Below are 70,367 nucleotides of genomic sequence, written 5' to 3' on the forward strand. Positions count from 1 at the left end.
CTTATACAATGTGCCCACAACTGATTTATTGCTTAGCCCCAAAGAAACATTCTGATCCCCAAATATCAAAGGATTGTAACAGGATTTGATTTTCAAAGAAACTTGCCTGAGAAACTGTATATATATTTTTTCCCCCAGGAAAACCATAAGAGTTCAACTGTGAATGTGTCACTTGTTTCTCTGATGGGCAAGAAGCACCTGTACCCTGTCTTTGGGAGTGTGTATGCTTTTGTTGTCCTTAAATAAATCTTTGTTTTCACCTTACTTTTAAAAATTATTAATATTTTTAGTTATAGATGGACATAATACCTTTGTTTACTTATTTTTTTTTTAATGTGGTGCTGAGGAACGAACCAAGTGCCTCACATGTGCCATGCAAGCAATCTACCACTGAGCTACAACCCCAGACTTGTGCCTTACTTTTTTAGAAAAAAAAATATTTATTTCTTTAGAGACAGGGTCTTGCTAAATTGCCTGCTGGCCTCAAACTTGCAATCCTCCTGCCTCAGGCTCCCAAGTTACTGGGATTATAGATGTGCACCACTAGTCCTTTTGATGCATCCTGGAATCTTTTCAGTGGCATAAGAACCCCCAGGACCCAGTTGGGGTACCATTGCCTCCTTGGAAGGACCTCCTCTGAACCCTGTTGGGTGACTTCTTGATGCATTATAATTTGAAATAATACAATCAGAGCAATGTATCATTTCACATCACCTCAAATACTGCCACCCTAACTATGTGCTGGAATAGAAGCCTTGAGCTTGCTAGGCAAGTACTCTACTCCTACTTATTTCTGTTAGGTCAACCAGGAATGAGTGAGCAGATAATGAAGGGCAACTGAAAACCGCTGGGAACCTTACCTGACAGAAAAGTACCTTGAAGATTTTGGTGGTGTTGGGGGTAGGCTAGGTACGTTAAAACCTCTCTTAGTCATAATTATATCCCTTAACAAAAATATTGTTTCAAGATCACGTCATAGACTACCAGGTGGACAAGACCCTCCCTTATCACAGAAATTATGTTACAAACCCCAATCACCCTGGCAACCAAAATATCAAGCCCTCACAAAGAAAGCTTGTGGAGGGCTATTCAGAGGGGGAGGAAATTGAGGCAAAAACAGGGGACTCAGTTTTCTTAAAAACTTCAACTCTAGCTGGGCACAGCTGCTCATACCTGTAATCCCAGCAGCTCATGAAGCTGAGGCAGGAGCATTGCAAGTTGGAGGCCAGCCTCAGCAATTTAGCCGGGGGCCCTAAGCAACTTAGACCCTGTCCCAAAATAAAAAATAAAAAGGGCTGGTAATATAGCTCAATGGCTCAGTGGTTGAGCACCCCAGGGTTGTTCAATCCCTGATTACCCCCCCCCTCCCAAAAAAAAAAAAAAAAAAAAAAAAAAGAAAGAAAAAGGACTTTGGAAGGGGTACTGAAACTTAAGCTTCTTTCTTTGGTACTAGGGATTTGTAACATTGTGGTCCACTTTATGATTTTGAATGTAGCTCTTGCTGTTCGGTCACTGCAATTTTTATGTTTTATTTTTGTTTAGTTGTAGATGAACACAATAGCTTTATTTATTTTTATATGGTGCTGAGGATGGAACCCAGTGCCTCACACATGCTAGGCAAGTGCTCTACCACTGAGCCACAGCCCCAAGCCCCTGCAACTTATTTTTAAAATGGACATGTTTCTTTCTCTTCCTTTCTCCCTGCCCTTCCCTAATCTCAGGGGAAATAGAAGTACCTTTCTTCCCCATCATAGACAAGAGTTATCTGTCCTTGAGTACATACCATACCCACCATAGGCATGAAGTAATCCAGACTTTGCTAATGGCATCAGAAGATCTTAGAAATGACTATTTTATAAATTAACAAGTGAATTACCCCAATAGAGAACACAGAATGTAGCTTTGAATCACCTCTTTAAAAGCCTCCTGTTCCTGCTATCGGGCAGAGTCACAGCCTCTGGGACGGGACTCCGTTGTGTTTCTCCTTTGCTAGCAAAGCAATAAACCTTTTTTTCTTTTTCTCAAAACTGTGGCATCATTATTGGATTGGCATTGGAGACAAGGACTGAACTTTCGGTAACAGATTGAATCCAGGAGGCTTAACCACCTAGCCACATCCCAGACCTTTTTATTTTATATTTTGAGACAGGTTCTCCCTATGTTGCTTAAATCCTCACTAAGTAGCTGAGAATGGCCTCAAATTTGTGACCATTTTACCTTAGCCCCAAGGTGTCTGGGATTATAGGCATGTACCATTGTGTCTGGCTACTTGAACTTCTTTAACCATTGCCAAAAGATAATTTTCAGAAAAAAAAGGTGAAATAAAAAATTTACACAGATATAAAAAAAATGAACCTAGGTTGTGGGAGACCAACCTTGCACACGTGTCTGGGTCACATTCCCCGGCTGGGTGCTGAGGCCCTCAGTTGCAGAAATGTGGCAGAGCTTTCCCCACCCTTCTTGGGTTTGAGGGTAGGTGTCTCGTGCATGAGTGTGTCTTGCTACAGCCCCATGGGTGAAGCTATGCTCACCTGTTCCTTTGTAATATGACCCCTTGTCCTGTTTAGGGTAGAATCTTCCATGGAAGTGCCTTGTGTGTGTCCCTTTTTCTTACTGTGCCCTTGGGTGTGGCCTACCCAGGTGTCAGTCAACCTGCTGACAGTAGACATCATGAAGATAGACTCAGCCCCCTGAAACCTGACCTCTTGTCTCATTTGAATAGCTTCTCCTCAATAAAAAGGGGTCAGCTCGTGCTGTCGCTCTCTCTCTTCCTGCGGATCCTTAAGGTTAGAGGAGCCCTCACAGTGACCCCAAAGAAAAAGGTATTTGTGTCTGTTGTGTGGTTATTTTGTCAGCCCAGTTAGCCCAGTTCAACTGGAGTGACCCCTGAGCCTTTTAGTCGCAAGAACAGAAACCTGGCACTAGGTTAAAGACTTTATTTTAGTTACATGAGCAAATTAGGTGGAGGTTATAAAGGGTTAAATGAGAAGAGAAAAAATATGGAGAGAAAAAATATTGAATTACAAATAGAGGCAAAAGTTGTTTGGGTGGGGGTATGGAAGGAGTGGAGGAGGTAATAGAATTTACATTAGTCACAGAATTTGTGTGTCAATTAACTTCAACTTGCAATACCTCAAAGAACAAAAGGCTTGGCAGGGTGCAGTGGCCTATGCCTGTAATCTCTGTGGTTCAGGGTGAGGCAGGAGGATCAAGAGTTCAAAGCCAGCCTCAGCAATTTAGGGAGGTCCTAAGCAATTTAGCAAGACCCTGTCTCAAATAAAAAATAAAAAGAACTGGGATGTGGATCAGTAGTTAGGTGCCTGCGAATTCAATTCCTGATCAGGGGAAAAAAAAAAAAAAAAGCTAGAATCTGATACCCTGAAATGATGTAGGCAATTCATGGAAATATACCTTTATTTCTATAAGAGCTTTAGAGTGCTCCCTTCCCCCAGGGATGTGTGTCTTTGGGACCTTGGGATTCTCCAGCCTCAGCCCTGGCCACTGGGATTACAGGTGTGGACCACCTTTCCTGCCTAAATGTGATGCCTTGATGTTTACAGTGTAGAAAAATCAAACTGAGAGAAACACAGACCTGCTCTGTCTCCATTCCCCAAAGATGAAGCATTTAGATGTGAGGTCCCTGCAAGTGGCTTCAAGTCAGTTATTTAGGTTCCTTGGGCCCACTTCTCGCTGGCTGAGGCCTCGGATAGGATACTACACCACCTAATCTTCTTTCACCGGGGCCAAGTGTGGCATAAGGGCCACCAAGACTGAGGCCTTCTCCTTGAACCCAAGTTGGGGATGAACTGACACTTTTTTGGCAGGGTTGGGGGTGGGGACGGCAATAAAATAGCATTGTTTTGATATGGCAAAGGGGGACATCTAGTGGCTGCCTGAGCTCTTGGTTTCTTTTTTTTTTTTAATTGGTTGCTCAAAACATTACAATGATCTTGACATATCATATTTCATACATTTGATTCAAGTGGGGTATTAATTCTTATTTTTACCACGTGTACAGATTGCAGGATCACATTGGTTATACAGCCACGTTTATACATACTGCCATACTAGTGTCTGTTTCTTTTCCACGCAAGAAGACCTAATCTTGGAGGGGATTTAGTTCACAGGCCTCGCTAATTTTAAGGAGTGGTTTCCGCATCTGAGGGGAGAGACTGTCCCTCTGAGTCTTCAAGTCATGCAGAGAAACTGCTGGGGTAGAAAAGTGTGCGGAGAGGTTGCCAGATGCGCAGAAAAAGTGACAACGGGACCGCCCTGCGGTATTGAGCACCTCTTCCTGGGTTGGAGGTGTGTGTTTGGATTTGACTGTCATTCACCCCTCCAGTTACCTAACTCTGCAAGGAGAACCCAGGCTTCTCCAACTACTCATTTTTCACACTTTACCCCGCCCTCAATCCCACCTCCCTACTGCAGGAGAGTAGATCCTTGTCAGACCGGTTCTGAACTTTTGTGCCGCCAAACGAGTGCAGAGCTGAAAAGGCAGCAGGAAGTTAGGTATTTATGGGGAAGTTTACTTGAATCCGCATTCCAAAGAGCCTGGGCGGGGAAGAGCCCTTGGGGATGAAAGGTGCTGGCCAATGATCTATGGGTGAGGCGATGGGAGAAACTAAGGGAAAAGAGAAAGATTATGAGAGGTGTCAGCTGAGATTAAAGATTACTCTCCGTCAATGTCCTTTTGGAGGCAATATAGGGGGATTCCCACCCTCATTACTTTATGCTTATTTAGATTGTGATTTTTGGATATAATCCCTTCAGGGACCTTAATAACCTTACCAGTTTTGGAGCTTTTGTAAGTATAAAATGGTAATTAATATTAATAGTTAACACCATTGTTATGGTCTGAATTTTACTTCCCTCCAATTCATATTGTTACCGAAAGCTCTCTCGGTTTTTGTCCCCTGTGCCAATCCAATACTGAGAACACGGTTTTGAGAGAGAGACGAAAAAAAAGGTTTATTGCTTTGCTAGCAAGGGAGAAATACAGTGGAGTCCTGTCCCAGAGGCTGTGACTCTGCCCAGTAGCAGGAACAGGGGGCTTTTAAAGAGGTGATTCACAGGCTACATTCTGTGTTCTCCATTGGGGAAATTCACTTGTTAATTTGGAAGATAGTCATTTCTGAGATCTTTTGGTGCCATCTGCAAAGTCTGGATCACTTCATGCCTATGGTGGGTATGTACTCAAGGACAGATAACTCTTGTCTATGATGGGAAGAAAGGTATCAATCCTGTATCCACTGAGATTCAGGAAGGGTAATAGATTAGGGAGGAGAAGGGAGAGAGGAAGAGAAACATGTCTGTTTTAAAAATGAGTTGCTACTGGGTGTGTAGTGTACACCTGTGATCCCAGTGGCTCAGGAGGCTGAGGCAGGAGGATGTGAGTTCAAAGGCAGCCTCAGCAAAAGTGAGGTGCTAAAGCAACTCAGTGAAACCCTGTCTCTAAATAAAATACAAAATAGGACTGGGGATGTGGCTCAGTGGCTCAGTGCCTCTGAGTTTGATCCCCAGTACCCGCCCTACTCACCCCCCAAAATTGCAGTGGTAGATCAGCAAGGGCTATCTTCAAGGCATATGGTGGGCCACTGTTACATTCCTCTACTGTCAATTTCTACATTCCATTTCTATGCTGCTTCCTGCTAAAAGAGGGCAAAATTGGGGGAAGTAACCCAAAGTCCTTGTTGTCTATCAGGTGGGGCATGGACAGCTAAGGGTATTCGGCATCAGAACAGTCCAGAGGTCCACAGTGGCAGATGGGAGATGACAAGGCATACTTAGGACAGGTATCATTGAAGCCAGAATTAGACAGGCAGCCAGTACAGATAGGTAAATGGAGTCAGGTTGGATCAAGGAGGCCAATTTTGAGAGAATCCATGAAGGTGGAGACTGTCCCCAGGAGTATTAAATGTCAAATTCCTTCAGAGCCCTTCCTCCACCCTTATCAAGAACTAGCCCTTGCTCCAACCTGTTGCTAAGGTAACCTGTCCCAGGAATTGCCCCTCCCCACAGGGAGCTATAAATTTGTTTATTAATGTGTCCTGGGCTGCTGCATCCTGCCCTTCCCCCTTCAGCCCACCTGTTTCCTACCTTTTGGCCACCCCACCAAGCATTCCTGGGCCTAGTCATGTATGCTGGAAGGAGAGAGATAAGGGGAAGAGAGCAGGAGTACAAAGGAAGCCTAGGACCTATAAAAAGGCAGAACACCTCACTTCTGGGGATACCAGGATACCAGCTATGGCCCTCTTCTCCCTCCCAGGAGAAGTCTATGTTACCCCTTTTTAAATAAACCCTGCTTTATATGTTTGCCTTGGTGTGCTTCTCTAATGTTCTAACTTCTTCTCTAACTTCAACTTGTGAGGGAGCAAAACTTGTCACTGATAACCAATGGTATCATCATGATAAGCCAACAATAAACAAAACAGCAAAGCATTAGTGTTTTGTAAACAATTAGCACAAAAGCAGTTAGTATTTAAGCCAGTTTCTGAAAACCATGAGGACAGTAACTGAATCATATTGGTGAAAAACAGATCAAGCTTATCAAGGTAGGAGGTTAGGAAGACTTGTAGGTCTGAGATCAGGCTCAAATTGAAATGAATAGAACCAAACTAACACCATTTTGCTTGACCTGACTCCATTGTTTGTTTGCTTAACATGTTTTCTTTTAAGCCTCCTGACAGCTGTAACTATGTTGACATTGTAGTAGGACCTTCCCTTGTTCCTGATGTATAACAAAATGACTCTGAAATGGGTAATCAAAACAATTCTCTCATGTAATAAAAATATCTGTCTCAACAGAGTCTTTCTGACCTTTATGTGCCTCAATTTTTCTTTGGTTTTTCCCTCTATAAACTCACTTCCAAAATTCAGGAGCTGGGAGTTCTTTGATATATTAGCCTGTTCCCAGCCATTTGCTTGGCATGCTCATTAAAAGATATTTTTCCCTTTCAATTTGGCTCAATATGCGTGGTGGTTTGTAATTCTTGTGTACTCCATAACAAAATCAACTCAGAATAAACTTGTGACTCTAGAGTCCTTTGTGATCATTATTATTAGGCACTCCTACACAAGAACTCTTCCTTTATAGCTTCCAGCTTTGCTTACTTTTGGTAGGGCTGACACAAGTGTACATCTTAAGTTACATTAAAAACCGTTGTTTTTCCTTTTAAGTATTCATGTAGGACTATGCTTAGGCTATACTCTCCTGCCAAGTTGGTCAAATTGGTCTTGTTCCTATCTACTCTTAAGATTCAGCTGAGATTCCTCAGAGGTCACTTTTGGGGATGTGTGTGAAGCCTCTTGGCTCCTTTAGTTTTCCTCTAGCAGAGGTGCCATCTGCCAGGATGGGTCAGAGTCTTATTGGCAGTACGTGACTTCTCTTGGAAGCATCAGGGACATTTTCCTCTCTAATAACCCTCCTCTTTGCAGAATGTGCACTGGTTGGCTTCCTTTTTTCTAGGGTCCTCTCAATCTCCCTGACTGGCAGATTGGGTTACTCACTGAAAGGAAAGTGAGAAAGCGGGAGATGGTCGAGTGAGAAATGAAAGACAGAGACCAGGCAGAGATACACAAAAGAGTTTCTTTGTCAGAGCTGACAAATAAAGGGACATCTCTCCACAGATGGAGAGAGGCAATATAGGCTTGGGTTTGTGACTTTTATAGGGCAGGCTCAGGAATGAGAGCCGGGAGGGTCCTAATACAGCCAGTTAAGTGTGGAGTTGGTATGAGGGAGTGGTGACCCTTTCTCAGAAAGACCCTTGGGTGGGAAAGTAAAACTTTTTCTTAAGATGGCGGCTGTCACTTAAGATGGCCATCCAGATGCTAAGCAAGGACCTTACACTCACCAGAGTTACAGGGCCCAAAGAAGGGTTCCATCGTTCTCTGGGCCCTGGCTGTCCTTAGAGGGTAAGGACCAAAATGTTGGCTGCTTTTTTTCCTTGGCCCTTTTGTTTCCTTGACTTTGGTCTAAGTTTTTGGTTTTAAAAATCCAGCAGGACAGTTTTACCAGTTTTAAAGTGGCTGTGAGTAATGGGTTATAACTTCAATATCTATAATTGTACAGTTTTCCCTTTTTATTTAATTGGGGTCAGTATTGTAAGGTCCTTGCTTAGATCTGGGTGGCCATCTTAAGTGACAGCCTCCATTTTAAGGCTTTCCCACCCAAGGGTCTTTCTGAGAAAGGCTCAACACTCCTTCATACTAGCTCTACCCCCCCCCTTTTTTTTTAAAGAGAGAGGGAGAGAGAGAGAGAGAGAGAATTTTAATATTTATTTTTTAGTTATCGGCGGACACAACATCTTTGTTTTGTATGTGGTGCTGAGGATCGAACCCTGGCCGCACACATGCCAGGCGAGCGCGCTACCGCTTGAGCCACATCCCCAGCCCAAGCTCTACCCTTAATTGTCCACATTAGGATCCTCCCTACCTGGCTCTAATCCCTGAGCCTCCCCCATAAAAGTCTCAAACCCCAAGCCTGTGTTGCCTCTCTCTGTCTATGAAGAGATGGCCTTTATTTTTCAGCTCTGACAAATAACTCTGTGTGTATCTCTGCCTGGTCTCCCATCTTTCATTTCTCACTGGCCCGTTTCCCAGTTTCTCACTTTCCTTTCAAGTATTAGTACTGTAAGTCAGCATAATATCCTGTCTGTCCTATAGGTGATGGCTAATTGTCTCAAATTAATTCAGGTTATTTTATTAGAAGAAGTACCTCTGCAAAACACTAACAGGCAACAGTTATGAAGTTTACAAGGAAAATAAAAATGAAATTAACAGAGCAAAAACATTAAGTTTGTGTAATAGCTATGAACGAAGAAAAATGACTATTATAATCTCAAACCTTTACTTAGTTATATATTATGTTCTGTTTATTTTGAGGTCATAGTGATCTTTACAAAAAATGTATCTTTTTTATTTTTTTAATTTAGTTGTAGCTGGCCACAATATTTTATTTATTTATTTATTCATTTAGTGCTGAGGAGAAAACCCAGTGCCTCCCACATGCTGGGCGAGTGCTCTACTGCTGAGCCACAACTCCTGTCCCCAAATTTATCTTTTGAACACAATTTTAAATAAGTTTAATTCTAACCTATTTCAGAGACATCCTAACATGGATGAGACAAGATGCAGAGCCTTAACTCAGGTGAGGCTGGCCTCTTTGAAGGAGGTGGATATTTACAATCCCTCAAGGGTAAAAGGAAACTCAGGACTCTGACATTTCACAATTTCTCTTTTGTGCCAAAGTTCCCCTGCCTGCCAAAAGTATCTGACAAAGTCCTTCCATGATATGGCCCTGCTTAAACCCTATAAAACTCAGACTCTTGTTGTAGCCTGTCACCATTTTCCTCTTGAAAATGTGCTCCTCTATTGATTAGTAAAGACTTGCTTATCTGTTGAGGTCTCTCTCCATTTCTTTTTCTTTTTGTATTCTTTTTCATTTGCTTCACTCTTTTTTATTTTATTTTATTTTTTGGTCATTGATGGACCTTTATTTTATTTGCTTATTTATGTGTGGTGCTAGGAATTGAACCATGTGCCTCACATGTATGAGGCAAGCACTCAAGTACTGAGCTACAACTCCAGCCCCTGCTTCACTCTTGATACACCTTAAAAGTTGTTTTATTGGCTGGGTGGGATGGTGGATGCCTGTAATCCCAGCTGCTTGGGAGGCAGAGGCAGGAGGAGTGCAAGTTCAAAGCCAGCTTCAGCAATTTAGCGAGTCACTAAGCAACTCAAAGAGAACCTGTCTCTAAATAAATTACAAAATTGGGCTGGGGATGTGGCTCAGTGATCGAGTGCCCTGAGTTCAATTCCCAGTACCCCCCCCCCACCAAAAAAAAATATTGTTTTATCTCAATCTGATTTTTGCCCCCTTTTAAAGTATCACTCTGCAAAGTTCTCATGTATTATTTCCTGAGTCTCTGAATATCAGTTAATATAATATGACATTATACCTGAAACACATAATCAAACAGAAAGGCTAAGAGGGCTTTTAGCTTCCCTTTTGTGGAAAAGGTGGTAGACTGTTTTTATGTTCCACATTGTTAACCTTTGAACAAATTGGGCTCTCCTAATACCTTCTAAAAATGCATTTAAATTTCCATCCTAGTGTAATGAGTAATGCAAAATATTATATAAAATATTAGATGGCACAAATAAATACCAATCACTTTTGTTATTTCTATATAAATCTCAAGGGGACTATTACTACAGTCAATTTTAGTTTGGAGAACACCAACTTGGCAAAGTGGTCTCCTAAGCTTTACATTTAACTAAGTTTAACTTTCAGAGTACAATTTAGAATCCATAGGGTACAGTAACAATAATCACAGGTCTCTATGTGTTAACAAAAATCAAAGGATAAACTTAAATCTCTTATACATTTAGGAAACAGTGTTAATGATAAGAAATTGACTTAGTCAAAGCAAACAGATATAAGACTGATCTTCAAATGAGGATGTGACCTTTGTCAGATACAATGTGTAAAAGAGAGCACTTATTGATTATCTTGCCAGTAAACTACTTAAACTTTTATACAGCACTTAGACAAGTCTTAGATATTGTTCTCAGATGCATACATATACCTAGTTATATATATTTAGGGTGTCAACTATATTGTTATAAACTAAATAACAGTTGTTTGTTTAATTAGTTACAAAGTAATCACTTAAGACTTTAAAATGGGCACAAAATCCTAATTTCTTTATGTGGAAGACCAACCTTGCACATGACTGAGTTAACTCTCTTGCTGGGCAATGTGGCGTCAGGTGGCAGACATGCTGCTAGACTGTCCCGCTCTTCTAGGGTTTGAGTGACTGTCTTCATGCCCAGGTGTGTCTTCCTACATCCCTATGGGTGGAGCTACGCTCACCTGTTCCTTTGTCATATAACCCCTTGCCCTGTTTAGGATAGAATCTTCCATGGAAGTGCCTTGTGTGTGTCCCCTTCTCTTACTGTGCCCTTGGGTGTGGCCTACCCAGGTGTCAGTCAACCTGCTGACAGTGGACATCATGAAGATAGACTCAGCCCCCTGAAACCTGACCCCTGGCCTCACTTGAATAGCTTCTCCTCAATAAAAGGGGTCAACGAGTGCTCTTGCTCTCTCTCTTCCTATGAACCCTTAAGGTCAGAGGAGCCCTCACAGTGACCCCAAAGAAAAAGGTATTTGTGTCTCTTGTGTGGTTATTTTGTGCAGCCCAGTTAGCCCAGTTTACCCGGAGTGACCCCTGAGCCTTTTAGTCATGAACAGAAACCCGGCACCTTTAAGACTTGGTTTCCTCAAGTAATTATAAAATTAAACAAATATAAGAAAATTATCTTAATAGATAAGAGAAAATCAATCTTTCAAACTTTGCTTCATATCAGTACATTAAAGTTTAAGTAATTTTGACTGACTGTGCTCATTATAGTCCATTAAATCACAAACACAAACTTTTTGAGATTTACCTTCTGCAAACCTTCTGTGTCTTATTTAAACATTCACAACTTGGGCTGGGGATATAGTTTAGTTGGTAGAGTGCTTTCCTCACATGCCCTGGGTTCAATTCCCAGCACCACAAAGAAAAAAAATCACAATTTAGTTTACATCCTTAGTTTTGTCTTCTTTCATCTTGGACTTCAGCACAAGAATATTAGTTTATCAGACAAAATAATTTATCACCCAGAAACATTTCTTTTACCTTCTAATTTTCTGTACTAAAATATTTCTATATTTGTAACTTTTCCAGTTTCAGACCCTTTATTATATTCATATTCTGTGTTCTCTCTGATATGTGGATGTTGACTAAAAATGGGGGTGGGGGGTGTTGAGGTTCACCAGATAAAATAGGGGGGAATGGGGGGAAAGAAAGGGGAATGGGAAAGATAGAATAAATTGGCAATAACTTTTCTATGATTATTTGTGAATATAGAAGCAGTGTAACTCCACATCATGTACAACCCCAAGAATGGGAAGTTATACTCCATGTATGTATGATATGTCAAAATACATTCTACTGTCATGTATAACAAAAAAGAATAAAAATAAAGTTGATAAATGAGTTGGTATCAAACTAAAAATTTCTTCACAGCAAAATAAGCAATAAAAACCACAAAAAACAAAAACCAAACAAACAAAAAACAAACAAACAAACAAACAAAAACCAAATAACCCAACTAATAAATGGGCAAAGGAACTGAATAGGCACTTCAACAAATTATAAAAAATGTTCAACATCTCTAGCAATTGGAGAAATGCAAATTAAAACTACACCAAGATTTCATCTTACTCCAGTCAGAATGACAATTATCAAGAATACGTGTAACAAGAAATGTTAATGAGGACATGGAGGAAAAGGTACCCTCATACATTTCTGGTAGGACTGCAAATTAGTGCAACCAATCTGGAAAGCAGTATGGAGAATCCTCAGAAAACTTGGAATGGAACATCATTTGACCCAGTTATCCCACTCCTTGATAGTGCTGCAATCACATCAATGTTTATAGCAGCTCAATTCACAATAGCTAAACTATAGAATCAAGCTATGTGCCCTTCAACAGATGAATGGATAAAGAAAATGTGGTATATATACACAATGGAATATTACTCAGCCATAAAGAAGAACGAAATTACTGCATTTGGATGGATGCATTGGATGGATGGAACTTGAGACTACCATGCTAAGTGAAATAAGCAAATCCCCAAAACCAAAGGCTGAATGTTCTCTCTGATATGCTCTTGTTGACTCACAATGTGGGGCAGGGGAGAAGGGGAGTTTCATTGGATTGGACAGGGTGGAGTGGGGGGAAGGGATGTGGGATGAGAATAGGAAAGAGTAGAGTGAATCAGACATAACTTTCCTATGTTCAAGAATGAATGCATGACCACATCATGTACAACCACAAAAATGGGAATTTATACTTCATGTTTATATAATATGTCAAAATACATTCTACTGTCATGTATAAATAGAACAAATAAAAAAATAAAAAAAATAATATTCTGAAATAATCCTTATGAATGTTTATCACTCACATCCCTCACAGATAAGAGAATGGGGTTCCCCTTCAGTGGAATGGGCTACCTAAGAAATAAAAGATAAGAAAAATAGAACAGTGAAATAACCACAGAACACAGAAGTAGCTTCAAAAGCAAGGGCAGGATGGGAAGCTGATCAGATGGGTCTAGCTTCTAACCACAAAAGGAGCCCATGTGTGATGTATTTATATCGGAAAACATCACTAAAACCGGTTAGAGGTGGGGGGGCAGGGGGCTAGGGATGTAGCTCAGTTGGTAGAGTGCTTGCTTTGCATGCACAAGGCCCTGGGTTCAATCCCCAGCACCACCAAAAAAAGTCCTGGCTAAAAGAACAGACTCCAGGGCTTAGGGATTGAGATGGGGGCAGGTAGGCTGCTCAGTTCCTAATGGGTTTGTGGGACCTTTCTAGCAGAGCAGAGGGGAAGGTCATATGCATCGGGTGGTCGGTCTCAGTGGGAGTGCCATGGGAAGTTCTCAATACCAGGCCTATCCCCTCTCTGGCTACAACCCTGAATAAGTCCTCATGCATTTCATGGATGGCTTCCCACAAATGTTACCTGTGCGTTCAACTTACACAACAAATTCTATCCTGGGAAAGGGTTGGACAATCAGGTGTACAGAAACTGTTCCTTAATCGTTTTTTCTCCCAGGTTACATTTAAGGGGTTGGAACACAGGATATTTCTGAGCCTGACCCGTGTCTGTTATCATTATAAGGATGCCATCAACTTTAAGTGAGTTCCCTACTGTCAATTTGGGCCTTTTTCTTTTAATAGGCATATTGAGACAGGAGGACCTTTCTATCCTTTTCCTTGGGCTTCCTTTAGAATCCTTTTGCAGAGGCTGCCTACAAAACCTGGGTTGGCCTTAGTTTCTGGCACCCCCAGCACTGTTTTCTGGGTGCAGTTGTTCATTCTGCCAGTATCCCCAGGCATTTAGTTTGATGGGATACTATTATAGGAAGAATTGCTTTGCCCCAGAGATGGCTAGTCCCTGCTGAATGGGATGTCCTGTCAGATCTTAAAAGAGGAGTCTCACCAGTGACCTATGCTGACAAGATGAACTGGGTTCAAAAGAGCTGGCTGCAACATTTAGCTAAGAAAATGGTGAGAAAGCACAGAACACAGAAGAAATTTTCATATCGAGTACAGGACAGCTCTGAGACCTCGAGTGTCTTCTTCCATTCTGGAAGGCAAGAGAGCGGGTGCACATGGAATCACTTTATTTATAGGGAAAAGACAGTGAAGGATTTTTCGATAGAATATTCTACACTAAATAAGGTAGGGGATAAAGTTTCAAGGGGGATTGACCAATTCCATTGGGTAACACTCAAGTCCAGAGCTGAAGCAAACTTCTTTGCTGAGCAAAGGTGAAGGCCACTTGCTTCACCCAGTGCATGGCTTGCAATGCCAGACCGACACCCCCTTTGCTCAAGGCTGAGAGGGGATTCTTGGCTCATGGGCAGGTGGCCTCCCACAGGGGAGACTATTTCTGTCCCCAGGTCATAAACTAACAGTGCTGGAATCTACTGTCACATCATTTGTGGCCAGCAGATTCTACCCTCCAGGGACTAAAGAGGCTGGAAGGCAGGGCAGAGGCCAGGTTCTCCTTTGGATATTTTTCTACTGCCCAGGCAGCTTTTCTGGGAGCTCCCCCACCCCCCAGCTTATTGGTAGTGTCTCTGATCCACAGTGAGATGATCTGCTGCTGCCTGGGGCCAGGCTGAGAAACAGTGCTGGGAGTGCCAGCACCAGGTTTAAAATATTTAAATGTTTTTTTCAACCCTTTCTTCTGGTGTCCTGCTATCCTTTCCCACCAGAGGCAGTGCCTTTTGGACCTTCAACATAGTTCCTGAGTGTTCATACCCCTTAGCATGCAGCTGCATCAATGCCTTGTACATACAAAATCTTTTATATATTTTGTCTTTGACAGACCAACTTCAAGATTGTAATAATAATCCAGGAAAACCACTAAAAGGCCAGATTGTGTTATATTAAACCATCTTTCTCTTAGACAAGATTTTCACTACTGGTGGCTCCTGTAGCCAAGACCTTTCTGCTCAAGAGACTACAGGAAAGATCAATTCAGCATAGCCCATGTCTTAAAGGGTCAGTAACATATTCAAAAAACAGACAGGAGAGGATCACCAAAACCCAGGCTGACAGATAGGAAACTTTAAAACAGACAGATCTGCACATACAAATTTCTTCCACTTATTCTACCTTTGACAGACCAACTTGCCACGATATGCAACTAAATCAGTCAGGGTCACTCCAGGTGAATTTGGGTTGGCACAAAATAATTACACACACACAGACAGAAAATACCTTTTTCTTTATGTTCTGTGATGGCTCTTGACCTTAGGGGTCCCTTGGAAAGAGAGAGCACCACCTGAATTCTTTATTCTTATATAGGGGGGACTGACAAAGGGAGGTTCCAAGGAATGTTCTTTCCAAAAAAGATCAGGGGTAGTATTACAAAGGAACAAGAAGGCAGCCCACTCCCATTGGGTAATGCCCACTCCTAATTGGCTGAGCAAAGTTGGGATCCACCTGCTTCCTGGTGAGGGAAGCCAGTCTCCACATTTCCATTGCTCGCAGCTAGGGGGCGCTCAGCTTCTATGTGGCAGCTCCTGACACCAACTCCAAATGCAAGATTGTATAATAATCCAGAAAACTATTAAAAAACTATTTCAAAAAGCTATTCAGATTATTACAGTAAAACACCCCAGAAATGCTTACACCTATATGTGGCCCCTTTCTTCAACTTGCTTTACCTCTGACAGACCAACTCTAATTGCAAGATTGTAAAAAAGACACAGAGAGAGACAACCAGAGAGGATCCCCCGAACCATGGCCAAGAGTTGGAAATCTTTAAAACAGACCAACCAAGACCTTTCTCATGAGACTACCTATAGGGTCAATGTAGTATTGGTATGTCTTGAAAGGGGCAGTAACAGATACAAACAAAACAAAAACACAGACAATCAGAGGGATTTCCCAAACCCAAGACCAACAAACAAATGAGAACCTAGAACCTAGAACATACCAGAAGGGAGTAAATATCCCTAGGTGCTTGAGTCCTCCTTCACCTGGACTCCTATGCCAGTGGCACCAGAAATGTCCCCCAAAAGAGGGTGAAAAACCAGCTTCTCCCTCAGAGCAAAGCCTGTCCAAGGAAGGGGGCATGACCCTTGTCCTTGGAAAGACCCACAGAGCATTCCTAGGCAAATTCCCACTCTGTTAAGTTGTTTCATCTACAAATAACAGGAGAGATCTGCAGAGCCAGGTGTCCCTGACTCAGTCAGGCTAGGTGAGGACCCATAGCAACCTCCTAGCAACCACCAGTCAGCATGAGACAGGGAAAATACCTGGGATGCCAGATGACCCTCCAGTAGTTTATGGTGGCTGATAACATGTTGGGAAACCATGTAGTTCAGCATGTACCCCCCCTCGTGGCTTAAACCAATCATTTCAAACGAATCCCCCTCTTGTACTAACCAATCACCCCTACCCAACTTGTTCTGCCCAGTGAATGTGCTAATCAATGTTAAGAGTTGTTGTTTGATTTTCCCGCGGTGTGTGATGATTTTCTAAGAGATGCTATGATGTATGTGGGGTCCCTGCCTTCCCCAAAGAGTGTATAAAACTGCTGCAAACCCTGGGCTCGGGGCCTCTCAGTGTCACCAGTTGCTGTGTGCGTGGGAAGACCGAGCTAGGTCGCAATAAACACCTCTTTGCTATTTACATTGATCTTGGACTCTGGTGGTCTTTTGGGGGTCCCGAATTCGAGCATAACAGGAACCAGATGTTCCCACAAAGAGTAACCATGTTACCGCTATTTACCAGTGACGACTCCTTGCTTTCCCCAATGCTGAAGTATAACACCAGAGAAGCACACCAAGGCAAGTGGAGAGTGGAAAGTGGAAGGCTTTATTAAAAGACAGCAGAAAAGACCTCCTCCTGGAGGAAGAAGGGGAAGTCTTCCCTTTTTTATATCTAAGGTCTTCTTTTAATCCTCCCACACTCCTGTTCTTTTCCCCCTTTATCTTGCAGTGATAGAATGCAGGTGGGAAGGCCAAAAGGTGGGAGATAGGTGGACCGCGTGGTGGGAGGAGTAATCTGGGCAGGAAGGGCCTGGGGTGGTTTGATTAGCACCTCCCAGTTTGCTGGGAGCTACTTCATTAACAATTCTTTAGGATGGGTTCTGGGCCTTGGGGACATTAACATTTCAATTTCCACAGGTGTTGTTCTGGTTTCCTGGATTCCATTCTCCATAATGGTCTCCATTTTCTTTATGGTACTTGATATCAGACCCGATTTACCTAACTACCTATCTTTAAATCTGGCTTCAACCAAATGTGTGGAATCAAGGATCTCAGCATGCACACTGGGAGACTTACCAGGTAGCCAAGGTTTTTGCGACTTTCCTGAATTCAGTTTCTTTTTTCTCAAAGTGAACCATGGTGGAGCAACCTGTACTGCTGAGGGAGAGAAGGTGGGAGTTCCCTGAAGCAAAAGGAGCTTCTGCAGCTGCTGGGATGGTCCCTTAGTGCCTCCCTTAACTCACAGGAAAGCACCCCCAGTTCCACCTGAGGCAAACTCACCCATCTCCCAACTCTCCTGCTGTTGGCTCTCAACAAGTTCACCAGCCCCATCAATCTTCAGCATGAAAGTGGGGTTTCTCGGAGAGCCAGGCCTGCCCAAGGAAGCTGGAGCAGGACACATGACTAAATCAGTCAGGGTCATTCCAGGTGAACGGGGCTGGCACAAAATAATCACACAAAGAGAAAATACCTTTTTCTTTGGGTTCTGTGATGGTTCTTCTGACCCAGCTCCCAAGTCAGGCAAGAAAGAGAGAGGGGCATGCCTCAAACCCAGGTTTTATTGGGGGAGGCTGTTCGAAAGAACATTCCATCCATATAAGGCAGAGGGGTAATGTTACAAGGGGCAGCCCACTCCCATTGGGTACCGCCCACTCCCAAAGCTGTGCTCCTCTGCAGAGCAGAGATGGGGATCCACCTGCTTCCAGATCAGGGAAGCCAGTCTCCACATTTCCATCACTCAAAGTTTGGATCTTTTGGAGCTCCATCATCATATTCAAGATATTCAAAATAATAGAGCTGATTTTTCGGATCCTTCTTGTTGGGTGGAGAGCAGGCTGAACTGTGTTGTCTGCTGGGCAGGCTGAACAGATGTTGGCTGCAAGATAGCCCACGCACTCAAACCCCCCTCTATCTGGTCCTTTATCACCTGTTTGCCTCAAGTCTGAACATTCAACCCTGCTTAAGGCTGAACACTTAACCCCCCATTGGGCCAACAAGGCAGCTTGCAGACCCAGAGGCCCCATTAGATTTGGGCTATAAAAACTCCCTCCTGCCAGGCCCCCCTCTCTCTTGCTCTCTCTCTCTCTTGCTCTTTATCTTTCTTACGTGCGCTCTCTGTCTCTCTCTTGCTCTTGCTCTCTCCCTGTTCATCTCTTCTCTTTTCTCTCTCTCTCTCTTTCCTTCTTTCCTTTCTCTTTGTTGCACTGCTGCAATAAAGATCTTTTGGTTGCTCTGAGTGTTGTGGTCACTTTCCTTTCACTTCTTCCTTAGCTAATCAAATACTAAAAGAATTAAATGGCTTTAACCTCGGAAACATTCTTAAACTCTCTCGGCCTGGAACATCTTTGCATTGCTCTCTTTGCTGTTAATTCTTTTTTGTGTTGTAATTATAGGATAGCGAGTCTTCAAAGCAAGAATTTGGGGGCTCGAGAAAGTAAATTATGACCTGCTTTTCAAAGAAAGAAGGGGGAATATGTGAGAGGCCATCCTTGCACGTGATTGAGTTACCACCCCTGCTGGGTGTGAGGTGCTCACACACTAGGTGTTAGAGCTTTCCTCACCCTTCGTGGGCCAAAGGCTTGCCAGCATGGAGGCGTGCCTCACCACTGCCCTTGAAGATCCAATCATCTGACCTTGGAACACTGCCCCTCTTGACCTTCATTGGATGGGATTTTCCCCTGAATTTTCTGTTCCCCAATAAAAGCCCTCTCCCTGGCGTGTTCTCTCTCTCTCTCTCTCTCTCTCTCTAGCCTCTTCAGTAAACCTCGCTACTTCCCTGGGTAGCTTGAAGCTGGGGGTGCGAGGAGCCATCCTGGAGCTGGCTTAAAGGTAATTGGAGTCTCTGTCTTTAATTTAAACTCCCTTAGGATTTTCCCATGTGGCAGAACCGTTCATACTGTCTGCGCTGGCCACGGACTAAACTTATTTTTGTCTTCATAGGGACTCTGAGAAGTAGGCAGTTATTGTCCTGGTTTCACAGATGGAAATATGGAGGCTCCAATTAGCCAAGCAAGTTCATGTTTGCAAAACAAATAAGGACTGAAGTTGGTATACAGCACCAAGTATATTTACATTACGCTGGCTGTTTAAGAGGTTGTGAAAAACTTTGAGAGGGTAAATCCAGGTGTGCAGTGGGAGTGAAAGCCATACTGTAGAAGATGTGTAGGCAGGTGGAGGAGGCCACGGATTTGAGCGCTGTTGACTGTCAGCACTCCAGGTGTGATATGTCAAGCCTCAGCTGTACCTTCTCCAGGTACTTGTTCCTGGTGAGCTGCTTCTCCCTATTCTCAGAGATGATTATAAGCCTTCACTCACACCCAGTTATAATTTAGATGTGACATGTCCCCCAAAGCTCATGTGTGAGACAACGCAAGAAGGTTCAGAGGAGAAATGATTGGGCCGTGAGAGTCGTAATCCAATCAGTGACTAATCACCTGATAGGGATTAGCTGAGAGGTAACTGAAGTGGTGGGTTGTGGCTGGAGGAGGCAGGAATTGGGGTGTGGCTTTGGGTATATATTAGTATCTGGCAAGTGGAGACCTTGTTCTCTGCTTTCTGATCATAATGTGAGCTGCTTCCCTCTGCCACACTCTTTTGTCATGATGTCTTGCCTTACTCTGAACCTCAAGGAATGGAGTCTGCTGTCTATGGATTGAGACCTCTGAAACTGTGAGCCCCAAAATAAACCTTTCCTCCTTTACAATTGTTCTGGTTGGGTTCTTTAGTCACAGCAGCAAAAAAGCTGACCCTCTAATGAACCATTACAGCTCATCTTCCTTTTTTTATTTTTAGGACCAGAAATGAACCTCACGGCACTTAACCACTGAGCCACGTTCCCAGCCCTTTTCATTTTTACTAAGGCTAAGTTACTCAGAACCTCACTAAGTGCTGAGGCTGCCTTTGAACTTGCAATCCTCCTGTTTCAGCCTCCCTAGCTGCTGGGATTACAGGTGTGCGACACTGTGCCTGGCTCATCTTCTTTCCATTTTTTTTTTAACCATATGATTTATTTTCATTTTTTTAGTCATACATGACAGCAGAATGTATTTTGATGTATAATACATACATGGAATGTACATACATCAATCATATTGTCTATTCTGTTCTGCTGCCCTTCCTATCCTCCCTACCCCTCCCCTCCTCTCCCATCCTTTCTCTCTATCCAATCTAATGTGACACACTTTTTTTTTTCTTTTTTTCCCTCCATTTTTTTTATTTGCTCATTTTAGTTATACATGACAGTAGAATGCGTTTTGACATATAATACATACAACGACCATTCTTGTCATTGTGCATGGTATGGAGTTACACCAGTCGTGTATTCATATATGAACAAAGAAAAGTTATGTCAGGCTCATTTTACTGTCTTTCCCATCCCCCATCCTCCATCTCTTCCTCTCAGTCCCCACTGTCCAATCTGATGAATGTCCTCTCCCCCACTCCACACCTATTGTGAATCAGTATCTGCATATCAGAGAGAACATTCAGCATTTGTTTTTTTTGGGATTGGCTAATTTCACTTAGCATAATAGTCTCCAGTATCATTTGTTTACTGGCAAATGCCATAATTTTATTCTTCTCATAATTAATATTCCTTTGTGTATATGTACCACATATTGTTGATCCATTCATCTGTTGAAGGACATCTAGGTTGGATCCATAGCTTGGCTATTGTGAATTGAGCTGCTATGAACATTGATGTGGCCATGTAACTATAATATGCTAATTTTAAATCCTTTGGGTATTTTCCAAGGGGTGGAATAACTGGGTCAAATGGTGATTTCATTCCAAGTTTTCTGAAGAAACTCCATACTCCTTTCCAGAGTGGTTGCACCAATTTGCAGTCTCACCAGCAATGTGTGATGTTTCCCCCCCACATCCTTGCCTGCATCTATTATTACTTGTATTCTTGATTATTGCCATTCTGACTGGAGTGAGATGAAATCTCAGTGGAGTTTTCATTTGCATTTCTCTAATTTCTAGTGATATTGAACATTTTTTTGTATATTTGTTGACTGATCATATTTCTTCTTCTGTCAAGTGTGTTCAGTTCCTTTGCCCATTTATTGATTGGGTTATTTGCTGTTAAGTTTTTTGAGTTCTTTATCTATCCTGGAGATTATGCTCTATCTTAGGTGCAGATGGCAAAGATTTTCTTCCATTCTGCAGTCTCTCTATTCATATTCTTGATTGTTTCCTTTGCTGTAAAGAAGCTTTTTGGTTTGACACAATCCCATTCTTGATTTTACTTCTTGTGCTTTAGGAATCTTGCTGAGGAGTTCAGGTACTAAGCCATCATGATGGAGGTGTGGGCCTACTTTTTCTTCTAGTAGACACAGGGTCTCTAATCTAATGCCTAGATCCTTGGTCCACATTGAGTTAAATTTTGTTCTGGGTGAGATATATGGGTCTAATTTCATTTATTATATACGAATTTCTATTTTCACAGTACCATTTGTTGAATAGGCTGTCTTTTATCCAATGCATGTCTATGGAGACTTTGTCTAGTATGAGATAACTGAATTTATGTTGGTTTGTCTCTTTGTCTTCTATTCTGTACCATTGGGCTATGTGTCTGTTTTGGTGCCAATACCACACCATTTTTGTTACTATGGCTCTGTAGTATAGTTTAAGATCTGGTATTATGATGCCTGCTGCTTACTGTTCTTCCTAAGGATTGCTTTGGCTATTTTGGGTCTCTTATTTTTCCAAATGAATTTCATGACTGCTTTTTCTATTTCTATGGAGAACATCATTGGAGCTTTAATAGGAATTACATTAAATCTGTATAGCACTTTTGGTAGTATGGCCATTTTGACAATGTTAATTTTGCCTATCCAAGAACAAGGGAGATCTTTCCATTTTCTAATGTCTTCCTCAATTTCTTTCTTTAGTGTTCTGCAGTTTTTATTGTAGAGGTCTTTTGCCTCTTTTGATATATCGATTCCCAAATATTTTATTTTCTTTGAGGCTATTGGGAATGGGATAGTTTTCCTAATTTCTCTTTCAGTGGGTTCATCATAGATATAAAGAATGCAATTGATTTATGGGTATTAATTTTATATCCTGCTACTTTGCTGAATTTATTTGTGAGTTCTAGAAGTTTTATGGTGGAGATTTTTGAGTCTTTTAAATATAGAATCATATCATCAACAAATAAGGATAGTTTGAGTTCTTCTTTTCCTATTCATATTCCTTTAATTTCTTTCTTCTAATTGCTCTGGCTAGAGTTTCCTGAACCATGTTGATGAAGTGGTGAAAGAGGGCATCCTTGTCTTGTTTCAGTTTTTAGAGAGAGTGCTTCCAATTTTTCGCCATTTGGAATGATGTTGGCCTTGGGTTTAGAATATATAGCTTTTATAATGTTGAGATATGTTCCTCTTATCCCTAGTTTTTTTAAACTTTTCTGAACATAAAGGGGTGCTATATTTTGTCAAAAGGGTTTTCTGCTTGTATTGAGACAATCATATGCTTCTTCCATTTAAGTCTATTGATATAATGAATTACATTTATTGATTTCCATATGTTGAACCAACTTTGCATCCCTGAGATGAACCCAACTTGATCATGGTGCAATATCTTTTAAATATGTTTCCATATGTGATTTGCCAGTATTTTATTAAAAATTTTTGCATATATGTTCATCAGGGATATTGGTCTGAAGTTTTCTTTCCTTGATGTGTCTTTGTCTGGGTTTGTTAGCAGGTTGATAGTTAGCAAAACAGAATTTGTTTGGAAGGGTTCCCTACTTTTCTATTTTATAGAATATTTTGAAGGATTAACATTAGTTCTTCTGTGAAGGTCTTGTAGAATCAGCTGAGAATACATCTGCTCCTGGGCTTTTTTTTTTTTCTTGGTAGGCTTTGGATGGCATCATCCATTTCATTGCTTCAAATTGATCTGTTTATGTGTCCTCCTGATTCCATTTGTGTAGGTCATATGGTTCTAGAAATTTGTTAATGTCTTCAAGATTTTCTATTTTGTAAGAGTATAAATTTTCAAAATAGGTCCTGATTATCATGTGTATTTCAGTAGTGTCTATTGTGATGTTTCCATTTTCATTGCAAATTTTAGTAAGTTTTCTCTCTCTTTCTCTTGGCTAGGGTTTATCAATTTTATTGATTTTTTTTTTCAAAGAACCAACTTTTATATTCTCAATTTTTTTGGATTGTTTCTTTTTTTCAATTTCATTGATATCAGCTCTGATTTTAATTATTTCTCAACTTCTACTGATTTTAGTGCTGATTTGTTCTTTTTCTGGGGATTTGAGCTGTAATTTTAGGTTATTTATTTGTTGACTTTCTATTCTTTTAATGAATGAACTCAATACAATGAACTTTCCTTTTAGAACTGCCTTCATAGTGTCCCAGAGATTTTGATATATGTTGTATCACTATTCTAATTTTCATCTATAATTTTTAAAACTTTATCCCTGATTTCTCCTGCTATCCATTCATCATTCAATAGTGTATTATTTAGACTCCAGGTGTTAGAGTAGCTTCTATTTTTTATTCTATTGTTGATTTCTAATTTCATTCTTTTATGATCTGATAAGATGCAAGGTATTATGTCTATTTTTTTTTTGTATTTGCTAAAAGTTGCTTTGTGGCCCAAGACATGGTCTCTTTTAGAGAAGGATCCATGTACTATTGAGAAGAAAGCATATTCAGTCACTGATTGATGAAATATTCTATATATGTCTATTTAGTTTGAATTATTGATCATTCTTTTTTAGTTCAATAGCTTCTTTATTTAGTTTTTGTTTGGAATATCTATCCATTGGTGCAAGAGGTGTGGTAAAGTCACCGAGTGTTATCATGTTGTGGTCTATTTGCTTCTTGAAATTGAGAGGGTTTGTTTGGTGTACATAGATGCTCCATTGTTTGGGGCATAAATATTTACAATTGTTGTGTCTTGTTGATATATAATTCCGTTAAGCAGTATGAAATGTCCTGTTTGTCCCTTCTAATTAACTTTGGCTTGAAGTCCACTTTATCTTATATAAGGATAGAAATCCCCATTGTATATAAGATACATGTGAGTGATATATTTTTCCCATCCTTTCACCATCTGCCTGTGGATGTCGTTGTCTATGACATGAGTCCCTTGGAGACAGCATATTGACCTTGTTTTATAATCCAATCTGCCGTCTACATGTTTTGATTAATGAGTTAAGGCCATATTATTGAGATATAATTTTTATTACTGGTAATTTTGGTTTATTTCTAGTTTTTAATTTGAATTAATTTCTCCATTTATTCACTGCTCTTTTAGTGTAGTTCCTCCCTTTGCTTGTATTCATTTTTTTCATTTCTTCTTCATGAAATATCTTATTGAGAATGTTTTGTAGTGCAGGCTTTCTAGCCATGTTTATCATGAAAGGTCTTTATTTCATCATCAGTTCTGAAGCTTAATTTTGTTGGATATAGTATTCTTGGTTGATATCCATTTTCTTGCAGAGGTTGGTATTATATTATTCCAAGACCTCCTTGCTTTGAGGGTCTGGCTGAGGCAAATATCTGAGATCTACAATGGTTTCTTTCTAAATATTACCTGTCATTTTTCACTAGCAAAATTTGATCCTTATTCTGTATGTTAGGCATTTCCATAATAATGTGCCTTGGTGTGGGTCTGTTTCAATTTTTTATATTTGGGGTCCTATGAGCCTTCTGTATTTGATTTTCCATAGCATTCTTTAGGCTTGGGAAATTTTCTGATATTATTTCATTGAAAAGTGTGCATTCTTTTTATTTATATATCTGAGCCTTCATCTAACCCAATAAATTGTAAATTTGGTCTTTGCCGGGTTTTGTTCATGACTAAAACACTCAGGGGTCACTCCAGTTGAACTGGGCTAATTGGGCTGCATGAAATAACCATAGAAGAGACAGAAATACCTTTTTCTTTGGGGTCATTGGGATGGCTTCTCTGATCTTAAGGGTCCACAGGAAGAGAAACAGGGATATAGCATGCGCTGACACATTTTATTGAGGAAAAGCCATTCAAATGAGGCAAAGGGTCAGGTTTCAAGGGGCTGAGTCTAGCTTCATGATGTCTGCTGTCAGCAGGTTGACTAACATCTAGGAAGGCCACACCCAAGGGCACAGTAAGAGAAGGGGACACACAAAAGGTGTTTCCATGGAACATTCTATCCCAAACAGGTCAAGGGGTAATATTACAAAGGAACAGGTGAGCATAGCTCCTCCCATGGGGATGTAGCAAGACACACCCATGCACAAGACACGACCCTTGGACCCAAGAAGGGTGGGGAAAGCTCTGCCACATTTCTTCGACTGAGCGCTTCAGCACCCAGACGGGGAATGCGACTCAGTCATGTGCAAGGTTGGTCTCCCACAGGTCTTTTTGGGTTATCCCATATTTCTTGGAAGTTCTATTCATGGTCTCTTAACATCTTTTCTTCATGGTCAACTTTGTTTCCAAAATTATATATTTTGTCTTCATTGCCTGAAACTCTGTCTTCCAAGTAATCTATTCTGTTGGTGATGCTTTTAATTAAATTTTTAATTTGGTCAATTGATTCCTTCATTTCAAAGATTTCTGCTTTTTTTTTTTCAGAATTTCTATCTCTTTTTGAAGTGATATTTCACTTCCTGTACTTTCTCTCTAATTTCACTTCTTATACCCTCCTTTACTTCACAGATCAGTTTAACTATGTACATTCTAAACTCCTTCTCTGATATTTCTTCCACTGTGGTATTCTGTTATTAGAGTATCTTGGTTTGTTTGAGGTGATTTGTTCCCTTGCTTTTTCATGTTGTTTGTGTGTCTACTCATCTAACATATGGTTCTGATGCAGTAGAGTTTCTCCCCTGAAGGTTTCTAGTACCTCACTGTTTAGGGGGAGACAAATAACACCAACCAATGCAAACAATATACAGAATTAGACCAAATAGTTCCTACTGTAACAATGTTAATTATCACAATAAAAGGCAATGGTGGGATTAGTTATTGCCTACAATAAAAAAACAGCGCATTTTCAAAAGAGTTTACAATTTCATAAGGTGAGAATAGGGAGAAAACATAAATGACATAGGATGTAACGGTTATGAGGGAGAAGGAGAGAAGATAGAAGTAAAAAATTAAAAGAGGAGTGGAAGAGAGAACATAGATATTGGCCATTAGCAGAAGAATAGAGAGAAAGAGAATCAAGGGAAATATGTAAGAGAAAAAAATATATGTATATAAATAAAAAATTTTTAAACTTGAAAAATAACAGAAGAAAAAAATTGTTTTAAAAGAGAAACTAAAATATACCTTCAAACATCCTAGTTTCTATAAAAGGGCTCTATAAAAAATAACTGGCTTTTAAAATGCTAGAAATGAGAAAAAAAATATGAATATGTATAAATGTTCACGTACCATTAAGGTCAGAATTAAACAGAGAAAAGAAAAAAAAAAAAAAGAGAGAGAAAATCTCAATGCAAAGTTAAAGAATTCTTCCCGTTAGAGTACAGAATGTTCTCAGATTCTCTTCTCAGTAGTTTTAGGTGGGGTCATCTGGAGCTGGTCATCTGGATTGCTGGAGTGGGAGAGGTAATCCTATAGGTGGAATTCCTGGAGGCAGGGTTTTGGTTTATGTAGGATCCAGGCTCTTCACTGAATATCAATTGGTCTGGGGATTTTAAACCCGTGCACCTTCAGGGCCCAGGAATTGCCAGAGCACTCTGGAAGACCGTACCCCAGGGATCTCCCCTGGATTCCACTTTTGTGGTGGAGTGGACTCAATTCTAAGTCCACTATGTCACCTCCCACCCCGATATTTCCTGGTCTTGGGTTCAGTCTCCAAACTCAATCTCTCCTGTCCCTGCCCTTCTGAATTCATGACCAGACACCTCACTTCCAGCCTGTCCTGCAAGCAGCCAAGTTGGAGGGGCAGGGGTAGAGCTGGGTGGGTTTTCATGACTAGTTGTTCCCTGTGTAAACCTCTCTCCACATTTGATTTTCTGCTGGTCACTTAAGTGCACTCTTTGTCGTGCAGCGAGTGTTAACTGCATCTGTATTTCAGGCCCATCCCAGGTTTGTCAGGAATTGGCTCCCTCAGGTGCCAGACCCCACACAGTGGCTGCAAAATCGTTCCTTCCCTTGTCTTCTGCAAGCTCTCTTGAGAGATGGCAGCTTTTTTCCCCCGTACAAGGATATTGTGCATTTTAACCAGGCAATGTCCTTGATCTTTAAACACTCCATATCCAGACACATCTCAGGGCTCCTAAAAGTGCAGTTCCTTTAATTCCTTCATCCCTCCACTTTGCTCACAGAGGGAGTGCTCTGGCTAGGGCCTCCAAACCCTCCAAGTGTTTGGTGTAGAATTGTCCCTCTGTGGATTACTTCCTTATTTTATTATATTCAATCTTCAGAGTCCTTGATCTGCTTTGAATATCCAGTTATACATTCCAATAAAGCCCCCCCCCCCTTAAAATGCCTAACATTTAATCAAGGTCCAGTACTGATGTCATCCTGTCTCACCTGTACTGATAACCCAGTGGGGATGATTGGGTCACTTGGACCCCTTTGAACAAGGCCCTGAAGATGGGATCCCAGGAGGGTTAGCCACTACCCTGGAAGAGGCATCCTCAGAGGCCTGCCAGCCCCATCCTTCCCTAAGGAGAATACCCACCACCAAGGCTGTCAGACACCAGATATGGATATTGGGTGTCTCTTCCTTCTTTGCTGCACCCTCATCCACCCCACAAAGACTATTTTCTTCTTTAGGAGTTTCAGGTTGAAGATGCAAACTGAGCATCCATATGGATAAGTTAAGAAGGAGCAGGACAAAAAGCCTCCTCCCTGCCCTTTACTCCTCTGGCTATTTTAAAGAGTTACCTGTCAAATGTATTATATGTCAAGATCATTGTACTGTCATATATAACTAATTAAAACAAATAAAAAAAGAAATAAAAAAAAGAGTTACCTGAAGGGCTTTGGGGGATGGCATATTCCCTGTCAGGATTCCTAAGCCCCAACATTCCAAGCACAAAGTGTTTGGTGTAGAATTGTTCAGAGGCATTGAGGGTCTTTTGAAATCTCCAATAGTGCTCACTGCCTACATGAAAAGAATTCATAAAAACACTTGTGGTTTAGATATGAGGTGTCTCTCCCCAAAGATCCTGCACTAATTCAGGGATATTCAGAGGTGAAATAATTGAATTATGGGCATTTTAACCCAATCAGTTCATCCTAGTTTGACTGGGCAAGTAACTGGAGGCAGGTCGGGCATGGTGGAGAAGGGGGTCACTGGGAGTATGTCCTAGAAGTTCCTTGAGGCCCCAGCCCACTCTCTTCTCTCTCCGTTCCTCTTGTCTTTTCTCTCTCTCTACCTCCTTCCTGGCTGCCATGAGTAGAGTAACTCCCCTCCTCCACACCTAGATGTTCTGCCTCACCTGGGGCCCAGAGCAATGGACTTGATCCACCATGGACTGAATCTCTGAAACCATGAGCCAAAATAAACGTTCCCTCCTCTAAGTTATTCTTGATTAACATAGGGACACAGTGTCACGAAGCCAACCAACAAACATCAATGCATGAATTAATATGATTTATTTTTCTTTCCTCGGCTACTAGCAACTGGTTCTCCATCCTTGGGACCGCATCCCTGGGAGAAGAGCTCTGGGTCCTGTAGAATGAAGTTCTCAACGATAGAAGAGAAGCACAGCTGCCTCTGTTATCTCCCGGCTGCTGCTGTAACCAACATGAGTTCCATATCCATTCCAGTCAAAAGCAGAGAAGTCTCCACACTGGATGGGATTACCCTCTGGGAAGAATCCTCCTCCACCAATGCAGTGCTAGGAAACAAGGAGGGGAGGAGGTGGTGATGAGAGGGCTGCTGGTGAGCCCAAAGGTAATAATGGCCAAATCCAGAGGGATCTGTGGTCCCCATCCATTCTCTATGGGCAGTGTTGATCTTCTCCCATAGACTTCTCAACCCTTAGCTTAGTGACACACCATCTCCTCCTGACTTTCCTGCAACTTTTATGAACATCTGTTCTTGGATTCCCTGGCTGGACTCTTCCTTCATGAATTCCTTAAGTGCTGCTCCCTAGGAGGGGGCACATCTCCCTCTCCCGTATAGATTGTCTGACTCAGCAAGGAGGAAGGGAAGTTACGCTCCCCCCCACATGCTCACACCACACTCTTACACACACACACACACATACACACACTTACATACACACAGCCTCATTCACAAGTGCCTTTCGTTGTGGGAAGCCATTCTCACGCGTGACTGGGTGACTCCCGGTTTGGGTCTGAGGCTTCTGGCTGTGTCGGAATTTTCCCGGCCCTCTCCTGATGAGAGAACCCGTCCGTGTGGGGGTGTGACTGACCACTGACCCCGGGGGCCCAATCACTGACCCTGACCTTGGAGTGCAGTCCCCCCTCAACCTTCATTGGATGGAATTATCCCCTGAATTTCTTGTTCCCCAATAAAAGGCTACTCCCAGGCATGCTCCCTCTCTCTCTCTCCTGCTAGCCCTGAGTAATCCTTGCTGCCCTGCTGGGTGGTTAGAGGTTGGAGCCAGAGAGGGGAGCCGTCTCGGACCTGGCAATAGAAATAAGGTAACTGAGTCTGTGTGTTTTATTTGGATCTCTTCTGGCTAACTTTTATGCCAAGAACCTCATTAATGAAACCATTGCGCAGGCCGCATGGTGGAATTGGCGCCCACGAGGGGGGCATTCTAGATTAGTTAGATTGAGTGGGAGTGCGCTATAAAGATAAGGATAAAAATAAAGATAAAGGAAGTGGTGACAATTTAGAGTCACAAAAGTACCTGGAGATATTGAAGGAAAGAGACGTTAAATTAATTAAAATGGGAAATTCAACTTCTACGGTTAAGGAAATGTATCTGACTATTTTAGACAGTATAATTAATCAGAAAGGAAAACAGATAAAGAAAACTCAGTTATTACAATTCTTAAAGATTGTAGGCGAATACTGTCCTTGGTTTTGTGAACAAGAGTCTCCACTTACATACACACAGCCTCATTCACAAGTGCCTTTGGTCCCCACAAAGACTCACAACTTCAGTGTTACATCCGGTGACCTTCATTCCAGCACACAAGGCATTGGCTGCTCTCTCATTATTAAATACTCTGAACTGGACAAATCCTGCAGTGAATTCCTCTGAAAATGAGATGCAGAAAAGAGCACTTAAGTCGGATGCCATAAATAGCTTCCTTTAGGCTGCCCAGAGAGTGTGGATGCCAGGCTGAGGCTCAAGAGTGGAGGCCAGCACAACTGCGGTCATGATTGGTGCATCCCAGCCCCATACTTCATCAACTTTTTCCCAACCCCAGAACTCAAGAACTGGTTCTCAGAGCGGGTCTCTGTTCACCAGCGCTTGTATGGAGAAATTCAACAGTATTGGGAAATCACAAATAATCATGTAAAAAGGCTTGTTGCAGCAATTAGTTTCTCTCTCTCTCTCTCTCTCTCTCTCTCTCTTTCTCCCTCCCTCTCCCTCTCCCACTCCCTCCCTTCCTCCGTCCCTCCCTTTCCCTCTCCCTCTCCCTCTCTCTGTCTCTATGAGACAAGGTCTCACTAAGTTGCCCAGGTTGGCTTCAAACTTTCAATCCTCCTGCTTCAGCCACCTGAGCATCTGGGATTATAGACAGACACTAGGATGTCCGGCTTCTCTTTTATTTAAAAATTTTAAATCCTAGATGTATTTACAACAACTTTGAACTTTATAAAATAGGGCTCAACCTAACAAAGGAGATGCCGCAAACTTAGATGAACATTAAATAAATATTTACCCCTCACAATAGAAGTAAAATTCTCACCATTTGCCCTGTATACATGAATCTTGGTCTCAATAAGTTGCTGAGGGGTTGATAATGGGGTCACTAGGAACAGAATCTGGAGCCAAGCTTCCCCAGCCCACATGCTGACTCTCCTGCCTGTGCACCGTGATCTCAGGTAGGTTCCTGAACCTCTCAGTGCTTCAGGTTTCTGATTCATAAAATGGGGGTCATAATAGTCCTTAAGGGTACTTGCGCAAATTAAATGTGACAATACATGTAACATTCATTGAAGAGAATGAGCTGTGTTAATAAGTAACCTCCTATCATAACTGAATTTATCATCTTTGCTATGAAGAGTTCAAGGAGCATTAAGAACTCACTCTGGCCATAGGGTGAGTAATATGCTGCAGTTTTCTGAGCATCACCAAAATCGTAGACCACAGGTATCGCCGGACCATTGTCAGTCCAACACTTTCCTATTCCATATTTCACTGGGTATTTCTACAAGAAACAACAACGACAAAATCATTGGATAAGGAAATAGTTTTGGTTTGGGGGGTTACAATCATTCATTAAGAGAAAGCAATGTTTTCTCAGTCAATGAGATTATTTCAAAACAAGGCAAAATAAGAATCTTTCCTTTTTGCTTTTCTCCTACAACCAGGCCAACTGGTGCCCTCCCTCTCTCCCTCTCTCCCTCTCTCTACCCCAAATCTTCTCTCTCCTGGGTCTCTTATCTTCTCTGGCTCAGAATTTATTTTTTCTTTATTAAATTTATTCTAATGTGTTATACATGATGGCAGAATGCAATTCATTTCATATTATACATATAGAGCACAATTTTTCAAGTTGGTGAAAATACACAAAGTATTTTCATACCATTCGTGTCTTCATACATGTTCTTAGGGAAATGATGTCTAACTATTCCACCATCATTCCTACCCCCGAGCCCCTCCCTCCCCTTTGCCCTATCTAAGGTTCCTCCATTCCTCCCATGTTCCCCCCACATTGCCATTATGAGTCATCTGGCTCAGAATTTCTGAGGAAAGTGGGTCAGAAGCCATCAGCAAATTAGGATGAGGGGACATGAAAGGGCCATGGAAAGGTGCTTCCTGCCCAACCTCACACACCTGCCTCTCTCTAAAGCCAGGACAGCCAGTCCCAGCCCACAGCCCTGTGTACCTGGTAGAGGCCAAACAGATTATGTTCCAGATGCTGGAAGAAGCCAGTTCTGGTGCGGTACCTCAGCAGAGAGCTGTTCCGCCAGTTCTGCATGGGGCTCTTGTTGGGCACATGCCAGATGCCCAGGTCTGCAGCCTGGATGTCATAGTAGCCAGGGTTCTGGAAAGCAACCAACACTGAGACTGACCAGCCCAGGTCCCACAGGGGCAAAAGACACACATGGGATCCCTCAGCTGAGGTGACAGCTCTGGGCTCCAGGTGGACAGATGGCCAGCTGTGCTCACACACACCCACCTCCAGCAGGTCATGCCCCCACCACCACCCCGCTGCCTAATGGCCTTATGGGAGGAAGCTGGGATTCAAGGCATGTGACTATTTCTCTCTTCTGCTCCAGCCCCATGTCCGCAACCCCCCTCCCAACCCACCTCCTGCCCAGCCACACTCAGGTCCTCACCCTTTCCCAGTGGCACCCACCTTGTAGTCGTCACTGGTGGCCGCCTCTGCAGACCCGAAGGTGTTGTAATTGGCCCAGTTGCCGTCCCCCTCTGGGTAGTCTGCTCTGTTGCCCTGCTGGCTGGACCACCGATCGCCCACCGTGCACTTCCCAGCCATGTTGTTCTCGTGCACACTGGCCACCAGGGTCCAGCCACCACCCGCAGAGGTCATGTCACAGAAGGTCTGGTAGATGGCACCATTCTTGGCCCGGAGGAGATACAGGCCATCTGTGGAGAGAACCAGCCCAGAGCCTCCCTGTATGGGAGCTCATGCCATCTCAGTGCCATGACCAGGACAGCTCTGGGAACTAGAAACATGGCCTAAGGGCTCCTCTTCTGAGTCCTGTCACTATGCATCCCTGGGTGTAGTGGAACACCCCCACGTTTGAATAACACAACCTACTGACTGAGGCAGAACACAGAATTATCCAAGCTCTCAGCAACGTTCCTCTCAGAATTAAGCACAGAATTTTCATATGATCCAGCAATTCCACTTATAGTACATGCCCAAAAGAATTAAAAATAGGATTCAAACACTAAACATTTATTGCAGGATTAGTCACAGGACTCATAGAAATAACTGACGTACTCAACAGAAAAATAAAATAGTGTGTATACACACATCACATACAATCTATATTATGCATATATTGACATATATATCTATATGCAATTAGTTATTCATGCTATATGTATAAACCTTGAAAACACTATGCTAAGTGGAAGTAACCAGATGTAAAGTACAGTTACCTTATGATTCTACTTACATGAAGAAACTAAAATAGGCAAATTTATAGAGACAGAAAGTACAACAGCAGCTACATGGGCCTTAGGAAAGGCAGAATATGGGTTCATTCTATAAATTCATTATAGAATTTCTGTTTGGGATAATGAAAATTTTCTTGAGATGTATAGTGGTGGTGGCTGCATAGCATTGAGAAAGTAATTCATGCCAATGAAGTGTACACTTAAAACTGGTTAAAATGACAAAGCTTATCCCATGTATAGTATATACTTTTTACCACATTCATTTAAAGTAAAAAACAAAACAAAACAAAAACACTTGGGTGTGATGGCACACACCTGTAATCCCAGCAACTTAGAAGGATCAGGCCAGCCTCAGCAACATAGACAGACCTTGTCCAAAAAGGTGAGGGGTAGGGTTTAGGATGTAGCTTAGTGGTAAAGTGCCCCAGGTTCAATCCCCAGTACTTTAAAAAAACAAAACAAAACAAAACAAAAAAAACTTTAAAAAGCTAAAAAAAAAAAAAAGAATTAAAAAAAATTCACTGAAGACAAAATCCTGATAGGGCTCCTTACTTACCATTTGCACCAAAGTACTTCTCTTTGATTTCTTTGCAGCTTCTAGGCAGAGATGCAAACAATGAAGACCAGGTCCATTCCTCGGAAACAACATTGCTCACAGCTAGAGAATATGCAGAGTTTCATTCTCTTTGCTGCTCTGACACAAAACCCAGCCTTCCCTTGCCACTAATCCCCAACTCACTCCACCTCTGTGGCAGAGCCTCTCTGCCTGGGTTGAAAGACCCTGAGCTATCCAGCATCATCCATCAGCCCATCTGAGCCAGCATCCAGCACAGGTTTACCTCCCTCCCTCCACATGACCTCGTGCTGGGCCACGCCCTGCCCTGGGCACCCGGCATTTAAAGAAATTCAACATCCCCAGGAACTTACCTCTAGAGGGAGTTGCCAAAACCAACAGAAAATTTTATTAAAAGGAATGAAGGATAAGCTCAGGAGAACAAGAGAAAGACTCTGAGATGAGAATAGAGAAGTCTGAAGGGAGCCAGGGGGTGGTCTGGGGTAGGATGACTTAGTGACAGAGGCTTTCTAGTTCTGGTGACACTACAGTGTACTCTGAGAGAATAGACATGATTCATCAGTTGGAAGAAAGAAAAAAAAATTCAAGGCAGGAGAAAAACATGTGCAAAGACCTGGAGAAAAGAATGAAGCAAAGCCCGGCTTGAGGAGGAAATAGGTAGCTTAATGTGGTTGAGGCAGAGGGTGAGGTGACAGAGCTGAGACTCTAGCCAGGAGACCAGCAGGGGCACAGAATGAAGAACCTTGTACACGAGCGTCAACTCTGCAAACCAGTCTAAAAGTCTGGAGGGGTGGAAGCATCACAGGCTTTCAAGTCAGAGGGATTCAGGCCTAAGTAGCTCAGGCTTCCAGTGGAGAGTCCTTGGGTTCTACTTGCCATACCTGAGCCTCAGTTTCCTTCTGCCTCAGATGAAGCTAATAAATAGTATTTTTGTAAAGATCAAGTGAGATAATATGTAGAAACATGCTTTTCTCAGCCAGGCATGGTGGTAAACACCTGTGATCTGGGTGACTTAGTGAGACCCTATCTCAAAATAAAAAATAATGAAACATGCTGGTGTTGTGGGTCAGTGGTAGAGGGCCCTGGGTTCAATCCACAGTACTCTGGAAAGAAACAGGTGTTTGTCTTTTAAAAATGAATAGATAAATAACAATTAAAAGAAATACAGATTTTAAAATGCCATTGCTATTCTTATAGAGAGAAGACTATAAAGAGAACATTCTCTGGGCACAGGGTATACCACACAATTACCAAGGTCACTGCAGGCCATGTTAGTGGGAAATAGTGAAGAGAGGACACTTTTCTTACAAGGGTCTCCTCAGGACCACACAGAGACAAAGAACCAGACCCAGGATGTGTCATATCTTAGCAATACTCTCACTGCTAGAGACCAGATCCCTCCAGAGGCCAGAAATCAGCCCTTAGACTACATCCAAGGTGGCCTCTGTGCCTCTCAAAGACATTATCTCTGGCTCAGGAGAGTCTCCTTCCTGGAAGCAACCCTGCATAGTGTGTTTTCTTTGAAAGCTGTGTGCAGGTGAGCTGGGGGACTGGGCCCCTGACAGGGAGACTCACCAGCACTGCATCCTCTGCTGGCCACAATGAGAAACAGAAGGAAGTAGAGTTGGGTCATGGTAGTCTAAAAAAAAGCAAGATGAAAGTCACTGTCTTGATTGTCTTTTTTTCTTTATCCCTATCCCCACTTCTTCTAATCCTACAAACACTCAAAGTTCCCTTGCCTTTTTTTTTTTAAACTCCACACATCTCTGGAAACTAAACCAGACCTGAGCTAAAATAAGGGCTCCCCAAACTCACAGAAAGCAAACCCCTTCTGCCAACACAGGGCCAGGAGCTGAAGTTGCCAGCTGAGTGGAGACTGGATCTTTCTCTGCAGAGGCTCCTAATGAGAGGTGAGAGCTGAGCCCTTTATGGAGAAAGCCTAGGGGCAGAGTCCAGGTCTCCAGACTCACCCTCCCCTGGCATGATGCCCAAGGAGGTGAGGCCTCTGGTTATGACAGGAAAGATATTCAGTGATGATGATGGAATTAGCAGGACAAATAGTCAAGCTCATTTCCTAGCATTGTTCCTAGATTTGTGGATTTCATGGCCCTGTGTATTTAAAAAAAAATAGGGGAGACTCTCAAGAGTTGATGTTGATTTTGGGTTTTCTTTGTGCCTTTCTTTCCTGCTAAGTAAAAACTTTTTCTCCTATTAAATATCTAGTATCATCATCATTTCATAGAAAAAGGAAACTTTAACAATGAAAGAGGAAAGGTACCATTTCAGAATCAGTAGAAGTCTTTAGCTCCAATAAATGTAGTTCCATACAAAGTTTTGTTATTTGGTTGTTAATTTTCTCATTTTGCCACAAACTAGTGAAACTTTACTACACATTGAACTTGGGATTAAATCCATTAAAAAAACCAAAAAACCTTTGATGCGTCAAAGCTCCTATATCATTCCTGTCCCAACGTTATCCAAATCCCATCAGCTTATAATAGAAGTGATCGGCTCCTCTTCAGTGACATCACATCCCTAATTCATTACAGTACTGATAACATTGCAACCCATAGGAAAAGATTGTGAACCTCTGTTTGATTAAGCTACTATTTTTTATCTTTTTAAGTCCAAAGTATAGATTTGCACAAAACACTCATAGATATTGAGAAAATAAAATAAAACAGTGCCCATGAAGGAATGCCCACTTCTGCCCCTCTCCCCTCTGTACTGCCTGCAGTGGTACCAGCAATCTCCTGCTCAGCATTATCACCAGCCTCAGACCTCTCATGAAGTCCAAGGTCATCAAAAAGAGGAACAAGAAGCTCATTCAGCTCTAGTCAGGCTGATATGTCAAAAGTATAACCAATAGAAACCCAGGGATAGTCACAACTGGGTACCGAGAAGATTCGAGGGTCACAGATTGATCCCAACATTGGCTATGGGAGCAACAAGGAAGTAAAGCCCATGCTACTCAGTGGCTTCTGGAAGTTCCTGGTCCCCAATGTCAAGGAGCTGGAAATGCTGCTGATGAGCAACGAGTCTTACTGTGCTGAGATTGCTCACAGTATTTCCACCAAGACCCTCAAAGCCATCATGAAAAAAGAAACCCTACTGGCCCTCAGAGTCACCAGTTCCAATGCCAGGCTGCACAGTGAAGAAAATGAATAGGAGACTCGTGTGTGTATTTCATTTGTACTTAAATAAACCCAGAAAAACTGCACACACACACAGAGAAAATATATACTTTTAGTATTTTTCTTATTAATTCTCGGATGTATTTTTTCATATTTTGACATCTTTAGTATCATTTTGCATCCCATCTTTAGTAGTACACACATCATGGAACAGTCTACAATTGATTGATTGAACCTAAGAGTCTAGGAAAATGGTAGGCCTGTTTGAGGGATTGCTAAGAGCCACAGCCAAGTAATATGATGCATGGCATTTTTGGTTGAAAGGTGATGCCAGCTAGCCATTGAGATGATATGATTATGTTAAGATTTGCATTCATATGGATATTGGACTCCTGCTGTTCACCTCGGCCTGCTACGGGACTCCTGGAGAGTTCCCATTGGTTGGGGAAGTAGGAGGGAATTCTGGAGGAGGAACTTCCTGTTGGGATCTGGGAGAACACCGAGTGGGTCAGTCGGCAATCTTCCCCGGGAGGATACGGGGGCATTGGCGGCAGTTTCAAAAATAAAGTTTGTTCCTGCTTGAGTGGCTCGTGATTTTGTGCCCAGCCAGACTGCGGCAAGGGATATTATCCCTTCTAACCATCAGCATCCATCATGACTCTGTCCCACTGATTGTACCTCCTACTTCCTCTGCACTCGGTTCCCAATGCCACTTCCCCTAAATCCCACAATGAAGTGGCTTAAAACAACAGCAGCCATTTCTTTTGCTTATGCATCTGCAATTTGAGTGTGGCTTGTTTCTGTTGCACATCAGCTGAAACATTTTAGTGTCTTATGTTCACTCACTTATAAATAGACTGTCATGATGGGATTTTAGGGTTGAACTATTCAGACATCTGGAAGCAACAGTGAGCCCATAGCTGGTGGCCAGGGGGGTTGTATGGATCCTGGACACTTGCTCTCTCCAGTCTTTCTCTTCCCCACTTTGGGTCTTATTTGTATTTTAGCTCAACTTCCTCCATCACTGAATTTCCATATGCTGCAGAAAACAGGAATCAGAGGAGTTAAGAGGATAACTCTAGGACCAGTGAGGACTATTTTAACATTGGCAATGACACGTTGAGGGCAGAGGAGAAAAATAGCAGGAGATAGCAATGGCAGCCAAATGCACTTTCCACTTGCACTACAACCTATGCTGGGCTACAGAAGGGGGCTGGTTTGAGGCTAGGTTGTATGAAGTGATGAGCTGAAAGTTATTGGGAGGTGAGGGAGTGCTGATAGGTATAGAAAATAATGCGAGTATTTGCCTAGGCATGCACAAGGCCCTGGGTTCAATCCCCAGCACTGCAAAAACAAAGAAAAGAAGGAAAGATGATGGTTTTGATAAAATATTGCATTTGATGAACTTAAGATTCATCATCAATGGCCAGTGCATATCAAAATAATTCAAAATGAACCTGAGACAGAAAATTGACAGTATGTACGTGCACCAAGAGAAGCATGTGGAAGAAAGTTCCTCCAGTGCCACCTCACTCTAGCCCTGCATCTATCTGTCTCTAGTGAGTTAGTTATACTTTGTTATTTTTAAAAAAGAAAGGTTTGTTGTACACACACACACACACACACACACAGAGTTTAATGAATTACCACTAGGCAAATATCTGTATCATTATCATCCTGTTCAAGAAATAGAACTATCAGCACCCCAAAAGCTTCCCATATGTTCCTTCCAGATTATAAACCTGTATCTTCTCCCTAAAAGTCATCAGTTGCCAAACTATTATGGTAATCAGATTCGGTGTCCTTGTCACACTGTCAAAGCTATCATAGATTTATAGCTTAAGGTGGTGGCCCACACCTTCTGTAGTCACAGCTACTGGTGGGGGAGTGTTAAACCAAGAGGAGTTCCAGTTGGAGGTCAACCTGGGAAATTTAATGAGACCCTGTCTCAAACTATATTGGCTGATGCCCTACATCTCTCAAAGCCTTCAGCCTTACAATGGTAATTTCTGTTCATAAATTTTGGTTAGAACAAGTTGCATAGTTCTGCTTAACTTCATAGAAAAAGTGCAGCTCTTTCTATTGAGGATTGAACCTAGGGTATTCTGGGCAAGTACTCTACTATTGAGTTACATCCTTAGCCTTTTAAATTTTATTCTGAGACAGGGTCTTACTAAGTTGCTGAGGTTGGCCTTGAACTTGTGATCCTCTTGCATCGGCCTCCCAAGCAGCTAGGATTACATGTGCCTGGTGGTTATTCTTTAGAGTTGTAACAAGTAGCGGAGATATATGATAGCCAGGTCAGTCCTCAACCTCTCCGTCCCTGCTCCTCTTCCAGCCTGCCTTCCATTTATTTATTTATTTATTTGCCCCGTGTGGGGTATTGAGTCCAGTGGTACTTAACCACTGAGCTAAATCTTCAGCTCTATTTATTTATTTGTGGGACTGGGTCTTGCTAAATTGCTTTTAGGACCTCACCAAGTTGCTGAGGCCGGCTTTGAACTTGTGATCCTCCTGCCTCTGCCTACTCTTCCTTTCCTTTATAATGCAATAGATACTTATAACCCGTGACATAACCCAAGATCTAAAACGTTATCAGTCACCTACACCTACCCCAGTGCTCCTTTGTATCACTCCACCTCATTTCCCCATCAGGTGTTGCCATAATGTCAATTTGTGTTTATTGTTTTATCGCTTAAGTTACTTTTATTGACCACACATATATGCAACATATTGCATACGTGAATAAATGTCTTTTCAAATTTCTTTATTTTTGAATTATATAAAACTACTATTACATTATATGTAATAGTAGTTTTATATAATAAAACTACTGGGGCACATTTTTTCTGGGGCATATTTTTCCCTGTGACATTAAATAACTAGTTGTCCTCTAAAGCTGTTGCAAAGTCACCCATTCATTTTCATTGCTATTGCTATTCCGTGGTATGAATTTATCATGATTTGGTTTTCTACTATCCAATGATTGGGCATTCATTTTGATTCTAGTGGTTTTTCTTTTTTCAACTAAGCACAATACTTCTATAAGCATCATTGTGTGTGTTTCTAGGTGCAGCTTTTTGTTGCTATGACTGAGAACTGAAAAGAACATCTTAAAGGAGGAAAAGTTTATTTGGACTTAAAGGTTCAGTTCAGTCCATGGTCTGTAGGCTCCATTCCTCTGGGCCTGAGGCATAACATCGTGGCAGAGGGGTGTGGAAGAGGAAAGATGCTCAGCTCACAGCAGCCAGGATGTCTAGGTAGGGGAAGAAAGGTAATCCCGTTTCCCCTGAGATTACGGAAGGGGAGAGATTAGGAAGGAGAAGAGCAAAACACATGTCCATTTTAAAAATTAGTTGCAGTAGCAAAGCAGCAAGGGCTATATTCAAAGCATAAAATGGACCACTGTTACAATATATGGAAGTTCCACGCCCCCTGTATCTCCAAATGTGACTTTACTTGGGGACAGGGCCCTTTAAAGATATAATTAAGATTAAATGAGGTCATCGTGGTGGGTGCTAATCCAAGAGGAGGTTGGGGCACATATACAGACTAAGGGTCAACAATGTGAGGGTACCACAGTAGGGTGCCCATCCACAAACCAGGAAACAGGCCTCAGCAGAAACTAAACCACCAACATTGGGATCTTGGACTTCTGGCATCCAGAACTGTGAGAAAATAAATTTCAGCTAAGTCACTCAGTCTTTTGCATTTTGTTCTGGCAGCACTAGCAAACTGACGTTGCTGCATTTAAGGATGATGGCCATTAAGCATATTTTTAACTTGTACAAGAAAAATAATTTGTGTGTTACTGCATTCATCCCTGACAGTGTTTTACTCATAGCAGGATCTTACTTTACCCATAGCCTCTGGTCCCCCTTTGAATCTCTGAATCCTGTTTTACAGTCAGATCCTGCAGGGGATCATCCTGTTCTTGAAGACTATAAGGCTTTTTTCCCATCAAAATCTCCTGCAGTTCGCATTCCTACTAGGTTGGTCTCATGGTAGTTGAGAGTTAGGTGGCAGTTTGTTGTGTTAGGTCCCTGGAGTGCCTGTTTTTATTAGGCAAAAGAGAAAGCAGAAAGCAGGAAATAACAAGCAGAATTTATGTTGAGGATCCATTTTACGTTTATTAATTTGTAGTAAAATAAAAAATCAAAAAACACAAACCAAATCCAAAACATAAAGCCACTCTATCACTCAGGCAGGAAACTTTTGGGAAACAGGTAAATTAATGGACCACTGGTTGTCAAAACCTTTTCTGAAGCACATAATAGCAGCATATTTCGATAGCCATAAAATCATTCACTCCATGAAGTTCAGCAATTCCTCTCTTGGGAACAAACCCTAAGGAAATAACTAAAAAGAAACAAAAGATTATATATATAAATATAAAAGATATTCATTGTAGCATGATTTGTAAGAGTATAAGTTTTCTTTTTTTTTAGAGAGAGAGAGAGAATTTTTTTAATACTTATTTTTTAGTTTTCGGCGCACACAACATCTTTGTTTGTATGTGGTGCTGAGGATCGAACCTGGGCTGCACGCATGCCAGGCGAGCGCGCTACCGCTTGAGCCACATCCCCAGCCCCGAGTATAAGTTTTCAACAACAAGGAAATTGTTAAGTTAGAGCATGTAAACCAATGGAATACTATGCAGCTATTAAAATGATAATACTTTTTTTTCCTCACCATGCAACCTGCTTTAGTGCCAACAGCCTACAAGCACAGAGGCCAGGCAATGGTTTGGGAGCACAGTTTGTTCTGGTAGGAGACACTATGAGAGGTAAAAAAAAATTCCAGGTAAAAATGATGATTATGAAGAACGTGTAGAAACATGAAAAATGTTTTATGATTTTGGGGCACATATCAAGAAAAAGCAGAATGCAAAATTACATTCATTTTATGATTACAGCTATGTAAAAAAACGTCATGTAGTCAAAAATGGATGGAGGATTGGAACTAAAAACAATTTAAAAATATTTACTTATGCCTGTAATCCTAGAGATTTGGGAGACTCAGGCAAGAGGATTACAAGTTTGAGACCAGCCTCAGCAACTAGTGAGGCCCCAAGCAATTTGGAGAGTCCCCATCTCAAAAACTAAAAAGTGTTAGGGGTGTGATTCAGTGGTTAAGCGCCCCTGGGTTCAATCCCCAGCAGTAAAACAAAAAACAAAAAGCAAAAAACAAAACAACAACAACAACAAAAAACAAAACAAAACAAAACAACAAAACTATATCTATATCTGTCTATCTATCTATCTATCTATCTATCTATCTATCTATCTATCTATCTATATATCTTTACTTATTTGTTTTTGTGGTACTGGGATTTAAACCTAGGCAAATGCTTTACTGCTGAGCTACACACCCAACTCCAAAACAATTCTCTTAGGATAGTAAGTCTATACATTTTTTAAAAAGAAATTTTATTTAAAGTATATATTTTACATATATATTTTGTTTTTTATTTTGAGACAGGGTCTCTGTCAGTTGCTGAGGCTGGCCTTGAACTTGTGATCCTTCTTCCTCAACCTCCCAAGTCACTGGGATTACAGGTGTATGCTACCAGGCATGGCTCAGACATAAATTCTCAAATAACAAAGTTCTTAAGTTTTGTTTCAGGAAAAGCTTCTAGAACCCACCTAAGGATAGTATGAAACTGGCTTTTCAGGATGGACATTTGCGGGGCACAGTGTACCTACTGTAATCTCAGTGATGCAGGAGGATCACAAATTCTAGGTCAGCCCGGGCAATTTAGTGAGATCCTGTGTGTGAGAAATAGAAACTCCCGTGGTCCATTTTTAAAATATAGTATTTAGCCTTAATTGGGATGTAAAATACAATTGTAGCTATTTTGAGATCCAATTGTAGCCATTTTTTTTCTGTGTGCAACTGTTTATTCAATCCACCATAGATGAAAAGTATTCTAGAAAAAAAAATGTGCTCAGGCATTTTTTCCTTGCCACTCTCCCCGAAACAACACAGTGCAGCCGCTATTTACCCAGCATTCCCTCTGTCTTAGGGGTGAGAAGCAAGCTGTCTATCATTTAGGTACAGGAGTAGGTTATGCAGATGCAGTTACATAAGGGGCTTGAACAGCCATGAATGTGCACATCCCCAGGAGTCCTCCTAGACCCTGTTCTCCATAGACACTGAAGGTCAGCCGACTATCCCTAGGGTCCTGCCCAGACCCCATCCTCCTGACACTGAGGGACAGCCGACTATTTTTTCTTCACAGTGTTTCAAGGAAACCCCAGCTGGAGAAATGGTGGTGCTGGTTCTATTCTTCTCCCTCAGTCTCCAGCTCCTTCTTTGCAGCAGAGAACACTCAAGCAGAACATGCTGGAAGAATGGAAAATGAAGACTCAATCTGGGTTTGCAGGCTTTCACTGGGTTCCATCTAGTCTGTCCCTATTAAGTGGAAAAGACCTTCAGGTTCTGGTAACAACCGACCCAATCCCACTGCCTTTCATTCCATCCTGTGAAGAACAGCAATTAATTACACATTGGTTCTTTTCATGCTTTGGACTAAATTGAGATGAAGGAATGTTTACATGTATGTTGAGAGCCACAGCTGAAGCAGCCCCAGCAAACTTGCAGCTGATTGGCTCCTCTGCTGTGATGCTCATTGGGCTGTTTTCCCGCCCTTTCAGACCACGGAGCTGCTCAATGGGGGGCTCTTTTGGCTCTGCCCACGGGACCCAGCCAATTGGCCTCAAGAGATGGAGGAGGGGGTGTTGAGAGGCTCGCTGGAAGCCGGTGGTGGCAGTTGGGCTCTGAGGGAATTCCTGAAGAGCTTGTGTGGTGTGGCATGTGTTCTAAAAATAAAGTTCGTTTCTGCTTGACAAGTGGCTCGTGAATTGTGCCCAGCCAGACTGCGGCATTGAACTAAATTGAGATGAAGGAATGTTTACTTGTACACAAAAAATGCAAATGTGAACAATCATGCCGAAAAAAAGGGGTTAAAACTTTTTTGGTTTGTGCAAAAATGATTATAATAATAATAATAAATTATTATGCGAATTATGCTCACCAGGAAGAGATGGAAGGGAACAACACAAAAAGCCACCAAATGAGGTGAACATTCCCATGTGACTTATTTTCTAGTCACCTTTCCAGTTTTGTTCTCTAATATCACCCTATTTCCCTCACGAAAATTACTTTTTATTCATTGAACAGAACATAGGTCCTAAAATTAAGGCCTAATATTCTATGTGGCCCTGACATCTGGGGAAACTTTAAAGGACTCAAATTACTTAACCCTAAGTCCCCTTCCATCCTGCCACTGCAGAGCTGGTCTCCTGGCCAGGCACTTCCTGTCATTCTCAGGCAGCCTCTGCAGAATGATTCCAGCAAACCAGTTGCATCTTCTGGTGGGTACAGGGTCACTTGGCCCTCCTCACACTAGGAGGTTGCCTTTGGACCCTGCTGGAGGGTCCAGAGATGACTCTCCTGTGAGTCATCCCCTTAATGAGTCACCTGTGGCCCCCAAACAGCCTGTGTAGCCTGTCAGTATCCTGTATACCTCTCTGGCCTAAGGAAAGGTGATCACAAGCTGCTGTGGGCTCTTTTGTGTGGTACCTGGTGCTGAGTGCTTAGTTCTTCTCACAACCTTTCCCCCAACAGGTGACTGGGAGGGCATTAAAGCAAATCTAGGGGACTTTAAGAAAGCCCTGTTACTTTTTCAAGGAGGTCTAAGAACCCAAGGTAGACCAAAAAGACACCCTGTCTAAAGTTCAAATTCACCCAGCCAGTCCTTTGTGCTGTGACTGAGATTTTCAGGTCCTGCTTTCCCAGGATATCAGGCTGCTCAGAGTCTGTAAGTGTTACCATCTATTTCTGTGTAGCAGTGCTCCCCAAAACTTTGTTATGTAAAACAACACACACTTATCTTGGGTTTCATGGCTCAGAAATTCAGGCATGGCTGAGCTCTCTGCTCCATGGTCTCTCCCGAGCCCTGGGCTTCTTACAGCACTGCAATGAAGATAAGAGCCAAGCTTCAGTATTCCTGATCCAGTGGCCCATTCATTGGTTGCTGGAAACACTCTGAACCCTGCAGAGTGTTTGTCTGAGGCCCAGGGTCTTTGCTGTGCTTGGTCAAATCTTCCTTCAGACCCTGGTGGGGTTGCTCTCCCCACAAGATTCATGTGGGAAGGACAGAGGGTCCCATGGAGCAGGGCAGTCAAAGTGTGATTGTGCAGCATGGCTCTGGGGCTCTTCTTGGCCTCTTTGTGCAGCCTTCTGTCCTCCTGGGGACAGGCAGGGCCTCTTCTGAAATGGGGGTCTTGTGATCTACTACCAGACAAGGGAAGTCAGAGCGTTTGTTTGTGGCCAGCTCCAAGACAAAGAAGGGGGGATTAGCTTGATTTGGGGGAAGGGGCTCCAGTTCCCATGAACTGCCTTGAAAAACAGAAATTCAGAATTCTAGTGTCTCGAGCTTTCCTGAGGGGTTGAGTGGGGGCAGGAGGATAGAGGAAAAGAAAGACATCAGAGGCTGCTTCTGTTTCCAAAGTGCCATGCTTCGGGGTGCCAATTTCAGAGCCCCAACAGTGTGAACGTCAAGAGGCAGGGTCGTGGGCATTTCTCTCAAGAGCTGTCCACCCTCCTGGGCTTGATAACTAGACAGGCACAGTAGGGCATCAAAGATGCTGCTTCCTATTCCGAAGGGCAGGCCTCTTGCTGGAAGGCAGTGCCCCCCAAGACCCTATTTCCAGACTCTCCCCGGGAGCTACACAGCCGACCTTACCCATGGTGAGAGCAGCAGTGACAGGGTCCACCTCAGCTTCCCACACTTGCTTGCTCCTTTTCTCCATCTTGATCATCCTGCCCACGTTGGAGGCCAGTGGTGAACCAGCAATCCAGCTGCAAAATCAGGAACTGTGCAGAGGCCCAGTAAAGCTCTGCACTCAGTCCCTCCCAGAGTGACAATGGCAGAATTATGGCATATTATATCACAGGAGCCTAAGGAGACTTGGCTTCTGATGGACACCAATGCTCAATGGTTCATGGCTCACTCTCAGAGGTCCTGACAGGTGTGCGAAGCTGGCTCTCTAGTGAGCATGGGATCCAAACAGCACAGCCTTGTTCAGAGAAGGCCATCTCTCCTGCTTCCTGCTCCAATTTTCTTGGCATCTGTCCCTGGCAGAAGAGCAGAACCAGCAGAACCTCACTCTACTCGCGTCTTCTTGCCCTGGCCAGCTCCCCCATCCAGGCCAACATGTCACCATTTCCTGGCTTTCAGGATGCTTAGGGTTCCCCCTATAGTTTTTTTCAGCTCCTGTATAGCACAGAAACCTGGAAGCATAGAAATGGATTCAAAGAATCCAACTGTAGCCATTTTAACTGTAACCCTTCCCTTTGCTCACCCAATTTTAAAATTTGCCAATCTTGGAGATTGTAACCCCAAGCTCCTCCTATCAGAGCAGGGGGTAGTACGATGTTAGGGATAAAAACAGGTGAATGGCCAGCCCAAGTGTGCTTGCCTGCTGGATCCTCTCTGGTAACCTGCCCTTCTGCAGAAGTAAAGTTTGCCGAACTACTTCTGAGCATGCGTTTGATTCCTTGCAGCACCCAGGTATTACTAACATGTCTCAGAATAAAAAATAAAGGGACTGAGGATGTAGTGGATGGAGTACCACTAGGTTTAGTCCCCATTGTTGTAAACAACAACAACAAAAATACAAAAACACATGTGCAGAAGAAGCCTGGTACTCTGTCCATGACCTTTTGACCTCACAAACTCAAAACTCCCCAGGCAGCCAGATGTGGTGGGGCACACCTGTAATCCCAGCCACTTGGGAGGCTGAGGCAGGGGGATCGAGAGTTCAAACCCAGCCTCAGCAACTAATAGAGGCCCTAAACAATTCAGGAAGACCCTGTCTCTAACAAAATAAAAAAAAGGGCTGGGGATTTGGCTCAGTGGTTAAGTGCCCCTGGGTTCAATCCAATTCAATTCAAAAAAAGAAAAAAATCCTAAAAATAAAAAATCCCCCATGCAACCTGTGAAGAAACATAATAGCCATTTACATGCATGCAAAAGACCCTCAAACTCCCCTTCTTGCCATCTAATAAACAAGCTACTTCTTCCTTCGTATAAACACCCCCACTGGCAATTGATCAAGGAGGCAGATTTGAGATTATAGCTCCTGGTCTCCTTGCTGACTGGTTGTGCAATAAAGCCTTCTCTCCTCCCTCGCCCCCAGTATCAAGGGTTGAACCCAGGGCCTACAAGCGGGCTGGGCAAGCACTCAACAACGGAGCCACATGACCAGCCCCAGTAAAGCCTTTTCTTTTTGTAAGAACCTGATGCCATAGTCTAACAGTGGCCATTCCTTTGGGAGCTTCCCTTTGTAAATTTGCTTATTCCCACTTTGCCTGATGTTCTAAATTCTAGAGAAAAGCTGCACCTAAATGATTAAACTGTAAATTGCTAAATAATCTTTCTCTATATTTACAGAACCTAGAACATCTGTTGTCCTTCAGATAACATCAGAATATGTAACACCCCTTTAGTCTTTCATTCTCTGCATCAACTAACACAAAATGTGTAAATTGCTGTGATGTTTAACTTGGGGGTGGAGGAGATAATATGTTTGTCTAAAGAATTACAGCTCTAGGAGTCAGGGTCAATTGCAAGTTTCTGGCCACAAAATGAAGAAAAAAATCCATGCCCTGGATGGTGAAGACCCCACCAGGCAGTGCCCTTCCTGCCCGTTGCCCCCTATATCTCCTCTCCCTCTCCATTGAAGCCCTTTTGCTTACCTGAGTTCCCAGGTGGCCTTTTCGGGGGATGATAGTCCCCTTCATCTACTCAGGATTCCAGCTGATTTCCTTAACAAACAACTCTCACCTCCCAGGAGTATTTGCTTTTAAATCATGAGCAATCAGACTTGGGTCTTGGTAACTGTTAGGAAGAATTTAACACAGGCAACACCATTTTGAAACTTAGAATAAGTCATCTCAAGGTCACTCTGACTCAACCTGACCCTAAAACCCAAACAATACTCCAAAGGAAATGGTTATCTGGGTCTGAAGTCCTGAAAACACCTGATTCAACATGGAACAGTGACTACCTCAAAGAGTGGAGGTGCGACCAAAAGGATCCTTCCTGCCGACCCCTAGCAACAGCCTGGCCTAACTGCAGAATTCCCCCACTCCCTCATGCCCCTAGAGGGACCCCAGGCTGTAATTGGAAAGTGGGTCTCAGTCTCCACTGGGCCCACCTCCGTAGTTTATCCTGAATAAACAAACCTTTCCTCTCTCTTTATCTCCTTAATTCTGTTCTTTCCTTACAGTAGCAATAGCTTTAGCTTATGGTTGTGGGGGAGGGGCAGCAATACCAGAGTTGATCTGATCTGATAACAGCCACAAGGGACTATTGGGCAGTGGTGTATACAGTGGGGCTGCTTCATGGCCCCCGTGGGAAGTAATGGGCTGACATGACGCTATCACTATGCTACTCAGAACTGCATGCATTTTGTTTATTTACATTTTTGATTTTATTATTTTATTTTATTCTAAGTATAAAAATTAGTGTCTTCTTTATTTTTAAAAATTTTTATTTGTTCTTTTTAGTTATATATGACAAAATAATGTACTTTGACATAATATCCATACATGGAGTATAACTTCACATTCTTTTCCCATTCTGTGGTTGGACATGATGTGGAGTTACACTGGTTGTGTATTCCTATATGACCATAGGAAAGTAATGTGTGTGATTCACTCTACTGTCTTTACTGTTCCCAATGTCCCTCTCTTTCCTTTATTCCCCTTTAATCCTCTTTGTCTAATTCAAAGTACCTCTATCCCTCTGCCCCCTTATTGTGTTAGCATCTGCATCTCAGAGAGAACATTTGGCCTTTAGTTTTTCTGGGGTTGGCTTAATTCACTTAGCATGATAGTCTCCAGTTCCATTGATTTACCAGCAAATTCCATAATTTCATTTTTCTTTATGGCTGATTAAAGTTCCACTGTGTAAATATACCACATTTTCTTTATCCATTCATTTGTTGAAGGGCAGCTACCCTAACTTAGCTATTGAACAACACAAATTTGTATTCCAGTACTAGTCAATACCTAGGGAAGTTCATTGTTCTGGGCAGTGAGATAAAGAATACTCTAAAGGATATGATATGGAAAGAAGTAGAGAGAGGAAAGTGGCCACTTCCCTTGTCTCATATTTAGGTGAGGATCAAAGCAGGGTGTCCTTGGTTGTAAAGTAAAAGAATGTCCCATAAAATGTCTGAAGAAACTCACATGCACAGTGAGCTTGCCTCACTCCTGCCTGTAGGTGTCATGCAGCCCTGCATTATATCCCAGCCTGCTGCCAGGGTGTACGTAATAAAATGTTCCAACCCTCTTCATTGAGTCCTTCAAGTCCTTTCTTTGGCATCAGAAAACAGTATGCTGGGGTCTTTACAGCCCTGAAGTTGATCAGTTTGTTTTTTTAGTAGTGTGGATGGAACCCAGGGGTGCTCTACCATTGAGCTACATCCCCAGTCCTTTTATTTTTTATTTTAAGACAGGGTCATGTTCAGTTGCCAGGCTGGCCTTGAACTTATCCCCTCCTGCCTCAGTATCCCCAGTTGTTGGGATTACAGGTGTGTACCACCACTCCTGGCTTCCATTTAGGACTGTGGTTGATGACCTTGGAAAGTGAAATCATGGATGGGCTGTGGATCCATAGCAGATAGCCAGAGAAATGAGTCAATCTCAAACAGGTGACTTCAAATATTTTAAATACTATTTTCCGCTTAAAGAAAGGAAAGGGTTTGTGGGGAAAGCTGATTTGGGAAAGACAGACAGGAAAAGTATGGTGAATAAGGGTAAGTTTTATTATGCAGAGTTAAATCAGTGCCTTCTCTGTTGATTAGAGTCTAGTGATTTACTTTTCCTTCTGGGTACAGAGAGTAAGACAAATGGAGATTTCCTTTTAAGATGTGAATTTTCTGTACAAAAGAGTAACTTCTACTCTGTTCTCAGAGGAAGTTTCTCCAAATAATCAGATCAAAGTATTCTGTTAAAACAAAATCCTCACAGCTAGGGGGTCTGGCTCTTTGGTAGAGTTTGCCCCTAGTATGAGCCAGGCCTTGGGTTCCATCCAGGGCCAATTAAATCTATAGCTAAATTGTTGTACTCTTTTTTTTTCTTTCTTTTAAGGTGCGGTGGGTTGAAGAACCAGTAGTTGGCTTTCATCTGCAGTTCATGAATTGTGGCAGTCTCCATTCTATACAACAGAATGAGAGTCCCCTGGGCAGTCCAGAATGGNATTTTGGGTTACTTTTTTGTTTTTTGCAGGAATTAAAACAGAAATACTAAGCCAGGCATGGTGGTTCACACCTGTAATCCCAGAAACTTGCAGGTGAATGCAGAAGGATCACAAGTCTGAGACTAGCACAAGAAATAAAGTGGGCTGGGATGTGGGGATGAAGATCAGTGCTAGAGTGCCCCTGGGTTTAACTCCTTATATATATGACCTTGGAAAGTGAAAGTAAAAGAATGTACCCATGTACGGATGGGCTATGGATACATAGCAGATAGCCAGAGAAATTTTATATATATGGTCTATTTCTTTTTAAAAATATCTTTGTTTATTAATTTATTTTATGTGGTGTTGAGGATTGAACCCAGTGCCTCACATATGCAAGGCAAATGCTCTACCACTGAGCCACAACCCCAGCATCTGTAATATATATTTAATGCATATAAACATACATCATCTTGAGCTACAAAAATAAGTAAGAATTCAGGGTTTCTAGGGGTACTGGGGCAAATTATTGGAGGAAATGGTGAATAAAGGTTACTTTGTAATATAGATAAAAGTATCTCAGGTAAATAAAGTTCTTGGATTAACTCTTTTTAAAAAACTTTAAATATATTTATTTATCTTATTACATATGACAGCAGAATGCATTTCAATTAATAGTACACATGTAGAGCATAATTTTTCATGTCTCTATTGTTCACAAAGTGGAATCACACCATTCGTCGTACTTAGGGTAATGATGTCCATCTCATTCCACCATCTTTCCTACCTCCCTATCCCCTTCCTTCCCCTCCCTCCCCTTTGCCCTATCTAAAGTTCCTCCATCCTTCCATGCTCCCCCCATCCCCAATATGGATCAGGATCTACATATTAGAGAAAACATTTGGCCTTTGTTTTTTGTTTTTGGTATTGGCTTACTTTGCTTAGCATTATATTCTCCAACTTCATCCATTTACCTGCAAATGCCATGATTTTATTCTCTTTTAATACTAAGTAATATTCCATTGTGTATATACCACAGTTTCTTTATCCATTCATCTACTGAAGGGTATCTAGGTTGGTTCCACAGTTTAGCTATTGTGAATTATGCTGCTATAAACATTGACGTGGCTGCATCCCTGTAATATGATGTTTTTACGTTCTTTGGGTATGGAATGAGGAGTGGGATAGCTGGGTCAAATGGTAGTTTCATTCTAAATTTTCCAAGGAATCTCCATACTGATTTCCATATTGGTTGCACCAATTTGCAGTCCCACAAGCAATGCATGAATGTTTTTTCCCCCACATCCTTGACAACTTTTATTGTGTCTGTTTTGTTCCTTGACCCATTTACTGATTGGGTTGTTTGTTTGGTTGTTTGTTTGTTCTTTATATATCCTGGAGATTAGTGCTCTATCTGATGTGCATTTGGTAAAAATTTGCTCCCATTCTGTAGGCTCTCTGTTCACCTCACTGATTGTTTCTTTTGCTGATAAGAAGAAACTTTTCAGTTTGAATCCATCCTATTTATTGATTCTTGATTTTATTTTTTGTGCTATAGGAGTCTTATTAAGGAAGCTGGGGCCTAATCCAACATGATGAAGATTTGGGCTTACTTTTTTCTTCTATTAGGCACAGGATCTCTGGTTTAATTCCTAGGTCTTTGATACAATTTGAGTTGAGTTTTGTGCATGAAGAGAGATAGAGGTTTATCTCATTTTGCTGCATATGGATTTCCAGTTTTCCCAACACCATTTGTTGAATAGGCTATCTTCTCTCCAATGTATGTTTATGGTGTCTTTGTCTAGTATTAGATATTTATGTCTACCAACCAAGAAAAGCCCAGGATTTATTTATTTATTTATGTAGGTTTGTCTCTGTGTCTTCTTTCTGTACCATTGGGCTACATATCTGTTTTGGCGCCAGTACCACCCCTGTTATGTTACTATGACTCTGTAACATAGTTTAAGGTCTGGTATAGTGATGCCTCCTGTTTAACTCTTCTGATTAAGAATTGCTTTGGCTATTCTGGGTCTCTTATTTTTCCAGATGGATTTCATGATTGCTTTTTCTATTTCTATGAGGAATGCCACTGATTTTGATTGGGATTACATTAAATCTGACCATACTACTTTTGGTAGTATGGTCATTTTGACAATATTAATTCTGTCTGTCCAAGAACAAGGGAGATTTTTCCATCTTCTAAGGTCTTCTTTAATTTCTTTCTTTAGCATTCTACAGTTTTTATTGTAGAGGTCATTCACCTATTTTGTTAAGTTGATTCCCAAGTTTTTTTTTTTTTTTTTTTTTAGGCTATTGTAAATGAGGTAGTTTTCCTTGTTTCTCTTTCACAGCATTTGTCACTGATATACAGATATGCCTTTGATTTGTGGGTGTTGATTTTATATCCTGCTACTTTAGTGGATTCACTTATTATTTCTAGAAGTTTTCTGGTGGAATTTTTTGGATCCTGTAGGTATAGAATCATGTCATCAGCAAATAGTGACAGTTTGAGTTCTTCTTTTCCTATCCATATCCCTTTTATTTCTTTCTCTCTCTAATTGCTCTGGCTAGAGTTTCAAGAACTATGTTAAATAGAAATGGTGAGAGAGGGCATCCTTGTCTTGTTCCAGTTTTTAGAGGGAATGTTTTCAATTTTTCTTCATTTAGAATGATGTTGACCTTGGGACTAGCATAGATAGCTTTTACAATGTTGAGATAGATTCCTGTTATCCCTAGTGTTTCCAGTGTTTTGAACATGAAGGGGTGCTGTATTTTTTCAAGTGCTTTTTCTGCATCTATTGAAATGATAATATGATTTTTATCTTTGAGTCTATTGATGTGATGAATTACATTTATTGATTTCCATATGTTGAACCAACCTTGCATCCCTGGGATGAACCCCACTTGATCATGGTGCACTATCTTTTTGATATGTTTTTGCATTCGATTTTCCAGAATTTTATTTAGAATTTTTGCATCTATATTCATTAGAGATATTGATCTGAAGTCTTCTTTCTTTGATGTTTTGACTTTGGTTTTGGAATCAAGGTGATATTGGACTCATAGAATAAGTTTTTCTATTTCACGAAATAATTTGAGGAGTATTGGTACTAGCTCTTCTTTGAAGGTCTTGTAGAATTCAGCTATGTATCCATCTAGTCCTGGGCTTTTCTTGGTTGGTAGGCTTCTGATGGCATCTTCTATTTCATTGCTTGAAAATGTTCTGTTTAACTTGTGTATATCATCCTGATTCAGTTTGGGAAAATCATATGACTCCAGTAATTTGTTGATGTCTTCAATATTTTCTATTTTATTGTAGTACAAATTTTCAAAATAATTTCTTATTATCTTCTGTATTTCTGTAGTGTCCGTAGTGATATTTCCTTTTTTATCGTGGATGTTAGTAATTTAAGTTTCCTCTCTCCTTCTCTTCATTAGCGTGGCTAAAGGTTTATCAATTTTATTTACTTTTCAAAGAACCAACTTTTCATTTTGTCAATTTTTTTCAATTATTTCTTTTGTTTCAATTTCATTGACTTCAGCTCTGATTTTAATTATTTCTTGTCTTCTGCTTTTCATGTTGGTTTGTTTTTCTTTTTCCAGGGTTTTGAGAAACAATATTAGGTCATTTATTTGTTGACTTTTTATTCTTCTAAAGAATGAACTCCATGCAATGAAATTTCCTCTTAGAACTACCTTCATAGTTTCCAAGAGGTTTTGATATGTTATATCTGTGTTCTAATTTACTTCTAAGAATTTTTTAATCTCCTCTTTGATGTCTTCTGCAACCCATTGTTTATTCAATAGCATGTTATTTAGTCTCCGGGTGTTGGAATAGCTTCTATTTTTATTTTATCATTGATTTCTAATTTTATTTTATTATGATCTGATAGAATGCAGGGTAGTATCTCTACTTTTTTTATTTGTTAAGAGTTGCTTTGTGGCAAAATACATGGTCTATTTTAATAGAAGGATCCATGTGCTTCTGAGAAGAAAGTGTATTCACTTGTTGATGGACAAAATATTTATATATAAACTTAAATTACTAACATCAATAAAGTATAAGTTATTGATTGTATTATTAAGTTCTATTTTCTTTGTTCAGCTTTTGTTTGGAAGATCTACTCAGTGAAAGAGGTGTGGTAAAGTTACCTAGAATTATTGAGTTGTGGTCTATTTGACTCTTAGAACTTGAGAAGAATTTGTTTTATGAATGTAGATGCTCCATTGTTTGGAGAATATATATTTATAATTGTTATGTCTTGTTGATGTATGGTTCCCTTAAGCTGTGTGAAATGTTCTTCTTTATCTGTTTTGATTAACTTTGACTTGAAGTCTACTTTATTTGACATGAGGATGGAAACCCCTGCTTATTTCTTTAGTCCATGTGAGTGGTAAGTTTTTTCCCAAACTTCACCTTCAGTCTGTGGATGTCTTTTCCTATGAGATGAGTCTCTGGAAGGCAGCATATTGTTGGTTCTTTCTTTCTTTTTTTTTTTTTTTAAATTCAATTTGCCAGTCTATGTCTTTTGATTTGTGAGTTTAGGCCATTAATATTCAGTGTTATTATTGATACATGATCTGTATTCCTGGTCATTTTTGTTTATTTTTGGAATATTTTGCAGAGGATGTTCTGTATTGCAGGCTTTCTAGTTGTAAATTATTTTAACTTTTGTTTATCATGGAATATTTTTATTTCATTCAAATCTAAATCTTAATTTTGGCATCCACTTTCTTTCAGAACTTGGTAAAAGTTGTTCCAGAATATTCTAGCTTTCAGGGTCTGGGTTGAAAAATATGCAGAGATCCTAATTGGTTTCCCAGATATGTAATCTGATTCCTTTTTCTTATGGCTTTTAAAATTCTGTCCTTATTATGTATGCTAGGAATTTTCATTATAATGTTTCTTGGTGTAGAAGTGCTGTAATTTTGTACATTTATTCTCCCGTATGCCTCTTATATGTGATTTTTCTAATTCATTCTTCATGTTTGGGAAATTATCTGACATTATTTCATTGAAGAGATTGTACATTCCTTTGGTTTGAATCTCTGTGCCTTCCTCTATCTCAAGAATCTTAGATTTGGTCTTTGAAGTTATTCCATAATTCTTGGATGTTCTGTTCATGATTTCTTACCATCTTCAATGTGTGGTCAACTTTATTTTCAAGACTGTATATTTTTTTCTTCATTATCTGATGTTCTGTTTTCCAAGTGATCTAGTCTTTTGGGATGCTTTCTATTAAGTTTTTTTATTTGTTTTATTGTTTCCTTCATTTCAAGGATTTCTGATTTTTCCCCCAATATCTCTATCTCTTTTTTGCAGTAGTCTTTTGCTACCTGTATTTGCTCCCTTACTCTTTCTTGGGTGTGATCAATGGTTGCCTGTATTTACTCTCTTATCTCTTTGTTGGAATGATCAATTTTTGCCTGTATTTGTTCACTTAAATCATTCTTTAATTCATAAATTATCTTAATAATGTACATCCTGGACTCCTTCTCTGACATTCCATCAACTGCATTATCCATAGATTCTATTATTATAGTATGCTGGTTTGTTTGGGGCACTTTCTTCCCTTGTTTTTTCATGTTTTCTGTATGTCTTCCTTTCTTGCAGTGCGGATATGAGATATTACAGTTTCTATCATATAATCTTATAGTGTCCTTGCAGATTACCTGTATCTCACCTTGGTGTTGGGCTCCTAGAGCCCTGCCAGTGTCACACAATAAATGCTCCTGCAATTAAAGGTGGTAGCAGAGACAACTCAAGATAGCAGTGGGGGTGTCCCAATATGGATGCAACCACTTTCAGAGATGGGGCTGAAAGGGTGGGCTGTCTGTGTGGAGATGCAGCTGCCTCCAGGCCCTATCTGTTGTCCCAAGGTGAAGGCTACTGTGTGGGGAGGGCTATGACAATGGCTTCAGTGTCCCAAGATGGCGGTGGGGTTGGCCTCGGTTCCATCGTGGTCTGCTGGTTGGCAGTGCGGTCCTAGGTCTGGGCCTGGGTTCCAGGCTAGGTCTGCTGGTCAGCAGGGGTGGTCCTAGGCCTGGATTAACTCTTTCTGATACAGATACTAACAAAAATCTTTAAAACAATTTTTTTTTTTCTGTAGAAGAGATGGAATTTTGAAATGTTGCCCAGCCTGGCCTTAACTTACCAGTCTCAGGTGATCTCCCTGCCTCCAGCTTCCTTAATACCTGAGATTTTAGGTGTACACCAACTCATCTAGCATAAAAAATCTAATTTTTTTTCTGGTATTGGGGATCAAACCCAGGGCCTCATGCAGGCAAAGCTTATGCTCTACTAGTGAGCTACATCCCCAGACCTCCAATAGTTTATTTATCCATTTATCAGTTGATACACACATGGGTTATTTCTGTGAATTCTGTGTGTGACTGAGCACTATATTGCCAGCTGGGTCACTTGTGTGTCTGCACTCAGCTGAGAGCCAGACAAGGCCTCCTCTACATACCCCTCTTTCCACGTGCTGTCCCCTCTCTCCAGGACCTCATCACATGACTCCTTTGTCCCCAGTATGACAGCTTGGATTTCTGTATAACTTGACTGGGTTCCAAGCTAGCAAAACAGAAGGTACTGTGAGGTAGTAGCTAGCAAAGAGCAGTGTCATCATGGCAAGGCCACACGTGTTCTTTAAATTGCTTCAAATTCTTCTTTAAACTACTTTCAAAGTGTATGAGAAAGCAAACAGTGGCTGTTAATTTGCAGAAAATAAACAGAAGCAAAGGAGCTGATTGGGGAAACATGTCAAAAGAAAAGGCTTACTGGGTCTAACTCTTGACAGGGGCCATTGAGGCTGGTGTGGAGCCAGGAATCATGGCTATAGGTGTCTCCATTTGTCTGGGTAGGAATATTCCTTCAGTAGTGCCGGTCACTTAGGTAAATTCTGACTGGCCACTGACCCCAACGCCTACAACATGGCATTGACTTGTAGATGAAGTGCCCCTGAGTAGGATGGCCACCATGAAAGTTCCGTGCAAGACCAACCAAGGTCAGAACCTCCCACCCCTGCCGTGAAGGGGAAACTGAGCATCTGACTGTGAAGGTGGCTGAAGGAGGACCCACTCTCCAGGCAAACATTGATAGGAGATGGCACGGTTCCCTTGGCTGTTCTCCCTTGAGCATGCTCTCCGCTTGAGCCTTGCTTCCCCTTCCCCTTATTTTCACTGTACTTTCTCCTATAATAGAGCTCTCTTGCATGACTTTTGGTGTCTGACTTTAATGAATTTTCTTTCATAAGAACTGAGGTTTGAAGCTTCAGCTCCCCACTCTCCTGTGACAGTACCATTTCTTTTTCTTTTTAAAAACCTTTTGCAGTGCTGGGGATCAAACTCAGGGCCTCACACAAGTGCTCTGCCACTGACCTATATGCAGCCCGGCCCAGTACCACCATTTTTTTTTTCCTGGTGTTGGGATTGAACCTACAATCTAGAGCATGCTGGGCCAACGTTTTGCCCCTGAGATACATTCTAAGGCCTTTTTATTTTTTATTTCGAGATGGGGTCTCTCTAGATTGTTGAGGCTGGCCTCACACTTGTGATCCTCCTGGCTCAGCTTCCTGAGTAGGTGGGATTACAGGTGTGCACCATGGTGACTGACCAATACTACTTCCTAAAGACCAGGATGCACCTACATCTTTTCCACTACGTTTTATCAAAAGAGGTCCAATTTCAGCTCAGATTTATGGAGAGGAGATATAGACTCTAATTCTTTTTTCTCTTTCTTTTCTTTTCTTTTTTTTTGGACTAGGGATTAAACCCAGGGATGCTTTACCATTGAGCTACATCCCCAGCCCTATTGGTCTTTTATGAAAGTTTTAAACTGTAATACAGGGTCTCACTAATTTGTTGAGGCTAGTCTTGAACTTGGGATCCTTCTGGTTCAGCCTCCCCACTCAATGGCATTACAGGAGTGTGACATTGTACTCAGCTTAGACTCCAACTCTTCTTTCCTTCCTTCCTTCCTTCCTTCCTTCCTTCCTTCCTTCCTTCCTTCCTTCCTTCCTTCTTCTTCCTCTCTCTCTCTCTCTCTCTCTTGTGCTGGGGATAAAACCACCTCATGCATGCTAGGCAAGTCCTCTACCACTGAGTTATATCCCCAGCCCTAGACTTCAATTCTTTTTTTTTTTATTATCTGCATATATATATTTCTGACTTCAGACAAAAGCCACTAGCAAATTCAAAACAGCTCTGATGGCTAAATTTGGAGTCACGATGCCTTTATTTAAAATTATTCAGTGTGCTCCATAGCCTCAGCCTTTTCTACATTCTGCTACAGCCTGTTTTTTGGCAGGCAGAATCAGTGAATCCCCCACAAGCCCTGAACTACTTTATCCTCATGACCAGTCTCTAAGAGTCTATTGCTGCATTCTTCCCAGCGAGTAACTCCCCCTTCTCTACCAACACCAGCTTCCACTCCACCACTGTATCTGCTGGCAGGAAAATAGAATGAGACCAAAACCCATCCTGGTGATAGTGGAGAGGGATGTAAGTGTTCCATCTCCCAGGATTCTCATGGTCTCCAGTTATTTCGATGAATTGCCTGTAAGTGCCTGTAATGTAATGCACCTGAAATCTGATGTTAACTGGCTGAGATTCTGAAGCCATTCTTGCGACCTTTTTTGTTTTCCCATTGACTTCCCAACCTCTTGCCTCCACAAGAGTGCTTCTGCCACAGTCCACTGAGGCCTCAAGACTGCCACCCAAACCCACATCTCCCCAAGATGAGTGCCTAGACACCATTTCCCAGTCCTCATGGTCAGTGAGGTCCTGCTGTCCAACTGTGCAAGACTCACTTCTGTTGCTCTGTCCATGAGCAAGTTGCTAGAAGGCAACTCCTCTGCAAACCATGTAGCTGCTTTAGCAGGTGTGTCATGTTCTTTTTGGAATCTCCATTCTCCTATGTGAGATTCAAGGCTTTTATTTCTTGAAACTTGAGAGTAACCCCTGGAGTTAGCCATCTCAGATGTAGCTAGAGACTGTGTGTCTGGGATCTGTCTAGCAGGAGCATGCTGTCTTGCACTGTCCCAGTATTCTCCAGAAGGATTCTGCAGTCTCTGTGATACTTCCTGTAGGTTACCAAGACCTTTGGTCTCAGAAATGAAATGTCCATTGCTTTCTTGAAGATGCTGTGGTTTGATGACCACCTCCTGCTTGTAAGGTCCGGGGCTCAATCCACCGCTGCCAGCACCCTGATCGCTTCCCGGAGCCGCAATATCAGCGTTCTTATGCTGCTCCGTGTCCCCGTCCTTCCCTTTGTCCCTGGGGTCGCCCCGCAGCAGCCAAACGAAAAGCGCTCCTGCCAGACCCCCTCCGACCAGCAGGGCTGCCCAGATGGAGCCCATGGCTGAGAGGCTGCGGCCACGGGAGACGACGAGAACCCAAACCAGGGCTCGGATCTCGCAAGCAGAGCCACCTAGACTTCAATTCTTGATGAGAAGATTCCATGTGTGTAAAGGGAGGGGAGAGATTGTGGGTGGTATCTTTGGATTCCTCCATACGTGCCAGTCCTCTTTCAATTAGAAGGGACCATTTGACAAGTTTTAGACAATGATCTGTGAACAGAACAGACATATTTCACTTCTAGCCTGAAGCAAAGCAAAGCACACACCATTTTTCAGATCTGTCATTCCTCTTTTTTCTTATTATTTATCTATTTATTTATTTCAGTGCTGGGGTTAGATCCCAAGGGCAGTTTACCACTGAGCTACACCTACAGCCCTTTTTAAATTTTTGAAGCAGGGTATCCCTAAGTTGCCCAGACTGACCTTGGACTTGTGGTCCTCCTGCTTCAATGTTCTGAGTTGCTGGAATTACAAGTGAGGTGCTGTCATTCCCTTTCTGCAACCCAAAAGACCTCATGGTGGAAGAACTAGTTGCTCCATAGAAAACAATTACCTAGGAGAGTCACCTGGACCTGCAGCTGACTGTGCATTAGCTGGTGTTATGCCAATGTAGTTTTGAAGTCAGTCCATCCTTACTGAAAGACGTGGCTGTGTCCTTACCTTGCCCCTAAACCTGATGCTGATGGGGTTTCTGCAGCTCTGATTTCTGGCTCCCTGCCTCACCTATTGAATTTTCCCCTTTGTGCTGCTGCTGTTGTCTCCTCTGGGTAAACTTACCTAATATCGCTTGGCCTGGGACCACACACCCTGCTGGCTGGTGTACCGCAGGTGAGTCTTGGATGCTCTTAGATCTGTCATAGAGAACATAGGAAGTAGCAACCAGATAATGAAAGGTTCTTGTGGCTCAGTAAGCAAAGTGTAGCTGCCCAAGGCTTTTAATCTGGAGAGTGATTTGAAGGAAAAAAAAAAGTGTGAATGGTAATCTGCTGACAAGAGCAGGATCTATGGCTAATGGGTGAGTGTTAAGAAAGAGTAATCAGTTAGGGAATTGGTAGTATAGTTTTTTGTGCCCAAAGCATCAGTAATTAGATTTTTATAGCTGAAAATTCACTTATACCATTCCCTACTAAGCCTCATAATCCTATAAGATAATCAATGTTCTATTTGCAGCTTGAAAATCCAGTCTGAGGGAGGTTGGTGGTTGGCACTTACTAATAAGGCAAAACAAGTGCTTTGGTTTCATTCATCAGTTTGTTCATGCAATCTTATATGATTTGATTCGTAACTCACACTTTTTTTCTGAATCCTGCTAGACTACTGCTTGCAGACCTTTGAATCATGAGTCAAAAAAAGATAATTTTTGCCTGGAGAGGTGCTCCTTGGGGTAGCCAATAAAAACATGTTCTCTGGTGTTATGTGTTATGCCTTATTATCTTCTGCCAAGATAATAAGTACTGAATTTAGAAACTATACACAATGTACCATACGAATAACATTCAAATATATAAATCTCCTAAGTGCTGGGGATTGAACCCATGGCTTTACTTATGCTAAGGCAGGCACTCTACCACTGAACTACATCATCAGGCACTCCAATATAATTTTAACTGAAGTAAAAATTTAAAATGGCTGTGAAAACAGTTTTGGGTTATATATCACTATGAAACATTTATGACTGTCAGCATCTCCTGGGATACCTGTAGCCTGTTTATTCCAGACCAGGGTGCTATGGTGCACGATTACAGAAGCTCTGGTGTAGACACTGTGCTGTGAGCTGGAAATACAAAGATGAAGGAGACCCTACTCAACAGAATTAAGTCTAGCCAGCAAAACCCCAACAGAACAATTATTTAAATGGAGCTCGTTAAACTTGGTGATAGAGGTGTATTTAGGATGCACCTAACTCATTCTAGAGGAATGGGGCTCTGTTAACCATACTCTCTCCCTCCCTTTCTTTTTGGTACTGTGGATGGAACCCAGGGGCACTCTACTACTAAGTTACATCCCCAAACTTTTTATTTATTAAATTTTGAGACAGGGTCTCCCTAAAGTGTGGAGGCTGGTCTTGAATTTTCTTCTTCCTTCCTTCCTTCTTTCCTTCCTTCCTTCCTTTCCTTCTTTCCTCCGTCTTTTCTTTCTTATGGTAGGGTTGGAACCCATGGCCTTGTGCATGCTACTGAACCATTTTACCAATAAGCCACATCCTCAGCTCCACATTTACGTATTAAAGCATTACTTTAACAAATTTTATTGAACACCTACTATATGGCAGACACTATTAAGCACTGAGGACAGACTAGTGAATGAAAACATTGTCTCAGCTGCCTAATAGTGACCTTTACCATGAGACCCACTGAAATGACATTTGAGGGAGAACCATGGTTTGTGATTCAGACTCCTAGATAATGATCTACTAAAGGTACATGATGGACTTAACAAATTGACCTAATTCAGACAGGCTATTCACAATGGTCAGATTCTTTGGTAAATGTAAGTGGTTTCCAATGACTTGAGGCAGGTAAGGGCTATGAGTCTTCTTTTCCAGCACCTCCCCACTGAATGATATAGTCATCCCTTGTACCCTCCAGGGCTTGGTTTGAAGAATGCCCCCCTTCCCTGGTTCCAAGACCAAATCTGAGGATGCTCAAGTGCCTTATATAAAATGGAGTAGTACATGCATATAACCTGTGCACATCCTCCTGCATACTGTGTTTTTGGTACTGGGGATTGAACACAGGGGTGCTTTACCACTAAACTACATACATCTCAGTCCTTTTTCTTTTTTAAAAATTTTATTTTGAGATAGGTTCTCACTAAATTGTTGAGTAGCTCATGAAGTTGCTCAGGCTGGCTTTGAACTTTGACCTCTCAGCCCCCTTATATACTTTAAATGTACTGGCTTACAGCTCCTGATACAGTGCAAACACTAGGTAAAGAGTTGTTACACTGTATTCTTTTGGCAGGAGCTGGAGATAGAACCCAAATGCCTCACACACACTAGACCTGCTCTACCACTGAGCTATGTCCCCAGCCCTGTTATCCCGTTAAGGAATAGTGAAAAGAAAAAAAAGAAAACATTTGTACATAGTCAGTACCAATGCAACTTTTTTGGGAATATTTTGGATCTAAGGTTGGTTGAATCTGCACAAGCAGAACAAATAGCCTGTCATCTATATTCCAATGAAAGCAGGTCTCAGACTGAAAAGTGCTCTGCATGTTTTTTGAGCATGTACAAACCAATCATAGGACTTACCCTTTGAAGTTCAGTATGAGCACTATGCTTTCCGCCACTCCACCCAACACTTGCACTTGACAATGCTAGGAAGCCCTTACCACTGAGCTCCCCCCTGGCCTCTGCCCATTTGTTAATTGAATTCAACTTGAACTGAGGCAGGAGGATGGAAGGTTGAGTTTTTGTTGTTGTTGTTCTTGAATCATAAATCTAAGTTTCTCAAAGTTAAATTCATGGGCTGGGGCTGTGTCTCAGTCATAAAGCACTTGCCTAGCATGTGTGAGACAGTAGATTCAAACCTCAGCACCACATAAACATAAATAAAGGTATTATGTCCATCTACAACCAAAAAAAAAAGGGGGGGGGAGTGTCAATCACGTGTCACAGCCAACTTAAAAAAAAAGAGTTAAATTCATGCTTCAATTGAAGTTTTTAAAATTTATTATTATAATAATTTTTGGCATCAGGGATTGAACACAGGGATGCTTTATCATAGAGCCACATCGCCATCCCTTTTTAAAAATATATTTTATTTAGAGACAGGGTCTTGCTGAGTTGCTTAAGGCCTCACCAAGTTTGAGGAGGCTGGCTTTGAACTTATGATCCTCCTACCTCAGCCTCCAGAGCTGCTGGGATTACAGGATGCGCCACTGCACCCAGCTGCTCAATTGAAGTTTTTTGTTTGTTTGTTTACAGTTAAAAGCATTTCAATTTTGAGAAAAAATTTTTAAATTGAAAGAACTTTTGCAAATAATTTTTGAAGTCCAATTTTAAAATTGTCATTACCAGGAAGACACTTCAATATTTTACTCCAATCCCAATCTTATTTATTTCTTCATTTAATTTTGGGTACTGGGGTTAAAATCAAGGGTACTTTACCACTGAGCTAAATCTCTAGCCCTTTTAAGTTTTTAAATATTGAGACAGGGCCTCACTAAATTGCCCAAGCTGGCCTCAAGTTTGTGATCCTCCTGCCACAGCCTCTTGACTTGCTGGGGTTACAGGAGTGCACCACTGTGCCCAACATCCAATCCCAATCTTGGTAAAGATCTAGCATTAACTAGTAGCCACAAGGATCAATAAGCAATTCCTAGAAATAGGGACTGTTTTAAACATCAAAGGATGTCCTAGGCCTCTGGGGGACCTCCTCAGGCCCAGCTTCTAGAGGATGCCCTCTCAGCCCCACTTCTTCCTCCTGCCCAACCCTGGGGACCACTGGACACAACAAGGCTCATTCATGTCAAATGTGGGTTGACCGAGGATCCCCTTTGATGACACATTGTCTGGGGAGCAGGCTCCAGGGAAGAGATGGTGTGTTCTAGACAATGTCAAAGACGATGTCTAGTGTTTGTACAGTGTTTTATGGTTCCCAAAGTGTTCTAGATAAACCACCCCATTTGATCCTCATGATAGCCCTGTGAGAGGTTTTAGTGTCCCCACTTTACAACCAAGGACACAGCGGTCTCCCAAGGGGATGGCCAGGGTCTGCTTTCCTTGCCATGCGGGGTGCTGTCTTGCTTTATCCTTGCATGTGCGCATGCTCAGGGGAACCCCTTGGATCTGGGTCTTCCTTTGCTTTCTGCCCAGGAATGGATGCTTCTGCTGTGTGTTCCACCCCTGACGCTGTAGCAAGCCACTTGGCCAGGCGGCGTAGGCTCTGCTGTACTCTGTGGATAGAATCTTTGGCTGAGAGAAGTCTCCTCCAACTTGGAGTAAAATTGAAAACGTGGCCAGGCATGAGGGTGCACACCTGTGATCCAAGCAACTCAGGAGGCTGAAGCAGGAGAATTGGGAGTTCAACACCAGCCTCGGCAACCTATTGAAGGCCTAAGCAACATAGCTAGATCCTGTCTCAAAATAAAAAAATAAAAGGGAATAGGGATGTGGCTCTAGTGGTTAAGTGCCCCTGGGTACAATCTCTGGTGCAATAAATAAATAAATGAATAGGAAATGTAGCTAGGAGTTGTGGTGCAAGCCTGTAATTCCAACTACTCTTTAGGTTGAGTCAGGAGGACCACAAGTTCAGGGCCAGTCTTGGCAACTCAGTGAGACCCTCATTCAAAGTAAAAAATTCAAAAGGCTGGGGTGTGTCTTGTTGGTAGAGCACCCCGGGGTTTGTTCAATCCCCAGTATGGAAAAAAAAATTGAAGATTGTGTCTCCCAAATACACAATGTTGTTTGTTGGGTAAGAGTAACAAGCATTCCTGGGCTAACAGTGAGGCCACAGGCTGCCCAGCCCCGGGGCTCCCTAGTGTGTCCTTGAAGGTCACTCTTGCGTTTTCCTCATCTCTCTTTGGTTCTATCAAACCTCAAACCCCTTCTTTCTGCTTCCCAGATGAGAATAGTGACACCTTCAGAAGTCAAGTGACTGGGTTCATCAGTTAGGTGGAGGTATGTGTATTTCCCCCAATGCTCCTCTTTCCAGCCCAACCGATGGAAAGAAATGCACAAAAATCAGAGATGGAGTAATTTTCATGGTTAGTCTTGTTCTAAGAGCATGGAATGGATTCTATTTCTTGATTTTTTAGGGCACAATTTATAATTTGTACAAGAATTATGATTGGACTGGGGTTGTGGCTCAGTGGTAGAGCGCTCACTTAGCATGCGCAAGGCCCTGGGTTCGATCCTCAACACCACATAAAAATAAATAAATGAACAAAATAAATGTATTGTGTCTAACTAAAAAATAAATATTAAAAAAAAGAATTATGAGTTTCCAGTTTTGTCACAGATAAATCAATCAGTAATACTGAGTTGTATTGAAACATTTGATAATAAAGATGCACACTTGGAACTTTTTTCCATGCTTTAATATTTTTTTTTTTACTTATTTTTCATGCAGTTGTTATCACCTTAGTTTTTGAAGATGTTATTTTCTCTTTTAATTTAATTTAAAAAAATGTTTGTGGTATAAGAGATTGAACTAGGGGTGCTCTACCACTGAGCTTCATCCCCAGTACTTTTCATTTTTTGTTTTGAGGCAAGGTCTTGCTAAGTCACTGAGGCCGGCCTGGAACTTGTAATTTTTGTGATCTTCCAACCTCAGCCTCTGGAGTTTCTGGGATTACAGGCGTTCACAGCTGTGCCTGGCTAGAAGACTTTATATTGCAGAATAACTAAGGAATTTTGAGTCCTGTTAAAAATTGTGTTTTATTACTAGAGAAATGTCTAGACATTTGGACTGGCATCATCCTGATAATTTATAGTCATGGGACGGCATCGATCTTACAAACTTAAAGGACCAACTAACTGGTGACTGCCAGAAACAGGGCATTTTGTGACATGAAGAATAGACCTTGGGGACAGTGGTGGTTGCCCCTGACCTTACTGTCACCCAGCCCCTCATCCTCTCAACTCCACCACCACTTGACACAAAAGGCATATTCAGGAGGGCTTGCTTTGACTTTCCTTTGATGCCACATTATCTGGGGAGCAGGTATTAGGCAGCAGATGGTGAGCTAGCCCACACTTACTAAGAATTTGATATGATCTAATGTTTTCTCAGTGTTTTGTACTGTGCAAAGGGCATGACCATTTCTTATCTCATTTTGAATCCTTTATCAGTCTTATCAGGTCAGTACAAATCTATAATTCCTAATCCATAATTCCAAAAGATGAGTACCATATTCAATTATGAGGGCTACTGTAGATTCTGTTAGAAATGTTGGGCTATATATGGTATGCTTGACCAATTTCTTTTATTTTTTCCTTTTTCTTTTGTTTTGCTTTTGATACTGAGGATTGATCTTAGGGGCACTTTACCATTGAGCTACACCCCCATCCCTTTTTATTTTTTATTTTGGAACAGGGTTTCACTAAATTACCTAGGACAGCCTCCAATTTGTGATCCTCCTGCCTCGCCTCTAGAGTCACTGAGATTACAGGTGTGTACCACCATGCTTGTCTCAACCTAACTCTTCTGAAAATCCTCAAATTTTCTAATATTCAGCTGGTGCTGAGTTTTGGATAAAGAACTGTGAACCTGAATTCTTATTTTTAACTTACCTATGAGAAAACCAAGGTAATTCAAAGGGACAGGCTCTTCTCTTAAGGGTTTTTGGGCAGATGGAGGGCAATTACTATAAGAAGATGATAGGGAGGATTCTAGGTGAGGGGAATTCTTTTTTCTTCCTTTGGTGCTGGAGATTGAATCAGGGCCTTTTGCATTCTCAGCAAGGGCTCTCCCACCTAGTTATATCCCCAGCCCTGTGAGGGGAACTTTTGTTCTTCTTACTTCTCTCTTTGTTTCCTGGTCTAATAGCCTCTGGAGACAAGGTGGGTATATTTTAAGCACCCAGCGTCTACTTGACTTCCAGTGTCCCCAGCTATCTATCTCAGTAGGAATGGCCACTGAAAAGTTGTGGGTGTCTCCCAAGAATTTTGCATTTCTCACACCAGACAATTGGAATGCTATCAATGGAGGATTTTTTTTTTTTTCACAATCAAAGAAGTACCACGATCATTAAGCCTCAGTAGGGAGAATACTAATTTAGCAAGCAGAGATCAGATTCATTCTTTAAAAAAAATTATACTGAGAATCCACTGCAGACCAGGTCATATGCTAAATTTCAGGAGGAAGTAAGAGGGTGGGAAAACAGAGGGGAATAACATGAAGGTCACAATCTGTTCAAGATCAGGGTTTGGCAAATGTGGCTCATGGCCTGGTTTTGTATGGTCAGTGAGCTAAGAATGATTTTTACATGTTCAGAGGTTGTTACAAATAAGCAAGCAAGCGAGCAAATAGAAAAGTCAAAAAAGTAAAGAGTGTGCAAGAAAGAATTATGTGGTCAAAAAGTCTGTAGTATTTGTTATCTGATTCTTTGCAAAGAAAAATTGTGATATCTGCTCAAGATGATCTATCCAATGAGGAAATTAGAAACACACACACACACATAATAGGTCTAAACCATATAAAGAAAAAGATCTATAAACAGAGATTTGTAAATAAATAGAAAAACCAAGGTTCATATTAGCATAAACATTTGAAGCTGGGTACAGTGGCATGTGCCTGGAATCCCAGCAGCTTGGGAGGCTGGGGCAAGAGGAGTGAGTTCAAGGCCAATCTCAACACTGTAGTGAGGTCCAAGTCACTTGGTGAGACCCTGTCTTAAAATAAAAAATAAAAAGGGTTGTGGATGTAGCTCAGTGGTAAAGCACCATTGGGTTCAATCCTCATTACCCCCCTCTGGCCAAAAATAGTTACCAATATTCAACTTCATTAATAAACAAAGAAGTGCAAATTATAAGTTTGCTTTTAAAAAAATTGAAAGTGAACAAAAATCAGTAAATTATAATTTCTGGCTATAAACTCAGTTCATCATTCAAACCTCTGTTTTCCCTTCCTTTCTTCTAATGTTGGTAGCGAATATTAATATTCCTAGCCTCTGTACTAGCTAGGGATGCTTTCTTTTTCTTTCTTCCTGGAATACAAATATAATGCCTGGAGAGACCACATTTATCCTGTGATCAGAAAGCTAAAAATCATGTACGAAGGATGGAGAAACAGTAAGATCAAAGTAGACAAATATCTTTTTAACATTGTTAATTCCCATACCAGTCCTGCCTGACCTACACTTGGAATTTTTGTTTTGTGACAAGTAATCCCCTTACCTAGTTAATCTACTATGAAAAGGTTTTCTAGTCTTTTCATCAAAATATATCCTTGATACACTAACACTGGCCTTTGTTCATTTCTAGTGGAAGGAAAATTGGCACAAGTTATCAGACCAATAAAGATGACTTCAAAAAGTGTTCATACTATTTTGCCCAGAAATTTCACTTCTAGAAATTTATGTCTGGGAAATAATTGTATGTGTAAATAAAAGATATATGTATAAGAATGTTTAGTGCAGTGTTGTTTATTATAGTAAAAACTTGGAAATAGCTTAACAGTTCAACCATGAGACAATTAAATTACTAAAAAAAGTTAATGCAACTGAATATTTGGTGATTAAAAATCTTGTTTTCAAAGAATATTTGATAAATATTAAATGCTTAGCAGTTTTGTGAAAGTAAATAAATAACCAACTCAGGATATATGTACTCTTCTTTCTGTTTGTTCATTTATTTGTGGAGCTGGGAATTGAACCTAGGACCTTGTGCAAGTTAGGCAAGTTTTCTACCTCTAAGCTATACCCAGAACCCTCTTTATACATATGTGATCAGGAGTCAATGGGAGCTGTCTTTGAATAATATGGTAAAGAGGAATTTTTGATTGATTTCTAAAGTTATTTGGAGATATATATACAGAGAAGAATAGCAAGTAAACATTTAATAAGATTTTACATAATAAATACTATATACATGTGAATGTGGATATTAGCCTTTCTCAGAATCAAAATATATTATTAAGGGATAATAATCTGCCTCTGAGTCACACTCTTACCATAGTACCAGTGTAAAAACAATTAAAATGACCCTAAGACTGTATTTAATGCCTATGAAAGCATTAACTATGATAGGAAAAAAATAACACTGGGAAAAGAAATTTGAAAATAGAAAAACATCAGTTTAGATCTTCACCTAATATCATACAAGAAAATTAACTCCAGAGATATTTAAAAATGAAATTGAAAAATTCTAGGTTTTACAAAGAAATGTACTAAGTGGATAAGGAACATCTGTAAGCCCATGGTCTAGGGTGAGCTCTTCTCTCTTCCAGGCTCCTGGACTCACATTTCCTGGGCATGGCTGGTTCTGGTGCTGGAAATCCACCAGCACCGTCCCCAGGGTGACCGAGGAGTCCCGAGGAGGCCTGGGTCTCTCCTGGGAATCTGCCTTTCAGTCAGGACCTTGGTTCTCACCTACTTCATTTTGGGGGTGGGTCCTGGGGATGGAACCCAGCTGTGTTCCACCGAGCTACATTCCAGGCCCCTTCTATTTTTTGTCTTGAGGGTGGGACCTTGCTGAGTTGCCAGGACTGGCCATGAACTTGCCATTCTCCTTCCTCAGCTCCCCAGGTGATGGGATCACAGTGTGTGCCACCGTCCTGGCCTCCTCTGCTCCTTACCATCTGACTGTGGCTCCTGGAGTTTTTCTCTGGATTGTTTTGCCCCTTCCGTTGTCTCCTGAAAGCAGTGGGAAACACCTGGTTGTTGTGTGTATTAGAACATTACCTGAGTATCCGATGGTGGAAGCATGGCGTGGGGTAATGGCGCAAAGCGGAGAACTTTTTATTTTCTTCTTCTTCTTCTTCTTCTTCTTCTTCTTCTTCTTCTTCTTCTTCTTCTTCTTCTTCTTCTTCTTCTTCTTCTTCTTCTTCTTCTTCTTC

General features: G+C 41.6%; 2 protein-coding genes, 1 non-coding gene and 1 pseudogene across 3 annotated transcripts; 2 read left to right on the forward strand and 2 right to left on the reverse strand.

The window, feature by feature from the left end:
- Positions 1–13,259: 13,259 nt before the first annotated feature.
- Positions 13,260–13,331, forward strand: Trnaa-ugc. Its single transcript has one exon. It is a non-coding gene; the product is annotated as a tRNA-Ala (tRNA).
- Positions 13,332–28,925: 15,594 nt separating this feature from the next.
- LOC107147497 (intelectin-1a-like) lies at positions 28,926–35,980 on the reverse strand. Its single transcript, XM_015491994.2, has 8 exons — positions 35,936–35,980; positions 35,696–35,759; positions 34,103–34,204; positions 32,759–33,006; positions 32,285–32,443; positions 31,483–31,603; positions 30,379–30,482; positions 28,926–29,145 (listed from the first exon to the last, which is right to left on the reverse strand). Exons 2-8 carry the CDS (start codon positions 35,751–35,753, stop codon positions 28,993–28,995), a joined length of 945 nt encoding a protein of 314 aa, XP_015347480.1. The 5' UTR covers positions 35,754–35,759; positions 35,936–35,980; the 3' UTR covers positions 28,926–28,992.
- Positions 35,981–36,380: 400 nt separating this feature from the next.
- On the forward strand, positions 36,381–37,288 carry LOC107147256 (annotated as a pseudogene).
- A 21,397-nt stretch (positions 37,289–58,685) lies between these two features.
- Positions 58,686–59,865, reverse strand: LOC107147495 (starch-binding domain-containing protein 1-like). The gene is given in 3 exon segments (XM_048810174.1): positions 58,686–58,915; positions 58,918–59,295; positions 59,298–59,865. Coding segments are annotated over 3 exon segments (1,041 nt in total). The 3' UTR covers positions 58,686–58,820.
- Positions 59,866–70,367: the final 10,502 nt, after the last annotated feature.

Source organism: Marmota marmota, unplaced genomic scaffold (genome assembly GCF_001458135.2).
Source record: "Marmota marmota marmota unplaced genomic scaffold, marMar, whole genome shotgun sequence".
Taxonomy (NCBI): domain Eukaryota; kingdom Metazoa; phylum Chordata; class Mammalia; order Rodentia; family Sciuridae; genus Marmota; species Marmota marmota.

Bases quoted from the DNA above. Each gene is read 5' to 3' on its own strand.
- LOC107147497 (XM_015491994.2), bottom strand. From the start codon at position 35,753: ATGACCCAACTCTACTTCCTTCTGTTTCTCATTGTGGCCAGCAGAGGA. The intron at 34,205-35,695 runs GTGAGTCTCCCT...CATATTCTCTAG, and splicing joins CAGCAGAGGATGCAGTGCTG to CTGTGAGCAATGTTGTTTCC. The intron at 32,444-32,758 runs GTGGGTGCCACT...GTTGCTTTCCAG, and splicing joins CCACCAGTGACGACTACAAG to AACCCTGGCTACTATGACAT.